This window comes from Bos indicus x Bos taurus, chromosome 22, assembly GCF_003369695.1.
Source record: "Bos indicus x Bos taurus breed Angus x Brahman F1 hybrid chromosome 22, Bos_hybrid_MaternalHap_v2.0, whole genome shotgun sequence".
NCBI lineage: Eukaryota > Metazoa > Chordata > Mammalia > Artiodactyla > Bovidae > Bos > Bos indicus x Bos taurus.
In genome coordinates this window covers 37,640,406-37,712,226 of record NC_040097.1, presented here as the reverse complement: position 1 = coordinate 37,712,226, position 71,821 = coordinate 37,640,406, and the positions used below count along the sequence as shown (strand labels likewise).

The 71,821-nt window shown below is 43.3% G+C and overlaps 2 protein-coding genes across 5 annotated transcripts; one reads left to right on the top strand and one right to left on the bottom strand.

The window, feature by feature from the left end:
- The first annotated feature begins 12,448 nt into the window (after positions 1-12,448).
- Positions 12,449-36,813, top strand: CRBN (cereblon). The gene is made up of 11 exons (XM_027523438.1): positions 12,449-12,609; positions 16,017-16,129; positions 16,736-16,938; positions 17,773-17,922; positions 22,487-22,646; positions 28,902-28,964; positions 29,876-29,960; positions 30,551-30,666; positions 30,994-31,058; positions 31,935-32,066; positions 33,531-36,813. Exons 1-11 carry the CDS (start codon positions 12,543-12,545, stop codon positions 33,709-33,711), a joined length of 1,335 nt encoding a protein of 444 aa, XP_027379239.1. The 5' UTR covers positions 12,449-12,542; the 3' UTR covers positions 33,712-36,813.
- Positions 35,990-59,654, bottom strand: TRNT1 (tRNA nucleotidyl transferase 1). 4 transcript variants are annotated; one of them, XM_027523437.1, is made up of 8 exons: positions 59,583-59,600; positions 58,327-58,474; positions 52,620-52,813; positions 45,904-46,042; positions 41,149-41,275; positions 37,763-37,956; positions 36,895-37,148; positions 35,990-36,706 (listed from the first exon to the last, which is right to left on the bottom strand). In XM_027523437.1, the coding sequence occupies exons 2-8, from the start codon at positions 58,472-58,474 to the stop codon at positions 36,458-36,460; spliced, it is 1,305 nt and encodes a 434-aa protein (XP_027379238.1). In that variant the 5' UTR covers positions 59,583-59,600; the 3' UTR covers positions 35,990-36,457. The 4 variants fall into 4 exon arrangements, with proteins under 4 accessions (XP_027379238.1, XP_027379235.1, XP_027379237.1 ...); XM_027523434.1 differs by lacking the exon at positions 59,583-59,600 and adding an exon at positions 58,920-59,580; XM_027523436.1 differs by lacking the exon at positions 59,583-59,600 and adding an exon at positions 58,920-59,575 and having other exon boundaries at positions 58,327-58,500.
- Positions 59,655-71,821: the final 12,167 nt, after the last annotated feature.

The window sequence follows — 71,821 nt, the reverse complement described above, 5'->3', positions numbered from 1 at the left end:
CCGGGAGCAAGGGCAGACCTGCTGCCAGGGCACCTGGCTCTGGGGAAGGAGGGCCGCTCAGCCGGCTCCTCAAGGTGCTCTCCGTGCAGCCTCCCCTCAGTCTCTGACTTGCCAGCAGCCCGCCCTGCATTGCTCTCCTCTCCCCACTGCAGTGAACCGCCACAAACTCGGCGCCTTCAAGGATACAGATTTATCGCCTTACTCTTCTGAAGGTCAGACATTCAAAATCAGTCCCAGTGAGCTAAAAGCAAGGTGGTGGAAGGGCTGTGTTCCTTCTGGAGGCCCTGGGGAGACTCTGCTTCCTCTCCTTTTGCAGCTTCTAGAAGCCCATGAGTTCACTGGCTGGTGCATCACATCTTCTCCTCTGACTCCGACCCTCCTGCATCCCTCTTATGAGGACCCTTAGATCATATTGAGTCCCCCAAAGAGGCTCAGGTGATTCTCCATCTCACGATTCTTAGTTTAACACATCTGCAAAGTCTCTGTTGCCACATAATGTAACATACTCATAAGTTCCACAGACTGGGCGTGGACATCTTTGGAGGACCACTGTGGTACCAGCCTGTGCCCCAGTCCCCACCCCAGTCTCTCTGCTTTCCTCCTATTTCTCAGGACTAAATGCCTGTTGTGTTTGCCAAGGCTTTCACCACACTGGCCTCCCTTCTGCTCTGCCTGCTCTCCCACACGGCATGCCTCAGCTTTGGGCAGATCATGCCTTGCCCTGCCTTCAGCTTTAGTGACTGAGTTCTTTTGGGAAACAAACTGGCCTGGGTTTGAAATTCCAGCTCTGCTACTTCCATACTGTGTAGGCTTTGTAACCACACTTGAGTTTACCCCTTTCCTTTGTCCTTATTGGGGTCTGGAGGCCTATACTACTTTTTAAAATATTGAAATATAGTTTTTGTATTAATTTCAGGTGTATAGCAGAGTAATTCAGATATATATAGTGGTGATTTAGTTGCTGAGTCGTATCTGACTCTCTGAAGCCCCATGTACTATAGCTTGCCAGGCTCCTCTGTCCATGGAATTTTCCAGGCAAGAATACTGGAGTGGGTTGCCATTTCCTCCTCTAGGGAATACACACACACACACACACACACACACACACACACACACACACACGCATACATACACGCATATATCTTCCCTGCTGGCTCAGACAGTAAAGAATCTGCCTACACTGCAGGAGACCCAGGTTTGATCCCTGGGTCAGGAAGATCCCCTGGAGAAGGGAATGGCTACCCACTCTAGTATTCTTGCCTGGAAAATTCGATGGACAGAGGAGCCTGGCGGGCTACAGTCTGTGGGGTTGCAGAGAGTTGGATACAACTAAACGAGGAACACTTTCATATATATGTGTGTATGTGTGTGTATCTATATCTGTATCTATACATCTCCAGTTTTTTCAGATTCTTTGCTCTTATAGGTCATTCAGAGTATTGAGTGGAGTCCCTTGTGCTGTACAATAGGTTCTTGTTGGTTGTCTGTTTTTATATACTAGTGTATATATGTTAACCCTGAACTCCTGTAATTCATCCCTCTCCCCCTTCCTCTTTGACGTAACTACAAGTTTGTTTTCTGTGTCTGTGAGTCTTTCTGTTTTGTAAATAAACTCATTTGATTCTTATCTTTTTAGATTCTACCTATAAGCGATAATCACATGGTATTTCTCTGTCTGGCTTACTGGACTTAGTATAATAACCTCTGGGTCCATCCATGTTCCTGCAAATGGCATTGTGTTCTCTCTGTAAGCCATGCCTCTCACAGGATAGACTATGACTAGCTAGGCAGGGGCTGGACTTTTCTATCTGTCATGTTCTTTTTCAAGTTGAATCCAGTCCAGCCGTTGTTGATCAGCCCCATCCCAGCACAGGGCACACAGAGGCGAGTGAGGCATGGTCCCTGTCCTCAGCAGACACGCCACAGACCAAGGGACACACAAACACATTTCAAAATAAAGTGGCAAATGCCATAGTTGCTTGGTGAGATCAGGAAAGATTTTTGGATTTAGGGACACTTGAGCTGAGTGAGGTAGGAAATACTGTTTCAGGAAAAGGGTTTTGGCTTTTTCTATTCATCGATTACATCACCACCCAAGGCATTGGGCCAAACCATCATCAGCAGAATTTATGCTTGAGTGTTTCAGAATAATAAGAGCTTCAGCACTCCGTTCTTCTAAGCCCAAGCCTGGCACAGCGAGAGCTTTTTCTGGGGGCCTGGCTAATCCCAACATGCTCTGCTCTTCCAGAGACAGACCTGACATAAATTTAAAGGAGCTCCATGACTTTGCAGCCCAAGCGTCTTGGCCAACACAAGGGGACTCCCGCCAACAGGACAACAGCCGTGTGATGAAGCACAAAAGATGTCAGGCTGGACTGTAGATCAGCGGCTTTCTGGCTTTTTAGATCTTGACCCCTTACAGCAGTGTTAGAGTCCTACCTCTGTCAATCCTGTGTGTTCAGGCCTTCTAGAACAAAAGAGCCCCGGGATGGCGAAACCTTGGGGTGAACACAGTAACAGTAAAATCTCTGAAGGTGCTTCAGTCAGCCGACGTAATGGCCAGTAAAGGCAAATCCCAACACAGTTCCTCCGCTACACTAATTCATGCATCAGTAGGAGCGACAATCTGGGACCAAGACTGACGAAGACAGCACGGATGCAGTCATGTAATGTGGACTCATCCCGGGAAAGCTCTGGGGACCCTGCATCTCCTGCGCGCACATTCTCAGTAGAGGCTTTGCGATGCTGCCAAGGCACTGGGTGGTTGCCAGACTTCTTGATGGAATATAAAGTTAAAGCCCTGAGCAAAGTCTAATAATGGCCTGATATTTTAGCTTATGTAAATCAAGTTTTAGTTACCCTTATTTTTAAACTGTGTTTATAAATAGTCCTGGTTGTGTAGCAAAATGAAAATCTATGGGCTTGTGTCTGCTGTCTCCAAAGACAAGACTTTGACCCTGGGATTCATGTATAATCCATCCAGGAAAGCCCCTGCCACGCGCGTATAGTGGACTCAAGGCCACACCCTAAGAAACACTGCTCCCGAGAAACCAGTACCCATGCCTCGCCTCCCCGCCCCATAGATGTGCTTCTCCAGGCCCTCTGTCCTGGGCTTCCCTGGGGGCTCAGACAGTACAGAATCTGCCTGCACAGAAGCTGGGCAGTGTCTAAAGAAGAAAAGAATAGTGCTCCAAACTGTATGAAAAGGAGGAACCTGGAGGCATATCCAGGCAGTGGAGGGACAGGGTCCCGGAGAATAGGACGAAGGTTAAGGTACATCCTGTGAACTAAGATCTGAGTTCACAGAGTGGCAGAAAATGAAAGCTCATTAAGGCCCAGGAAATCACTCAGCCTTGACCCTCCCCCTTCACAGAGAGAAAGTGACTTGTCATAAAAAATAGAGACGATAGCACCTGCCTCTCAAGATTGCTGTAAATTCAGTGAGAGGATATGCGCAAAGCATGTGTATCAACCGGGCTCAGAGAAAGCATTAATATGTGCTTTCTGGTCAGTGACAGAACGAGAACTAGGTCCTCTGACTTAAAGGAAGTGCTCTGTCTGGCTGCCAGGAAGCCCAGGCACACAGGAAACTCGTAACAAAGCATCAGCCAAGTCAAGAGTGCAGTCTTAGACCCAAGCTCTGGTCCACTCAGAGCGACTGTGTGTGTCTCTGTTTGGATAGCAGTGATTCTCAAGCCCAGTGTATGACTCCATCCTGTTCTTGGGTCCTTAGTTTTGATTAAGCTTTCGGATGGCTAATGTTAAGTCCATAAGTAATTTTCAAAAATGTATTTATTTATTAGTTTTGGCTGTGCTGGATCTTCATTGCTGTTCGCGGGCTTCCTCTAGCTGCAGTGAGTTGGGGCTACTCTGGCAGCGTGCGCACTTCTCACTGTAGTGGCTTCTCCTGTTCAGAGAGCAGGCTCTGGGGCACGTAGGCTTCAGTCATTGTAGACCAAGGGCTCAGTAGTTGCAGATTCTGGGTTTAGTTGCTCCGAGGCATGTGGGATCTTCCCCCAACAGGAGTTTAACCCATGTCTCCCATGTCTCCCTCATTGGCAGGCGGATTCTTATTCACTGTTACCCCCAGGGATGCCTCTGTAAGTGATTTTTGTGAAGGGCGGTGAGTGAGTAATACATCCCTGCAGTGCTTGCTGAAACGTGTCCCCTCCTTCCGGCAACTGTCATTGTTTACATCAAAAATGGGCACTTTGTCAGGTTGCCTATGTCCTTGGTTCTCCCACCTCTGCCTTCAAACTGGAGCACAGCCATGAGCAGATGTTACGTTGCAGTCCTCGTTCTGCCTCTCAGTGGCTCATTATCCTGCTGCTCTTAGTAGGATTAAGCTCCCCGAGGACAGGTTCTCCTGTGTGTTTTCTTGTACCAGCAGTTTCCCCGGTTCCTGTAACATCACCTTGCACACGGCACACAAGCAGTGGACATGCTTGTTAAACTGAGTTTGAAGAAAGACAAGTGATTCACAGTCTGGAGTCTGAGAATGCTTTTAGTCTCTGAACACAGTCAAGTTCTCTTCTCAGCTCTGGCCCGGGCTTGCAAATCATCTTAGCCTTTTTCTATCTGCTTGGCTTTCCAGTTATTAATAGTTTCTCTACGGAACACATTATTAGATTCTTTTATCCACCATTCTATTTTTCTTTCATTGAAGTTCACATTTCTTGTGCACCCATTGATAACTTTATATGACATATCTTTCCCAATTAACACCCAATTTTTTCGCTGCTTTTTGATGTGAGTGATAAACTGAATTCAGTGGCAGCTAAGAGTTTATTTACTAGAATTTGGGGACCTGGATCATCTTCACACTATTGAAATCATATTTATTCAGACCCTCATTTGATCGGTTTTTCCTCTCTTTTCATATCCCTCATGAATTGCTTGACTTTCTTACATAGTACAGATGCTATGAGATACTTTATTGTCATTATATCTCCTTTGGTCATTGTTCTGATATCTTATTTTTGAGCTGGTAGCTTATGGAGTTACTTGATTCCTGGCCTTGGGTCACATCACGGTGTTTTAGAACTGTCCAGGGATTGTCAAACCACAGTCCCCTTAAGTGTAGAAGAACAATGAGAGCTAAAAGCATAAGCCTCAGCTGCCCCACTTTCGTTTGTTGTATTTATTTATTTACGCATCTGGGCAAAGTATTCTGAAACATATATATGTGTATATTTCTGAATATGTGTATGTATGTTTGTATACATACGTGCATTCATGTACACATACACGGGCTTCCCGGGTGACAACAATGGTAAAGAATCCACCTGCCGGTGAAGGAGACAAGAGACGCAGGTTCGATCCCTGGGTTGGGAAGATCCCCTGGAAAAGGAAATGGCAATCCGCTCCAGTATTCTTTTCTAGAAAATCCTTTGAACAGAAGAGCCTGGTGGGCTATAGTTCACGGGTCTGGAGAGAGTAGGACAAGACTCAGTGATGAAGCACATAAAAACGTGCATACACACATCCTCAGGCGTCCACGAAAAACTCTGATTTGGTTCCATCGTGTGGCTGATGTTTCTCACACAGCCAAAGGCAGAGTGTTTTGAAGGCGCACTTGGATTCACTTTGCCAGTGAAATGTGTGTGGTGGGGGCAGGTGTCACGGGCAGGCAGGAGCATTTGAGAGGCAGCGCTCAATTTGTCAGGCTTTTTTCTCTGCCACAGCAGCCAGTGATTATCGCCTGCATAAGATAAAGGGATGCCACAAGATTGAAGCAGACTGGACTGGGGACCCATCTCGGAGAAGCACCAAACCCAGAAGAGACCTGATGTGGGCCAGAAGCACACTCGTGTGAAACCACTGAGATTTTGTTTGAACGGCCAAACTTCACACATCCTGGCCGTTACCCTTACAACAGGCAAGGCCAAGAATAGAAGGCCAAGGAGAAGATGTTGAAATGACCCAGTCTAGATGAGCTGGAAACAAGGCGATGACCAGAACCCAGGACTCCGTGCTCCTTGCTTTGCGTTCATCCTCCCCCATGCTCCAGGTGCCTTTACCTGCGGTAGAAACAGCACGCTGCAGTGGGGGAAGCTCCTGGATGAGTCATGAAAACAGTAAACAAGTTTAAAACCATAATTTGCCCCACATTTTACTGTCTTGCAAAATCTCCCCTCCTTTACCTGTCAAGTCAGAGATGGATGGGATGGAAGGAAGTCTTAGTGAATTGCAGCTCTGAGTATCATCACCCATAATCATTTTTGCAAATAATCCAACATGCTTGGGACTTGAATAGGCTCTGGTGTCTCTGGAAATACTACCATCGCAGTGAAAGATGTATATAAAGGTATTTCTTCGAATCCCAAATTATTCACCATATTACTGAAATATGAAAGTGAGTAGTTAATAAAATTGTCAACATTTTGAAGGAGCCATGAAATATTCTTACTCCATCTGGTTTTATGCCTGCTCTCTCCCCTCGAGGTCTGCATAAAGCAGACAGGATCCATCTTTCATTGCCTGGTAACTCTGGGATTTACAGGATAATAGATGCCCAACTGCACATCCCTTGACAATGGTTGCTAGACCCAGCACTCAGAAGGAAGGGCTGCAGAGCAGGACTCAGTATTTCTTTCCCTGATACTCAAGAGTCCTCTTCAAGTGGAAAGAAGATCTCTCTGCTTGGACAAGTTTTGCAAACTCTTTGTGGTTAATGGAAATTAGGAACATGAGAATTAATGTTCTTAATTAATGTTTTAATTTCAAAGATTTTTTTTTCTTAAGTTACAGCACAAATAGAATAGTTAAAACAAAAAAACTCATGAAAACTATGCCCTTTATGACTGAATCACAGAGCTACAAAAGATTCAAGATCCCTAATTTGAACCCTTTCTTGTCAAATGCACAGCTAAACATGAATATGACTCCTCCACACGGGTTGTTGAAGACTGTGTAGACCCAGCACGATGCGCCACGCTCCTCTGGGCCATATGATTCATCGCACAGATGGGCACACTTTGGGGAGTGGAGCAGGGCGGTGGGTGCCCTGGTTGACTGGACACACACCACGGCTGTCCTGGGCCGGTCAGGGCGTGGTGTCGCTCTTCCGGTACACACCATACGTCAGGTTGCAAACAGTGCTGGTGGATTCTGGCTGGCACTGCTCTGGCTGGCTGGGGTCTCCGGTGGGTCTGTGGGATTTCTTAGTTGCCCTGTAGCATGTGGTATCTCCCTGGACCAGGGATCGAACCCATGTTCCCTGCATTTAGATGGGCCACCCCATGTACAAGGGCAGCTGCTAGTTTTGGTTTAAGACAGTGGTTCACATGCATGAATCGAACCCTCAGTTGCCAGATCTTCCCATTTTTAAAAGGAAATGGATAACTACATGTGCCAATTCCTTCAAAAGCTCAAAATACCATAAAGACCAAACACATCCGTAGAATTCTCACTTGGGGTTCACCAGTTTTTGACCTCTGTCTTAACGGCAGAGGGAACTGTCATACCGGAACACGCGAAAGGCCTCTGGGGGTGAAGCAAACCTGTTGCTTTACACGCGCTTTTGCATAAAAGGTAAAGAACTGGAAGATTTACACAGTTCCAAAAGTAATGGATTCCTCACTACATTTTTAAAAATTTATTGATGCATTTAATTTTTTAAATGATTTGTTTTTTGAAATGTTTGGTTGCACCAGGTCTCTGTTGCTGACCACAGGGTTTCTCTAGCTGAGGTGAGCGGGGCCCACTCCTCATTGTGCTGAATAGGCTTAGTTGCCTCGTGGCACTTGGGATCTTCCTGCACCAGGAATCGAACTGTGCTCCCTGCATTGGCAGGCAGATGCCTATCCACTGAGCCACGAGGGAAGTCCTCATCCCTTCAATTAAAAATGACAACAGAATATGCCTAATAGTAAATCTAGCTGTGCTTTTTCTGAAGTTCATGATTCTTTGTAAAATCTCTTAGGTGTTTGTACTTGCTTGGCTCATTTTATTGGGCAAACCAGCATGGACCTTAATCTTCATTCCTGCAGGAGTGTATAGGAATGAAATAGTTGTCTTTAATCATATAGAAACACCTTTCCCTTCTCACCGTTCTCCCTGGCTGCCAGGACGACTTTCTCTGCATTACATCAGCCAGAGTTGTGTCTCCTGGCTCCCATGAGCTGCAGATCATGGGGGAGGGGACTGGGGCATGATGACTGAGAGCGGACGTGACCCCACGGGGCTGGGTACACCATTGCCCCAAACCAAAGGAGGGGTCTTAGTCAGGGAGGAGAGAGGAATTGGTGCTGAATCAATCAGCAGTGTCTCCCATTAAGGGTGCCATTCATTCATTCACTCTGTAAACATGTTTTGCGCACTTACTAGCTCTTGGGACACAGGATTAAACACAAGAGGCACAGATCTCTGACCTCTCCCACTGAGCTGACACTCTTGCAGTGAGGAGGATTTTTAAAAAAATAATTTTATGTATTCATTTATTTTTGGCTATGCTGGGTCTTCGTTGCTGTGTGAGCTTTCTCTAGTTGTGGCGCGTGGGGGCTACTCTCTAGTTTGAGGGCACCGGCTTCTCACTGAGGTGACTTTTGTTGCAGAGCACGGGCTCTGGGGCACGTGGGCTTCAGTAGTCACAGCTCCTGGGCTCTAGGGCGCAGGTTTAGTAGCCGTGGTGCGCAGCCCTGGTTGCTCCAAGGCGCGTGGGATCCTATCGGTTAGGGATGTGGCCCACATGGCCTGAGTTGGCAGGCGGAGTCTTTACCACTGAGCCACCAGGGAAGCCCAGCAAGGAGGATATTTTTAAAAAGTAAGCCAGAAGGAAAAACACCAATACAGTTTAATAACGCATATATATGGAATTTAGAAAGATGGTAACAATAACCCTGTATACGAGACAGCAAAAGAGACACTGATGTATAGAACAGTCTTATGGACCCTATGGGAGAGGGAGAGGGTGGGAAGATTTGGGAGAATGGCATTGAAACATGTAAAATATCATGTATGAAACGAGTTGCCAGTCCAGGTTCGATGCACGATACTGGATGTTTGGGGCTAGTGCACTGGGACGACCCAGAGGGATGGTATGGGGAGGGAGGTGGGAGGAGGGTTCAGGATGGGGAACACATGTATACCTGTGGTGGATTCATTTTGATATTTGGCAAAACTAATACAATTATGTAAAGTTTAAAAATAAAATTAAAAAAAAAAACACCCCCCCCCCAAAAAAAAAGTAAGCTTCACAGTATTTTAGAAGTTGATCAATCCTCTGGGGAAAAAAAAAATAGATAAAACAGAGGAGGATAGAGGGTGATGAGACTAGGGGTGGGGTTGCAGTTAGATGTTGGATAATCTGGGAAAGACTCCCTAAAGAGGGACATTACATCAAAGACCTGGAAGATGTAAGGGAGCGAGTCGTGGATCTGCACGAGCAAAGGGCATTCCAGGAAAAGGGAAGGGCTGGGGCAAAGGCCCTGTGATGGGAGTGGCCCCCTGCTTGGTTGTAACACAGAGGCCAGAGCAGAGGGAGAGCCTGGAGGGTCACAGGAGGTCAGGACTCGGGGGCCACTGGGCGGAAGTGGCTTACAGTGAGATGGGGAATGGAGGCGTGGTTCTGAGCAGGGGGTCACGTGGTCTGACCTGTGCTTTAAGGGGCTCACTCCAGCTGCTTTGCTGAGGATGAACTGTGGAGACCAGTAGTGGAAGTTGAAAAACCATTATTCAAGCTACTGTAGTAATCCAAGTGACAGATAATTGACTGCTTAGACCAAGGTAGTAGCTTTCTTTAACACATTAAAAATATACAGTATATGCAAATGATAAAAAACAAAAAAAAAGCAGAAAGGAGCCAAGAAAATTGTCTTCCAAGTCTGTACATCCCTTTCTACTAACATAGTGTAGAGACACCAGAAATTAAAAGTACAGTGGGGACTTTTTTGATTTGTATTTTCTCTCATCTAATATTAGCCTCAATTTTATCCTATTAAAGGTAATTCTTGAACTATAAGACAAAGATCTTGTAAGTTTATCTTATAAGACAAAGCTATAAGTTTCCTTTCCCACTGGTTTGCCGAGCTTCTTATCAATGAACACATTTCACAGAAGCAAGAAGAAATGTGAGCTACTCTGTGTGATGGCTCACTTCAGGATAAAGTTACCCAATTAAAAATAAATGGTGAATGATCATGTTTTCCTTTTTGGTTTTAATAACCAGGGCTTAATCCAAGAAACCTGCTTGCTGAGATGTTTTTGTTCAGTAGTCATTTGTTGTTGCCCCTGTTGAAAGACATAGCTATGGATGACTGGGTAGATGGGGCGGTGGGCGTAGGGAGGGATGAAATGAATGTGGGAGCAGATGGTGAATGTGAATGAAGGCGAGGAAAAGGAGGCAAACGGGGAGCGAAAGGTGCACAGATGGCAGCGGCGGTGACCCGGGGGCCGAGCACAAAAGAAGAAAGAGGCGTGAGTGCCTCTCCAGCCACATCTGCCGACCCCGCCAGGCTCACAGCTGTCCTCTCTTCCCCACAGGATGCTTGGCTAGCCCAGGGGCACGGCGCTGGTGCCACCTCTGGGCAGGGCCCGGGGAGGTCAGAGCTTCCTTGTTTAGGGGCCAGGTGCTTCCTGGGTAAAGAAACTTCTGTTGGAGGTAAGCACAGTTCTTTGCAATTCTGTAGATCATAGAACTATATAATTCTATAAACCGAGACTGATAATGTATATACGTGTGTACTTGTAATCACCCTTTTCCCTCCCTTCTTCCCTCTCTCTCTCACACACACGCACGCATGCACACACACACACACACACACACACACACACACACACCTTTCTCTCATAGGTCTATCATTCTCTCTTGTATTTTCCTTCACCTGTCTAGAGTGACCATCTTACTTTCAATAACCCATCATGACAGTATATCCTATGTAGCTGTTATTAATCTATAACCTGTAGTGGTTCTATATAGTCATAAAAGGCAATGCTGTCGTGAATACTACAGCCATTATTAGCTAGAACAAACCTGAGACACTGCTTGGCCTACTTTCATTTGGCAAATGGATAAACTGATCATGTTTTATGGCTAGAAGCCGTAAAAGAATTGATCAAGGTCACAGAGCGGTGTTCGGGGACAGAAGGCGGAATGACACTGAAAGGATCCGTCAGCCTCTCTTCCAAGCTTTTTGGCTTTTAACTTCTCAGCGAGCAAACTTTGGGAACAAACGTATTTTAAACTGTTCGATTCATTGTTTTCTTCAGAGCAGTGCTGTTTCTTCCTCTCACCCTTCTCACCATGTTTAGGTATTCTATTTCATCACTGAAAAGAGTGAAAAGACACTAATAAAGCTTTTGTCCATCATCCAAATAGCCCTCTGTGCACCAATGCGGACAGAGTTTTGGAGGAACAAGGAAAAGTAGCTTTATTTCGTTGCCAGGCATAGATGGAACACCACAGGCTAGTTCCTCTGAGACTGTGCCCGCCTCCTGGGGAGTAGGGAGACGTCTTATAGGCAGGCTCATGGTCTGGGGTCGGTGAGCAGGATCAAAGCAGTGAAGGTGTTGCGTTCTTCTTTCTTCTGCAAAATTTCGAATGGCCACAAGTGGCATCAGGCAGCTAGGTAACTGGGTCTGGTGGGCTCCTGGTTTATTGCCTATGACCTTTCTGAAATGAAGAATGCTCCAGGGGAGTGTGGGCAAATATGGCTAATTTACTTCCTTGTACAGCAGAAACTAACACAACCTTGTAAAGCAGCTACAATCCAATTAAAAAAAAAAACATGAACGCCAGGTGACTCGGTGGAGTATATGATTCACACAGACTCAGACAGTGATTGTGGAATTCTTTTGTGAAGGACAAGTCTAGGTACATGCACTTTGAATAGTAAAAGTTAAAGTAAAACTAGGGTTGCTTAACTTATAGGCCTGTTTTGCCATTCACTCTTCCCTTTGTTATTAGGAAAACTCCATTTTTTATTTCTCTTGTAACACAATGACTCATTTTAGTTGAAGTAATAACGAGTAAGCTATTTATATTGACAATCTCACTTGCCAATCATAGGCCTTTCTCTGTTCTCTTACCATTTCTAGTATTTGTTTCAGACCAATGCTTATTAATTTTGGAAAATATATATGAAAACTACTTTTGATTGTTGTAAAGAAACTCGGGTATAACCCAGCCGGCTTTGGAATAACATGCATTTTCCCAGTCTTCATGTATACAGTTTTTATTTTAAGAATTGGAGCTAAGGCTGTATAAATGGGTTCCTATTTGCTTCCCGTCTCCCTTGTCAAGAGCAAGGTTGAGACTGAAGAATCTGAGCCTGTTTCCGTATGTGTGTGAAATGTCCTACCAGGGACGGGAACAGGCGAGGGCTCTGTACCAAGCGCAGCGAGCACGAAGGGCAGCTGACACAGCGCTGAGTCCCCGCGGTGCCGGCCCTCCTGCCTTTCCCGGCAGGCCAGTGCGCTGTCCTCCCCGCGGGCGCCGCAAGGGGGAGCTGTGGCCTGGGGCGCAGCAACAGAGGCGCTGCACCGGCCCTCCCCCGGCGGCCCGGGCGCCGCCCTGTCCCAGGCTCCTTTGCGGGTAAACAGACATGGCCGGCGAGGGAGACCCGGAGGACGCTGCGCACAACATGGGCAATCACCTGCCGCTCCTTCCCGGTAACTGCCTGGGGCCTGTTCCTGGCAGCGGGAGAAGGCGAGGCCGGAGGCGCAAGGGGCTCGGCGGGGCCGGGGAGGCTGGCGGGTGGTGCAGAACCTGCTCGGGGCCGCGGGCCCGGGACCGTAGTGTTTCTTGCTGCAGCTCGGCTCTCCCTACTATGGGGACGAGGGTTTGGGGAGGGAGGAGGCTGTCCCCAAAGGCAGGGACTCCGTGCTCTCCATCCTCTGTGTGCCCAGAACTTGGCTCCAAGGAAATGGCTTGAAACTGGGTGGGGAAAGAGGGAGACTGGGGCCGCCCAGCATCCCAGACTTTTCTGGGACTTCATCCCCCGCCCCCCATAAGAGTGACAGCTAATTTATTAATTGCTACCGTGTCACTGGTCCTGCCCCAGGCATTTTGCGTGCATTTCCCCATTTTATCCTCCCCACGCCACTGTTGTAGTCCTGACTTGGTGGGTGAGAAATGAATTGGCAGGTTAGTGTGTGACTTGTCCAAGGTCATACAGTTACAGGGCCAGGAGTCCTAGTCAAATCTGTCTGTCTGCATAGCTGGTGTCTCTTAACCACCCAGTGCCGTGCCGGTGTTTGGTCTGTTCTTAGGCCTGTAGTTCAAGTACATGGTAGAATGCGCCTAATTTTAGATACTTAGAACTGGGATATTAAATTTGGGATTCTCTTTCCTTTATGTTTTGTGAAAATTTAGACCATGGCCTTATGTTGGAATAGTGGGCAGAAAAAAAGTCTGGAATAATTGTACAGTTTTGCCATGGAATGCTGTAGACAAGAGTTGCCTTGCAAGAGGCGTATCAGCCAAACTGAGACTTAGCGGAGTCACTTCACTGTGTGCCAGAAAGTGTGTTATATATCCTGAGGGTAAAAAGAGGTATAATGCAGTCTGATACTTGAAGAAGTTTATCGTGTAGCTATGGTTCCTGAAAATATAACTAGCAGAAGGTCAGTGATGTAGGCCAGATAAGTAAATCGTCAGAGGGAGGGATTGACTGTGGCTGAGAAGGACTGGGGAAAGGCCCTGTGAAGTGAACTGCAGACATCCAGAAGCATTATGACCTAGGATAGATTCGCAGAAGATAAGGCCTGGAAGGTAGGTTGGGGCGGAGTGTTGGAAAGCTTGCATCTCTTGCCAGTGGGGTCGTGAGTTTGTTCCATGGATTGAGAGAAGCAGTTGTGGATTTCAGACCTAAGGGAAGCTGTGCTTGGAGGATGACTTTGCCCACTGGGAGGGGCGTGGGCCAGAGGAGGAAGAGACTGAAGGCATGCCCCTGCTGTATGGAAAGGACCTTTTCCATGAAAATAGATTAGAATCAGAGTCAGTGGTCCATCTGGAAGCAACCTAGCTGAATTGAATTTGATCAAAGAGCTGAGCTGTTTTTTCAGAGACATCAGCCCAACTCTATCCGTGCCAAATCCAGTGTGTTAGGGAAGATGCTGATGTTCTGTTGGTATCCACATGGTGCTCCTGCATGAGATGAGTCATCACACTTCACCCTGGTAGCTCTGAACGGTGTGTTTTGTCAAAAAAAATTGAGAGTGCGAGGGGCTCAGAGAGACTGTCAGTACAGTAGTCATGCTCCTGCAAATCATGTATGCCTTATTTTTAGAAACAGTCATTTGTCCATACTTCCGTGGGGTATGAGTTGTTTGGAAGAGTAATTCCCTTTAAGTGCTTAAGTAGTTGCTTAATATTTAAGATTTGAAGAATCTGTCCCAGCCAAAAAAAAGCATAAAATAATACATAAACAGCCAAGTAGAAGGAAGTGGGTTTCAGCCATATATAGGAGAAAGGCTAGTTTATATAAAGGAAATAATTTTGAAATGAAGTCAGAATAGTTAAAATGTAAATTTAAAAATTAAGAGTTCTAGCCTTTGAGCTAAAAGTTGACCTTTAAAACTTTGCATAATAGAGCAGTAAAGTGTCAAAAGAGCACGATGAAAGCCATGCCGTCAGAATTGTGAATGCAAGGAAGTAGATGCAGTATATTTTTGTCATTGGTTTAGATTTTTCTTTGTTATCTCTTGGTCTCGTTGAATTTTTTTGTTCTTAGGAAAATTTTGTATGCAGTGTTAAATCACTGAACATTTGAATTTAAGTTGAAATAATTAGGTTGTTCTCTTTGACAAACCCTTATATCTAAGGACTTTGTAAGAATTAATAGAAAGTCCAAAGCAGTTGCCATATTGAAAAACATTTATATTTTCTTGTCAGGAACCTAGCTGGAGGTGGTTAGATTTAAATAATGATATGCACAGCAGAAAGTAACTATTTTGCAAAGCCATTTTATCTATTTAGAAGTTTATTTAGGAGCTTGTTTGCTTTTTAGTCCCTTCCTCTTTCCTTCCTTCCTGTCTTCTCTAGAAATGCTTTAAATGCTTGAAGAAACTTTATAGAGATTGTCTTGCTTGAGTCTGTCATTTTTCAAATGAGGAAACTAAGGTTTCATCTCGTGGGATGAATTGTCTGCTGTGTCAGAATCGGCTCCTAGTGAGGGAGAAGAGCTCCATCTCCTGTGCAGAAGAATTTCAAATAATTTATGCAGGTGGTCACCCTTCAAGGAAGTGGGACACAATCCCTACCCCTTAGATGTGGGTTGTGCCTCATGGTTTGCTTCCCAAGAGTACAGTGTGGAAAAGAGGGGGAAAGGAGCTTTCCAGTGGAGAAGCCTGACCCATACCACCCCACCAGGTGATCCAGGTCAGCCTCAGCAGTTCTAAGACACGTCAGTGGTGTGCACCCTTGATAAGACATGACGAAAATGGCTCTTCACCTCTCTGGGCTTCCTCCCCAAGAAAATTCTGACTTGAGGGACATTCTACAAAGCACCTGACTAATAGTCCTCAAAACTGTCAAGGCCATCAAAAACTTCCTTGGAAAGTCTGAGAGACCCTCCCAGCCCAGAGGAGGCTAAGGAGACCTGACGACTAAATGTAACGTGGTGTCGTGGGCAGGGTCCCGGAACAGAAGTAGCATAGTTGATAACAACTCAGGAAATCCGAATAAAATGTGTTTAGTTAATGGTGCTGTGCCCACACTGATTCCCTGGTTATGGCAGGTGTGCCACACTAATTAAGATGTTACCTCTTGAGAAACAGATGTGAGGTATAAGGAACTCTCTACCATCTTTGCAACTTCTCTGTAAATCTTAAACTATTCTAAACTTAAACATTGGTTTAAGAGAAGTAGTTAGAGTCAGACCCAGCCTAGACGCCCCCTCTGGCCTCCTCTTCACAGTACTGTCGAGATTCCCAAGTGTGGATGGTGTCCATAAGAACTCCTCTTCCCACGGGCCTGGAATCCCTAAGAAGGAATTACGTATTTGAACGGGAACGTAGCTTTTATATCCCCATTCCTCTGTTTTTTGGTTTTTGCTTATAATACTGTACTTTTACAGCAGAGGAAGAGGAAGAAGATGAAATTGAAATGGAAGTTGAAGACCAGGATAACAAAGAACCCAAGAAACCAAACATCATAAATTTTGACACTAGTTTGCCGACATCACATACAGTATGTAACTTTGTATTAGATCTAGTATGAGAGATGTGTACATTTAACTGTAGATAAAAGTTCTTGAAAATGAATGACTGCTTTTAGCATTACCTGATATTACTTCATGCTTGAAATCGTGGATGAGGATGTGGGCTTCTTGCCAACTGATAAATAGTGTTAAGCTTTAATTTTTAAGCAGTTTGGTACTTTGTCTATTACAAGTGATTCTTTGCACACTTGGCACCCTCCTTATATCTTGGCTAGTTATAGAACGGTTAAAGTACTGCTTATTCTCTGTACCGCAGGATTCCAGGGTGTTATTTAACATACTAGCATTTTATACTCATCATTTATACTTTTCAGACATAGAGATGCCGAGCTTAGTCAAAATCAAATGTTTTGAGCTTAAAAAATGCTCTGTAATTTGCATATGAGGTTCTTCACAAGGAGTTGAGACTTCCGCCTCCAGGAGTCACAGACTCCCTGTGGGACACCTATCCGGCGGATTTACTATTTACACGGGGGTACCTTCCACGTGCGCGTCTTTATGTCCGCTTGCGCGTGGCCTCTTGAGCTTGTGTTCTGTTGCTGTCCGTGACGACTGAGCCTGTGCGCCCCCCGCAGTACCTGGGCTCCGACATGGAGGAGTTCCACGGCAGGACTCTGCACGACGACGACAGCTGCCCGGTGATCCCCGTGCTGCCACAGGTGGTGATGACGCTGATCCCCGGGCAGACCTTACCTCTCCAGCTTTTCAGCCCTCAGGAAGTCAGTATGGTGCGGAACTTAATTCAGAAGGACAGAACCTTCGCAGTGCTTGCGTACAGGTAAAATCTCAGGGTCAGCTGACTTTAACACTCTGTTGTGCACTCACAGGAGAGGTGGTTTTAAGGCAAAACTGACTACTGTTTTGCCTGCACAGAAGTTGGGACAAGGCTGTGAAGTAAAACACTCTCATAAAAAGCTTGGAAGTGGAAGTTGGAATATTTTGCTGTGATCATTACCATCTAAGTCAAGCTTTAACTTTCACACACAGTTAACTTTCTAGTATGTGAAAGTTTTAAAATCATTAATAGATAATGAAGAACAGTTCTAGAACCTTATTTTCAAGCGCTGTCTTCAAGAAAAAGAGGGCTTTTACACTGTTTGTAAAGGATGGTTTTTGCAAAGGAGTGACTGGTTATTTTCTGTCTCTCCAAATTCCCAAGTTGTCCTCTCGTAGACAAGTGGTAAGTTGAAGCTAAGTGTCAAGTGTCCCATAAGAACTAGAGGAAATCAGTGGCGGGGGCAGGAAGTTGATACAGGAAGTCCCCACTCCCCTCCCCCCTCAGCCCAGTGCAGAGCTGCTGATAAGCGGCAGAAAGGATGATCTGCTGAATAAAAGAATGTTTAGCTTGGGAAATGACAGTTTAACCCCTGTCAGCTGTGGGTTATTTTCAATGACTAGAAATCTGTTCTTCTGCTACTGGGCTCTAATCGTACTTCCTGAGGCCCTCTCTATATATATCAGTTCCCCATGTGATTCTAAAATAAATAAAATTAAATAGCTGTGCAGCGAGAATGATATAAATTGTTTTCCCATGTGTATTGCTTTTGTCAACTTTGCATATTTGAAGATTAAATGTTTAAAACTGTTTCCTTTTAAAAATTTACCTTGGAAGTAACGTACAGGAAAGGGAAGCACAATTTGGAACAACAGCAGAGATATATGCCTACCGAGAAGAACAGGATTTTGGAATCGAGGTTGTGAAAGTGAAAGCAATCGGAAGACAGAGATTCAAAGTCCTTGAGATCAGGACACAGTCAGACGGGTAAGAAACACTGTCTGTCTATCTTAAAACTCCTCAAACATCATAAAATGAAGTAGTTTTCTTATATTCTGTCTGTTTTGCTGACATTCACATTTTATAGCTTTTAACTAGTTCTTTTCCCTTTGAAAGTGCAGTCTAGGGTTTCTAACTTTGCTGTGCATCATGGTGACCTGGGCAGTAACACTACAGACATGTGCGTTCCTGCTCTTCCTCCCATCCCTAGAGAGCGACCAGTCGGGGAGGAGGCCGCGGCATCTTTTCTGTTGATGTCCAGGTGACTGATGCCCCTCTAGGTTTCGGAGCACTGATGTATCCCCAGCAGGCAGTGTCATTTGGGACAGGGCATCTTTGGGATCGAAGACCTCTCTTCAAATTGGGAAGGGTGGGAAGTCAGGGCTCTGCGAGCTGTGTGCAGCATCAGGGGCTGCAAGGGCTGCGGTGGTCACGCTTGCCACCCGCTCTGTCTGGGTGTTGGAGACCATGTACCCTGCGTGCCCATCTCCACCGCAAATGTTCTCGCACTGCAAATGTTCTCTCACCGCAGTGGATCATATATTTACTAAGTGGTCAGGAGGTGCTTGTCACCCCTGTGCTTTATACAGTTGAGAAATTCTCTGAGTGTTCTGTTTAGCACTTCCATTTTGGTGTGACTCTCATGTTAGGGTTTTTTTTTTTTTCCACAGATTTAAGGAATACCTCATTCCTTAACGAGGAATGAATACCTCATTCCTTAACGAGGAATGAATACCTCATTCCTTAACGAGGAATGAATACCTCATTCCTTAACGAGGAATGAATACCTCATTCCTTAACGAGGAATGAATACCTCATTCCTTAACGAGGAATGAATACCTCATTCCTTAAGGTATTCCTTAAGGAATACCTCATTTTAAAAAATGCAGTTCACTTTGCAGACCTCCAAAAAAACCACAGAGCATTTGTCCTCATCACTGTGTGTTTCCTTTATAGGAATGGTTCTTAACTCTGGAGCATATAAATCACCAGTGAATCACTAGTGAAGTCTTAGAAAGATCCAAATTCCTGGGTCCTCCCAGCTTTAGGGAATTGGTCTCTTTATCTGTAGTCACAGTTGAAAGTCTTGTCAGACCTCTGTGTTGGACAGGTAATGTCTTCTGAAATCAAGAACGTTCAGAGGGTGATGGTGGTTTTTTTTTTTAAGATTTAAGAATATGAACTGCGGAGGGCAGTAACTTTTACGTGTTTCCACATAGTGGGCATTCATAAATGTGAGTGTACTCAGCCCCCCTTCGGGGCTTGAGCGAGCATAGGAGCAGGAGGGGTGGAGTGCCAGAGCCCGTGGGGTCCGTGCTCCCGCCTGGTGCTCCCTAGAGCACTCGCTCCGGGAACTCTCACCGTGCTGAACACAGGTCGTCAGTGGCGTGTGTGTCTGTCCCTCAGGATGCAGGCTGCTCAGGCCAGTTGATGCGACTCCTGTGTGTTCTGTGCTTGGGACCATCAGTGTCCACGGATGAGGGAGCATCCCCCCGAGGGCCCTGTGCTGAGACAGCAAGCTGTTTGTGCTGTGCATTTTACTGACAGTTCCATTTTAAAAGTACTTCCTACCTTTGTGCTTATAAAATTTTGAATATTTGTGAGTACTATATTCCAGAAACCATAATAGCAAATTGACTTGGGGAAAAGTATATTTCTGAGGCTGTCGACATCAGTGACTTGTGATTGTGGAAAATTAGTTTGAACACAAGATGGCAACAGAGCCTTGACTCTGAAAGCAAGTAAACGGATGTGCGTGGACTCAAGTAGAGATTAGCATCAAACTCATGAGGCGGGACAGGACTGGGAAGGGCCTGGTATTCCTCAGACCCACCACCACGGCTTTCACAAAAATGTCTGTCTTAAAAGACCTCCATGGAGTGAGAATTCTCTGGGCCCACTGCCCTTCTGGCCCTATGACTACCTTCAGTGGGAATGGTGAGGTGGCAGAGACTAGAGAGGATGTGGTGCAAGCCCCTCTTTTTTCAGAAAGGGAACCTGAGTGCGATGGAGATAAGAAGTTTGCCCAAAGCTGTGCAGCTCGTGGGCACCACTGGTGAGTTCTAGGCCCCGGACTTCCAAACCAGTGCTCTTCCCACCAAACCAGAATCCCTCCCTTGCACATCTGCAGCTCAGGCCGGTTTCCTTGTGTCTGTAATGCAGGACCAGACGGTAGTGATCTGTCTTATCAAGACTCGTCACGTATACAGGCGTGCTGCTGCCTGCGGACCCTTCCACGTCGTGTCTGTATTTCTTTGACATCTTCTGAACAGATCGAATTTTTTTTTTGAAAAGTGAATAAAAAAGTAGAAATGTATCATTGCATCTCTGTAGGACTGTTTTAGAAATTCCTGAATATTTCTTACATGTAGAGAGGAAGGGGAGATTAATACTCTATTTGTAATTTCAAAAGAAGCCCTTGTACTTACCATAATTGAGGTGAGTAATTTTTAGTCAAAAAGGTGATTAAAACTAGAACTCATAAAAATACATATATATATATCCTAAACATTTTAACTTAAAATATGTAAAAGCCCCTTCATTTGTTTTACACTGATGGTAAGACAGGTACTGTCTTTATGTTGGGTCTGCAGATAGAGCTGACAGTCTGTCTTGCATCAGTTGCTTTCACCGCGTCATCTATCTGCAGTGCATACCTGTAGTTTTTCTTTAGAGATTCCGAAGATACTCACAAGGGCTTTGATGAGCACAGAAACCTTCCAGATTCATACACTTTTCTCCCTATTAGAATTGTCCGAACCTGATTTGAAAGCCTTTTTTGGTCTCAAGCTAGTGTTTCATTAAAGCAGTTTTAATTTTGTAATTATTTTCCCGGTTGCCAAAGTATTTACATAAGTTACAGAACAACAGGGCTCTACTATATAGCCCAGGGAACTATATTCAATAACCTGTCATAAACCATAATGGAAAAGAACATGAAAAAGAACGTACATACATATACAACTGAATCACTTTGCTGTAGACCAGAGATGCACACAACACTGTAAATCAGCTATACTTGAGCAACATTTTGTATAGAGCTCCTTCTACTTCAAAAATATTTATATAGATTAGGTAGCTATAATAACTGCCACAACAGCTGCCACAAACAGGTTGGGAAGAAACAAAACTAGTTTATGTTAAAACCAAAACCCAGCTGCTGGGAGAAGCAGCAGCCGTGTGTGCAGCAGACCCTGGGGGTGCCTCACAGAGGAAGACAGGGCAGTGTTCACCCTTTGAGGCGATTTACACAGCCTGTGTACACTAATTATTAAAACGATCTCTAAGCTGATGTTTCTGTAGCATTAATGTTTGTATCATAATAAAATCTTAAGAATTAGGTGAGGAAAACATGATTATTTAGTTGTTTTTGTTTTTAATGAACTCTGATAACGTAAGAACATTTGAACATAGTCAGATTTATGTTACCATTTTCCAAAGTCATGTAGACTTAAATTTGAGCTTGCAAGAAAGAAATGAAGTGAGTGGAGTGTGTCTAATATTATCATGACAGTAAACCTACATATTTTCAGACACGTTTAGCTATTTTCATTTAATAAATCAGAAGAAGTATTAAAGTGTCGTAAGTTTTTGTGGATTGAGACAGTGGTCACAATGAAAGACCACTTTAGACCTCCTGAACACGGATAATAGTGAAGCAGAGACTTGTAATATATTTGACTTCTTCCGACTGATAGTGTTTTTTGTTCCAGCATTTGGATTGTTGATACTTTCTGCATTTGAAAAGTTACAATAGGAGATAATTCTTTCAGTGCCTCATAAGACAGTGGCTTGGACGTACAGCCTTTTTGGTGTTAATTCATGAGAAGAAACTTGCAATTATGATATTCTCAAGTAGCATTGTTGAATGTTGACTTTACTATATGAGCAGAAATAATTTTTAAAGATAATATGGATTTTGATTCTTTGCATATTCAGGGTAAATGTTTAGGAATGAGAAAAGGAACGCACAGAGAAATAAGGCTACATATAGTTCTCCATGTAAAAGGGTTATCCCTTTTACAAGTCTTATCCATGTAAAAGGGTTCTTGATTTTCTCTTCCTTTACCTACCTACTTCTTAGGATAGGTGATTCGTGAGAAGGGATAGATGTAAGAGTCAGGCAACATAAAGAAGTGAGGGGAGGGGAGGGGATGGATGGGGTGTCCAAGAATGAGAAATTTTTATAGAAGTATCAGCATATCAGGGGTTGGTGGTATACTGATTTTTTAACTTGATTTCATTTACAGGCTTTGTCTGAAATGTAGAAATAGCATTTTCCATTCCACAGTGAGATAGAAAAATCTTTGGTTACCTTTGGTTTTAACTTTGGTGTGATTTATGAAATACAATATTTTTTGAAAATTTCTTGTATCTTAATTTCAGGATTTGATGAATATGTTTAAAAAAGAAAACCTTGAAAATCTTAGTACTTGAAGCTGTCCATAATGGTTAGAAACGTAGTGATTAGAGTTGGTTTATCCTAAACATGAACACCGCGCCTGGTTCTCTTTATTTTAATGAACACCGCGCCTGGTTCTCTGTATTGTAGAATCCAGCAGGCGAAGGTGCAGATTCTTCCCGAGTGTGTGCTGCCTTCGACCATGTCTGCAGTTCAATTAGAATCCCTCAATAAGTGCCGGATATTTCCTTCAAAACCTGTCTCATGGGAAGACCAGTGTTCATATAAATGGTGGCAGAAATACCAGAAGGTGAGACACTGATTTTTTTTATGCATGTTCAAAAAGCAAAGACAGGTTGCTTTTTTCTTGTTTAAAGAAAGAAACACCAACAGCTCTCATGATTCCTTCCCCAGACATCATCTGAGCAATACTATAGTTGGCATTTGTTCATAGCCGGAGTTTCTAAAATTTCATAGGCAGCTGTTATGTAAGAGCAGTTTGCAAAATCAAGTAAAATGTTACAATACTGTGAGGTATTCCAGCTATTATGCCTGTAAGTTATGAATTACTTCGCTATGGCTCTAAATGCTGCAGGAAACGCTTACTAGACTGGTCACAGGAGGCGCATGGCTCTTGAGTCATAAGCACCTAGACTTGGGGAGAGAGTGTGGGAGAGGACACAGTGGCAGTTGCTTCCTCCTTGTGGGCTTCTGAAAGGAAGCTGTTTTTGTGCAACAGTATGGACATCACCAAAACTGGCTTGGGACTAGGCGCTCTTTAAAAGTATTGCCTCTAGGGCCTTAATTCCTGAGTATATCCTTTTGACTAGATCATTCTCGTAGGACAAATACCAGTGAAACTTGTTTGTACTTATCTGTGAGATGTATCAGTTGTGAGTATAAAATACCTAATATTTATGGTTTCTCCCTAAAGGAAAAAAATTTCTATTGTCTAAATTTAAAATTACTTTCTGAGATATGTCTTTTAAAAATACAGAAAGACAGTTTCTATAGTAACCTGAAGAATCCTGTACTAATCATCCTTTACTCTTCGTCGAGTATCGACGGTTTTAATTTTGATGTAGATTATCCTAGGGTCCTAATTTGAAGTAATAGCTCAGCGGTAAAGAATCTGCCTTCCAGTGCAGGAGTTCAGTTAACCGCTCAGTCGTGTCCGACTCTTTGCGACCACATGGACTGCAGCACATCAGGCTTCCCTGTCCATCACCAGTTTAAGGAGCTTGCTCAAACTCATGTCCATTGAGTCGGTGATGCTATCCAACCATCTCATCCTCTGTCGTCCCCTTCCCCTCCTGCCTTCAATCTTTTCCAGCATCAGGGTCTTTTCAAATGAGTCAGATTTTCGTATTAGGTTGCCAAAGTATTGGAGTTTCAGCTTCAGCATCAGTCCTTCCAATGAATATTTAGGACCGATTTCTTTTAGGATTGACTGGTTGGATCTCCTTGGAGTCCAAGGGACTCTCAAGAATCTTCTCCAACACCACAGTTCAAAAGCATCAGTTCTTTCGTGCTTAGCTTTCTTTATAGTCCAACTCTCACATCCATTCATGACTACTGGAAAAACTATAGCTTTGACTAGATGGACCTTTGTTGGCAAAGTAATGTCTCTGCTTTTTAATATGCTGTCTAGGTTGGTCATAGCTTTTCTTCTAAGGAGTAAGCATCTTTTAACTTCATGACTGCAGTCACCATCTGCAGTGATTTTGGAGTTCAATGAAATAAAGTCTGTCACTGTTTCCATTGTTTCCCCATCTATTTGCCATGAAGTGATGGGACTAGATGCCATGATCTTTGTTTTTTGAATGTTGAGTTTCAAGCCAGCTTTTCTACTCTCCTCTTTCACTTTCATCGAGATCTTCAGTTCCTCTTCGCTTTCTGCTGTAAGGGTGGTGTCATCTGCATATCTGAGGTTATTGATATTTCTGCCGGCAGTCTTGATTCCAGCTTGTGCTTCTTCCAGCCCAGCGTTTCTCATGATGTACTCTGCATGTAAGTTAAATAAGCAGGGTGACAATAAACAGCCTTGATGTACTCCTTTCCCAATTTGGAACCAGTCTGTTGTTCCATGTCCAGTTCTAACTGTTGCTTCTTGACCTGCCTATAGATTTCTTAGGAGGCAAGTAAGGTATCCCATCTCTGAAGAATTTTCCACAGTTTGTTGTGATCCACACTGTCAAAGACTTTGGCGTAGTCAGTAAAGCAGAAGTAGATGCAGGGGATGAGGGTTCAAACCCGGGGTTGGAGAGACTCCTCTAGAGGGGAAATGGCAACCCACTCCAGTATTCTTGCCTGGAAAATCCCATGGACAGAGGAGCCTGGCGGGCTACAGTCCGTGAGGGTCACAGAGTCTGACGTGACTTAGCGACTAAAGAGCAAACAGCTTAAGTTCACAGTAACTTTGTATAGCTGTGCAATACTTTTGTTTTCAGACTTGATACGGATGCTTTTTTTTTTAATCTAATTTTCTATTTTGTTAGCTGTACTGGGTCTTAATCGTGGCGTGCAGGATCTTTCATTGCCATGCGCAGGATCTTTAGTTGCAGCGTGAGGGATCTAAGTTCCCGACAATGGCTCGAACCTGGGCCCCCTGCATTGGGAGTACAGTTGTACTCTGGACCACCAGGGATGTCCCCAATACAGATGCTTTACATACACTTTAAATCATGTTTATTTGACCAGTAGCGCAGTGGGAGGTTTTTCTCTTACTCATTTAGTCCCAGCAGTGTGTCGGCGCTGGGTGGTGCTGAGATGCTCTATGGCGAGGTCACCGTGTCAGGATTACATCGTCTCTCAGGATTTAGATAGCTGTGGGTTTCAATCATTGGATGTTTTCCAGGAGGTATTAGGTATTTTATTTATATAATAGTTCTTCCACAACAAGATTTTTTTGTTAAAAATTCCTAACCATTTAAAAATCCTAAGTTACTTCTTGGCACAGTTCTGAGGATAGAGTGAGAGTCTGTGGAGTTAATTCCTGACTTAAGTGCTCTGGACAACTAGTTCTGTGTTTTCTCTGTAGGATCTTGACATTTTAAACCTGAACTTGGGTTAGACAAACAGAACTTGTGAAAAATCTTTTGTGTGAATTACTGATTAACTCCTTCCTGTTCTGTGGCCAAAGCACCTCAGCTTGTTTGTGTTGAATTCAGACATAGGCCTCTGCAGCCGGGCCGTCAGGCATTAGGAGCCAGATCCTCTGACCTGCCTGTTGTCTTATTTCTCCAGTAATTGTGGATTCTCAAACACTGGCCCTCAGTTTTCTTCATGTTCAGAACTGCCGAGGATTAAACAGAAGGTGCTGAGGAATGAGCGAGATATAAAAGGTGTTCAGAGCTACAGATGCCTTCACCTGTGTGTTTTTTCTGATCGTTCTGTTGCTTACACTTTGGGTAGTTTCTTAGGTTCTGAAATTTGGATCTAGATCACTAGGCCAAGAAAAAACAGCAGCCGCTCTATTTTGGACTCCAGGCGTCCTGCAGACTCTGCCTCACTTTAGAGAGCCCACTGGGAGCCATCCTGCCAGCATGCCAGCCTGGTGGGGAGTGCAGGGAAGGGCTGGCGGAGGCACTGGGGGCGACTCCAGGGGCCCTGGACCCGCCTCAGGGGTTGTTCTGCTGTACCTGTAGCGGACGCTGACTTGTCACAGCGCTTGTCTTCAGGCCGACCTGGGGCTCGGGTCAGCCCTCCGTGTGGAGTTCACTCACATCTGACCGCTGCGCCTGCCACGGCCCTGGCAGGGCCTCTTGCGTCTTTGCGTCTGAGAAGCGGTTCACGAGGCCAGAACTGGGAGAAGCTTAGTTGATTCTTAAATAACTTACTCTAATCGGGTTGCCACCCACTTTTCCACCAGAAAATGATACTTAAAGGATCTAGGAGTGGAGTGGAGTCTTCCTGAAGTGTATTCAGTTGACCTTGAAACTGTGTACGTAACCTCTCAACATTTGCCATTGAAAACAAAACAGTTGAAATGAGAAAAGTATTTACGCTTCGGTTCTCTTCCATTCTGACAAGGGAACACTGTCCCTAAGGATTGAGAAGTTAGGCTAGTATAATCAGGCAGTGCTCTTCCAAACCCACTTATATCTGGAAACCTTTCTCATTCAGTGATTTGATCTTTAAACTCTGTTTCTTTATTCCCTCTTCTCACAGTGTCTTTTTCTCTTCACTGTTTACTATAGTGAAATTCTCTCAAAACGAGGAAAGTGTTGTTTCAGCCTACTTAGAATACAGTGTATATGTTTCTAAGGACACTGCCTTCTTGCCCACACTGTTTGCTCATTTATAAAGCCCTCGCACGTTCCTGAGAAAAGAGTACGAAGTACAAAAAAGTAAATGTGGAGACGAGATAAGAAAGTGACTGAAGCTCAGCTTTCTGGTCTCCGCTAAATTCATAAGCTCCTGCTTCTCATACGGAGCAGGGAAGAACTGAGCGTAACTCAAGGGCGGGACCCACAAACAGCAGCTCACAGGTTAGCTTCTCAGTCTTCTTCCAGAGTTTGTGTAAAACACAGATAAATCTTCTTTCCTGTTTCTTATGTAGGAGGATCCATGCTGTCCTGCATCTTGTTTTAAGAGTGCAGGAGATTCTTCTGTCTCTAGTTTTCAGAGCAGTTCTTATTTTGAAATCTGCACAGTATTCTCTGTATTAATGACGTTACTGGACTCAGTTATGTATGACCTTTCATATAGGCCAGTATTTGAGAAGTGAGATTACTGGATGTCAGGGCAACTGCATTTGTAATGTTGACAAGTATTTTCAAAGTTTCTTACTTGAGATTGTTCCAGTCTGTACTCAAGTGTTTCACTAAGGCTGTGTAGTATCCAGCTTAATTTTTGCTAATCTGGTTAAGTGAAATACAGGAGCTTGTTGAAGGTTTAACTTGAATTTCTCTGAATGTGAATGACGTGTGACGTGTTGTGTTTAAGAGCATGTCTTATTTCCTTTAATTCGAATTGTCTCCACCCGCACTCTGTTTATTGCTAATTCTTTACACACTTATCTGTGTGTAAAGGAAGCTTATCCCTTTATCTGCAGTTAGTTTCAAACATAACATAGTTTTGTCATATTTGTCTTTTAACTCTATTTTAGTGGTTATATAGTTGAATTTTTTTTTAATACTTCTGTATTCTGAATCATAGCTAGCGATACCTCCCTGTGTGAAGGAATCTTCATCAAAGAAACGTGTCGTCTTTTCCTTTTGACTTCATTTTTTCTTACTGACGTCAGAGTGTAAGCTTCAATCCGTGTGTTTCTCTCAGTATGACTCCAGCACCCGTCCAGGTAGCTGCACAGTGTCCTTCTGCCGTTTTCTGAAAGGCCCCCATGTTCACTCAGCACACCTGTGCTGCCTTATAGCCCGGATTCATGTGTTTTACTTTTTCTTCTGCTCTGTGATCAGTCTGTTTATGCCCCAGCAGGATGCTGTTATGTAACTGTTGACAGTTTGTATTTTCTAAGTAAAAATATGACCACTAACGCCATCACAGCTTTTCTCTTTTCAAGATTTGTGTGGCTACTATTGCTTATTACCTTATCCATGGGAACATTAGAGTCTGTTTTTGTCTTGTTCCAGAGTAATAATAAGAGTAGCAGTGAGAGCAGTAGTATTTATGTACGAAAGAGACGTCTTGAAATGGTAGGCTGTGTGTAGCGTAGGCAGAGACTTCCTCGAGCAGAGGATTGGTTTCCCGGCATACACTGTGAACTTGTGGTTGTGTATCTTCCATTAGGAGCTCGCAAGCCTCAGAATCTAGAAAAAGCTCACCATTCCATTCCAGTTCTTACAAGCAAGTAGGATTTGATAAATGAGGAAACAAAAACTTGTAGTGTTTCGATTACTCAGGTAAGTTATTTTCATCGTTTACATTGCTGACTGTGCTAGGCCCTAACGCAGCAAGCGACTCCCGTGGTCACTAAGCCGCCATCTGGTCTTGCAGGCACAGCGCCCCTTCCCCACCGTCGTGTGCTGCCCTCCGTCAGTGAATGGCTTCTGTACACAGTCAACATGTCTGTAGATGTGCAGGCTTTGTTCTGTGTATAGAGAAGTGTGATCATTCTTTATATTCTGTGCTTTTTTGGGTCAGGTGTAGCACCTCTCTAGTGTAAGCATATCACACTGAACTGCCGTTGATAGCTGGCTGGGCTGTTTCCAGCCTGTTGCTCTTCCCAGCACTGCTGCAGTGCGTCTTTGTTCTGTGTAACACTTCTCTTTCCAGATTTTCTTGGTTGCTTTTACACATCTGTTCTTTCAGATGAACTTTAAACTGCTTCTGAATTCCAATTCATTGGTATCACATTGAATATATACTCTGAGGACTAATATCTTACTTATTGAGTCTTGCCATCAGTTACTGAAGTTTTACAGGAATTAAGTAAAAACATCTTTGTCAAATATAGTCATCTCTTATGGGATTCTCTGCAAACTTTTTCATCTTTTTTGAAATTAGAATGTCTTTGTGGGCCAAGATCAGTTTTTAAATGTGGTTCCTTCTACCCTAAGATCTTGATTCTATGGTGTTTAAGTGACTTTTGTTTTCTTTTCAGAGAAAGTTTCATTGTGCAAATTTGACTTCCTGGCCTCGCTGGCTGTATTCCTTATATGATGCTGTAAGTAACTTACACTGAAAGTTTTGCTTCCAGGAGAAGCCATGTCGTGAGGGTCATTAGACGGAATAAGTGCCATTCATTCAAGGGGAAAGGCAGCAGTCATACTGCCGGACAGACCTGACTTCTAACAAATAGACCTTCAGTTTTCTGTCCGTGGATAGTGGCTTATGACTTCAGGACAAGATGCTGTGGCAGCTTTGGGTGTATTAAGCAGTTAAAATTTTGTTGTCAAGTTACAGTTACATTTAGAAAAACAGAACCCTTAACAGTGTTTTAGTTCTCTTATAAACAGGTATGTCCACTTCTGTTTCCTGCTTTTAGGGTACTAATTGATGTATACAACAGTGCTTTTGCAGTTCAAATTTTTTATATTAGGCATCATGACAGCTTGAAAAATTCAGTAAGATACTGTCGGGATAGTTCATAGAATGTAGGAGCTGGAGCTCTGGGCTTACTGAACTGGTAGGTTGTGAGCACTTAGCACATGGGCAACACCGAAGGGAATGGTTCACTCTGCTCTTCAGCAGCTTAAGAGGCATTAGAAGTATGTAATAGACCAGAGTATTTTTTACATCCACTTGCGAAAAGACAGTGAGCACTCTGATGTGGTAAACACGCACCAGGTGAGGTGTGTAGGTAGCAGCTGCTAGTGCAGCTTTTTCCTGGAGAGGGCAAGGAGAGAGGCCCTTGAGAAGCCAGACCCAGGGGACAGAGGCTGGAAAGCCAGCCTTGTGCTGGGCTAAGCACGGGGTGCAATCATTTCTGTGTAAGAAAACAGACATGTATATACTGGAACTTCACTAGATAGTAACTACTTACATTGCTATTAATATGTCAGATTTATTGAGTTGAAAAGCTGACAGTGAAGTGTAGAAAGTGTGTGACCCTTACTATGGCTTGTTTCAAACAAGGAAACCTTAATGGATAGAATCAAGAAACAGCTACGCGAATGGGATGAAAATCTCAAAGAAGATTCTCTTCCTTCAAATCCAATAGGTATGAAAAATCAGCTTTCTTCCCATGATGTTTTACTAAAAGTGTTTTGTAAGTTTTCTGTTAAGTGAAACAAAAACTTTATTATCCTGAAAAAGCATTTGTTTTCATAAATTACAGAGAAAACAAATGAGTATTTTTTAGTTAAATTCTGAGCATTCCTATTTTAGACATAAAAGGCTCAGGTTGCAGTAAATAGCTTGCATCCAGAAATGCTATCTGGGTATAAAGACTCCTTTCCTTGGTCTTCAGGGTGCCTTTAAAGGTGACCTTAGTTCCAAGACTTACTGTTGTGTTTACATAGCTGTCAATTAGGTACAATTAACTATTTTTCTCGTCTCTTAGTAAGTGACTTTTAATAACATGGGTTTGATTTCACGTATAAGACATTTACAAAAACAAGTATGGGAAAAGAAGTTACGTCCTTAAGAAGATATATACACACACGAGAGCTGATACATGTTGGTATTGTTTATAACTGTGTGAAGTGTGTTCTCTGGGAAGGGTTTATTTGAAAAGGATGTTATGGCATTCATAAGTTATCTGATATGTATCTGCTTCGTAAGTTTGAGAAAACCTATCCTGTCTCTAAGATTTTTCTTACAGAGTAGCTGCTTGTCTTCCTATTGATGATGTATTACGAATTCAGCTCCTTAAAATCGGTAGTGCAATCCAACGACTTCGCTGTGAACTAGACATTATGAATAAAGTGAGTAGTGAACGCCTGGACGCTCACATTCTGTTGCTCTGGGGTTGGGGGAGTTGCATTGTCGGGACCTACAAGGCTGTCTGTAAGGTGTTGAGTCATGTAGTCAAATTGTGGTTTGCATTAACAGTATTTTAAAGGATTATTTAAACATTTCATTTGCGATCATAAGAGAGAAAAATTGTTTTGCATTCCTCTGTGTATCCTAGAGGGTCATTAGTTCAGTGAATATGTCAGCTTGTGTCTTCCTCGTTCCATCTTTAAGATGACAGTTAAAGTAATCAACACTTTGGAGCATTTCCCCCACTAATTTTCTCTTAAATATTTTAGTGTACGTCACTTTGCTGTAAACAATGTCAAGAAACAGAAATAACAACCAAAAATGAAATATTCAGGTGAGCTCTTTATTACATTTTTAGTACACATCTGAGTACATTTTCCTAACTGCACTAACAGAACAACAGCCTAGACTGTATTTCTGTTCTCCATAGTTTTCCCTCCATTAAATTACAAACACTCAGCAAATGAAATGCGGGCTCCTGCCTGGGTACCAGAACAGCAGTGGTTGTGGGCGGGATTATTCACAGCAGTGAGCCAGCCTGGGGAAGGAAAACCTCCCCATCACCCCAACCTTGTTAAAAATCTATCAACTGTATCTTTCTCGGTACCTACGGGGTTCTATGCACTGCTCCACTCAGATACCAGTTTCACCACGTAGGGTCAGAGTTTCACAGGACATGCTTCTGGACAGGTACTGATGCTGTGTGATACACAGTACTGTTTGCACAGTACTCAGATGCCCAAGAACGACCCCATGGAACCTTTTATTGGACTTCCCCTCTCACCCTTTTTGGGCAGCTTGAGCTCCCTGTATATTACATTGTGTATCTTGAAGAAGATTAAAAAAACCAGTACTACTTTCCTTTTTGTCATCATGAAAACCAGTGAAAGTCACTCAGTTGTGTCCGACTCTTGGCGACCCCGTGGACTATACATATACAGTCCATGGGATTCTCCAGGCCAGAATAGTGGAGTGGGTAGCCTTTCCCTTCTCCAGGGGATCTTCCCAACCCAGGGATAGAACACAGGTCTCCCGCATTGCAGGCGGGTTCTTTACCAGCTGAGCCACAAGGGAAGACATACACCAAATAAAACTGGGCTGCCAGCCTCTGGTTGGTTTTAACTGCACTATACAGCTCTTTCATCCTCGTTTCTTGGTGAACTTTGTAGGATTTTCCCCCCATCTTGACTCTGCTGATTCTCTGTTTTAGTTTATCTTTATGTGGGCCAATGGCAGCTTATGTGAACCCTCACGGATACGTGCATGAGACGCTTACCGTGTATAAGGCTTCCAACTTGAACCTGATTGGCCGGCCTTCTACAGACCACAGCTGGTTTCCTGGGTAATGCAGTGGCGTCCCCTGTTGGGTTTGTGTGTGTGCCTTAATTGAGCAGTAAAGCTCAAAAGAGTATTAAGGAGAGTTGCTAGAATTTATCATCAGAAATAGGCAATGAAATAAATAGCTATTTAAATGTTCATTTCACGAGTGGCTAGAAAAAGTTACTCTTGCACAGTCTCATTGAATGTAGTCAGGTGGCTGCTGCAGTTCTTAAATCAACTATACCGCTGATCCACACGCCTTCAGAATGAGCTGACAGGAAAGTGAAATATCAACTGTTTCATGAGCCAGTAAAACTAGACCCCTTGAACAGCATGGTTTTGAACCGCTCACTTCCGCTTTCCTCTTAGATGCAGGGATGTTTCAGTAGTAAAATACTACAATACTGGCTGCTTCTGTGTTGGCTGAATTGTTAGATGCAGAGATGAATTGCAGATACAAGGACCAACTATAAAAAATAGGTGGATTACCCCTTGTGTTGGTCAAGGGTCCACTGTATATCTGTATTTTATAATTTGTAAAATTAGCGACTGTTACCCAAGCAGTGATAGACACAAAACCTGCAGAATCCAGCTTTTCTTCTAGTTTGTAGGCTTTGGTTTTTTTGGCTTAGCCTATTGACCTTCAAAGTATGACTGTGGGACCTACGACACTACCTGAGAACTTGTGGGATCCCTTCAGCCAATAACGCTGGCTCAGCCTTTTTATTTTGAAAGAGGCAAGCTGAGCAGGGCTTAGTGGCTGTATTTGTTATTCTGGACCTAGAACCATGCCATTTGGACTGGCCAATCTTATGTGATAGCATTCTTAAGGACTAAAAGTAGAATTAACTGGTTAACAGAACTACTAAATATGGATCCCTGAAAAAAAAAAGTTTCATTACATGGTTTGGGTGACTTCTGGTTTGTTTGGGATTTTTTTCCTCTAATGCCAGGGCTTATATTTTTGTTAAATTATGTGGCAAAACCATTCTTCTTTTAGAAAAGCAGTTCTTAAATCTTATGTGAGAGAAACACTTAACTTCTTCCATCCCCAGTTTTAACTCAGAGAAGAAGTGTGTATTTCTACAGTTGATTGTTATTTCCTAACTTGACTTCAATGCAAAACAACTAGGAAAATGCTGCTACAATTTACAGTGTGTTCCTGGCAACCAGCAATTTGTATAAAGAAACCTGTATTAATAAGATAGTTTTTTTCTTCTTTGGCATTGGAGAAAAAAATTTAAGCATGGCTTAAGAGCACAATGAAGCAACTTTATAATGCATTACCATGATGATACAAATTAGAAAATCTTTTTTGTGAGATCTGTTTCAGGGAACTTGTATAAATCAAAGCTCTGAGTTTTCTCTTCCCCATCCTTAGAACTTGGCTACGAAAAGATGTGTCTTTCTAACAGGTTTCTGAGGTGATAGGCTGGGATACAGAGATGCAGTTCCTGAGCTGATTTACCTTTCCTTAATCTCGTAGGTATGCCTGGACAATTGCCCAGTGTAGGATCTGTGCCAGCCATATTGGATGGAAATTTACAGCCACCAAAAAAGACATGTCACCTCAAAAATTCTGGGGTTTGACTCGATCCGCTCTGTTGCCCACCATCCCAGATACGGAAGATGACATAAGCCCTGACAAAGTAATACTCTGCTTATAAACGAATACAGTAGGGATAAGGTTACTTAACACATTGGCATTCTAACACCAGATCTGCTTTGGAAATTACTGCTTTTGATGCATACCTAAGTAAAAGCAACATTACATGGAAGGTTGCAGTTTCTTAGTCGAACAACAGGATTTCAAGATTTAAACTAAGATGTTCTATTGAAGAGGATGAGAAGCAGTCTAGAATACTTGGTTTTCAGGAATACCTACTTTAGGAGCTTGGTGCTGTTATCCTGTGGACTCTTGATATGCCTGGTAGTGTTATCACTGAGCGGACATGAAGACATCTGTGAAACTGGTGAGCATGCTTTCTGCACAAAACAAATCTGAAATTCCTATCAATTGCTGTAATTAACGCAGTTCATCATTTATTTGATCCTGACACACGGAACAGAATGGCGTGTTTGCATCAGTGCTCCAAAGGGCAGACGTTCCAGAAGGGAGGGTGCCAAGCTCTAGTACTGTTCCTTTTTGAAAGAGGCGAGGAAATGTGTAAATGTTAAAAGGGCTGTGTTCCTTTTCTTTAGTTTCTGAGATACTGATTTGTAAATTTTGAAAATAAAGAGTTATAATATGCAGTTTGAGCCCCCAAATAAAAGTTTTCCTAACATGTTTGTTAGTGAATAGTAGTATCTGGTGTATTTGCTCAGTGTTTGGTTATTCTGTTTCAAAGTTGAATCTGAACTTAGACTCTGTGGAGCACGGATGCTAAAACACGTTCTCCTTCCTACAGGCTGGAGGCGATGATGTATTTCATAGGCTATTTTGTTCAATGTAAAGTGAGAAACTCTGTAAGGAAACTATAAAAGCAAAGCTAAACATGTTTGTTTAAATAATGTAAAATATCTACTCGGATGCAGATACTTTAGTGTAAGAAATAATTTTTAAGATAAACTTCTAGACAGATTTGCCACCTACCTCTTTGCTTACACATTCAAGGGGTTTATTGGATCCTTTCACATTGGTGTCATTTTGATATTTCTCCACTGCTTTACATATTTCACTGGGAAAAGTTCAGCTAATTAGGTACAATGTATGTGGCCAAAAATGGACTGTTGAAGTTTCTTACATTTTAATTTACCAATATTTTATTCTTCCAAAAATGCAATGGTTTTGACTGCCTAGACTAGAAACCTAAATTGAGTATCTTGTTGAATATTTATGTAAAGAGAGTAAACGAAAACCCACTTTAAGAATGCTGTTGATTCTTTAAAATATGCCTTTCTTTGCCTTTTTACAACCAACAACCTTGGGTTTTTATGACGTTACTATTACTACCTTACGGTTTGTTCATGTAGTCTTACACTGAACCAAAACTTCCTCTAAAGGGATCCCACAGTGTTTTTTTCGGTAGCACAGCACCTCTCTATGTCCACCCCAGCTGTAGTAAGGAAACACTGCTTTTACATTTACCCTGGAAGAGTGTAAGCTCAGAATGTTCTGTAGTGTTTACTGACTCTTGCAGATAAAAGATTCTGGTATATAAAATAGGCATATAATACTAATCTGAGGTCTTTTAACCTGACAAAACCAGACCTCTAATAGCTCAATCTGCATACGTCCTATGTAGAACAGTAGGAATTGTAAAATGTTGCACCAATACATATCTTACTAGTACTTACATATCTTAAGCGTTACTTCATAAGCATTCAGTTACTGACCTGTGTGCAGGTGTTTCTGAGGCTCCCTTTCTCGCAGCATAAGCCCCCATTACACTGAGTGAGTGTCACACTTCCTCTTATCTGGGTTTTAACAGAAATGTGCTTTTTTGTGTTATCAAGTCCAAAAGTGCTATTTGCCCAAAGCACACCAAGATGCTCTGACTGGCTACACAGAAAGGAAAGTGAGTTATAAAATGTCAGTACAGCAGCCGAAATACACAATACTTCGTGCTGTTTACCTCTTAACCTACTGAAAGCACATAGGCTCAAATCTTTACAGAGCAAATATGTAGGCCATGACCTTTTTTTACTTTAAAGCGACAGGAGTGCCGGCACTAAGTATATACGGCACCTGATATATAATGTCAGAGACCACATTCATGTTCCAGTATCAAAGGAAATGTTTATTAAAATAATGGGCACAAGAATCTTAAGCTAAGCTTTCTCAGCTTACCAGGAAGTTAGGGAAATTTCATTTTGACAGAGAAAACTATCAACTATGCCCTAAACTAGCTCCCTACAAACACGTCCTGGGTATTGGAACGCCAGCCACTTGGGACACATCTAGTCTTCAACTGTATATGTTATATTTTATGCAAAATTTTCAGCTGTATTCAAACACAAGTTTATTCTGGAATTCAGAAAAAAACTGACACCATAGACAATCCTTGTACAAAATTAACCCAGTTATTTCAATTGCAAATACAAAGAAACGTGTTTTTCAAGACACTTGGCACTTCTTAGGAACAATCTCAGCACTGCCACATGCAACAAAACCAACCAAAAATCCTCCTTAAAAACCCTAGACAGATTGAGAGGCGCCAACTCTACTTTTCTCAGTAGGACTATTCCAAGAGAATTACAAGCTTCAGAGACAAATCAGATTAAGAGGAAGTAGACTTGACTTTAGTGCCTGAAATACAGTTTTCATAAAATAGGACCTTTATTCTTCTGAAGAGAAAGCTGGCTTTCATTCTGCTATATATTCGAGTCTCTTAAATCTCACTAAGAGGGACGGGAAAGAAAACTAGTCTTACCAAAAATTTCCTGCTTTTTAGTAGTCAGCTCTTGTCAACTTTAGGTCTTCTTTATGTAACTCAGTAGTTCATCTTTTTCCAGTTGGTAACCACTTTTCTTCCACTGTTCTCGCAACTGCTGTAAGAGCACCCCAATTTCTTTTCCGGAAGAAATGCCCACTTTCCTGATGTCATGGCCACTTACAGGAAACGGGGGAATGGACCACTGCTGCATCTGCTTCAGAAGACCATGCTCGCCTTGGTACTTGAGAAGCTCACACACACGAGCCGTCGCATCAGCTTCTCTAGACTGAGGGCCAAAACCAAACATCACCACACTTGCAATGATCTTATGCTGACATTTAAATAAATGCAATGTGCAAATTTTCATTTAAAATAAAGGAAATTCACATAATACACAGTGGGTCCTAGTATTAATGAATTGGTTGCAATTAGTGGAGATGATCTATACTCTAACCAAGCTGTGAAAATACTTACGTCTATGATGAAGTCTTGATAGGGTTTCAGTGGTTCTGAACTATCTACTGCCTTAATTAAATCTTTCCTATTTTTAACAATAAATAAACCCAGATTCTTCTCTTCTTTTGAAATCTTCAACCTCAGATCCAATTTCGTGACATCATCCTGTACTTTGAACAGTGAGGTCAAGAGAGTCATTGGCTTTGGTGAAAAACCTTCCACATTTTTACTGACTTTGTTAAATTCTTCTAAACTTGCATTAGCAGGTAAGCCTGTAGGGACAAAAGCATTTTCCACCCATTTTTAGATACATTTTAAAAGCTCCCATCTTAAGCACACTGTGTCCTCATATTCAGAAATGTCCTGGTACCAGGATCCACTGCTGGTGCAGTCTTACAGGTGAACCGCTGCCCACTACTGCTCTCCCCTCCCACATCTCAAACCAGCACTGTGGCTCTGAGTAGTATTCTGACACCTACTGAACTGTCTGTGTAAGGCCCGCCTTCTCCGTGCTCTGCATGTGTTAACTCCCTGAAGCTCTCAGCTCTTCCATTAGACAGCTGCTATTATTTTCATATCCCTTTTTTAGATTTGCAAACAGGAAATAACCCAAGTTACAAAGCTGATAACGTGGTGAAGCTGCACTCAAAGCCCTGGTGGACCGACTCCAGAGGCCCCTTTGTCCACCCTCACATGCTGCCCTTGTGCTGTCCCCTGCCTGGAAAAACTCCTCCTCCTGGCCACTCCTGGCTCAGAGTCTACCATATTTTAAAGTAGTCCATTTTTCCTTTTGGAATTAACTACATTCACTTTTTTTCCTTATGAAATTTTAAACGAGATATGTTTCATTGCCAAAAATGCAAACGTTTTACAAGTTGGGACTCACCTATGTAAGGAGCCACATCGAGTTCATAGATGAGATGAATCAGATGGTTCACGTGGTTACCAGTAAGTATTTTTTTCAGTTCCACCCAGATCCGCTCTCCTGATACTCCTGCCAAGCCTTTTGCATTTTCTGCAATTGCTTCCAAAGTCTCAGGATCATGGTCACCAGGTGTGTCAACAATTTTCCCGTAAAACCTACAAAGTAAACATGTCCAGAAGCACTGCCTTCATGCTGGCATTTCACCAGAAAACTGCGCTCTTCATTTTCCTGATGCTACTAGTGAGGTCTAGGAGGGACCTTAGAAATCATCTGCTCATCTACCTTCTCTTTTTTTCTCAGCTCAGAAAACCTGAGCTCCAAAAAGTGTAAGTTTGGCCTTCAATGAAGGTCTATTGATTGGTACTGACAGTGGACGCATAAACCAGAGCAGTCTTGGGCAGGCTCTAAAACAGGTCCAAGATATCGTCATGGAGTAGTCTTGCTTCCTCAAAGGTTGCCTGTCTGTACACATCAATGCTTTCAATTAAGAGTTTCACATGAAACACATCTCATTGCAGACATGGGAGTGTATTTCATGGACTCTTGGAAGCATTAAAGTATACCTGCTTTTACCACTCATTTCTTCACAATGCATTGCTCAGTTCGGTTCAGTCGCTCAGTCGTGTCCGACTCTTTGCGACCCCATGAATCCCAGCACACCAGGCCTCCCTGTCCATCACCAACCCCCAGAGTTCACTCAGACTCACGTCCATCGAGTCAGTGATGCCATCCAGCCATCTCATCCTCTGTCGTCCCCTTCTCCTCCTGCCCCCAATCCCTTCCAGCATCAAAGTCTTTTCCAATGAGTCAACTCTTCGCATGAGGTGACCAAAGTACTGGAGTTTCAGCTTCAGCATCATTCCCTCCAAAGAAACCCAGGGCTGATTTCCTTCAGAATGGACTGGTTGGATCTCCTTGCAGTCCAAGGGACTCTCAAGAGTCTTCTCCAACACCACAGTTCAAAAGCATCAATTCTTCGGCGCTCAGCCTTCTTCACAGTCCAACTCTCACATCCATACATGACCATAGGAAAAAACTATAGTCTTGACTAGATGGACCTTTGTTGGCAAAGTAATGTCTCTGCTTTTGAATACGCTATCTAGGTTGGTCATAACTTTCCTTCCAAGGAGTAAGCGTCTTTTAATTTCATGGTTGCAGTCACCATCTGCAGTGATTTTGGAGCCCAAAAACATAAAGTCTGACACTGTTTCCCCATCCATTTCCCATGAAGTGATGGGACTGGATGCCGTGATCATCGTTTTCTGAATGCTGAGCTTTAAGCCAACTTTTTCACTCTCCTCTTTCACTTTCATCAAGAGGCTTTTGAGTTCCTCTTCACTTTCTGCCATAAGGGTGGTGTCATCTGCATATCTGACGTTATTGATATTTCTCCTGGCAATCTTGATTCCAGCTTGTGTTTCTTCCAGTGCAGCGTTTCTCATGATGTACTCTGCACAGAAGTTAAATAAGCAGAGTGACAATATACAGCCTTGACATACTCCTTTTCCTATCTGGAACCAGTCTGTTGTTCCATGTCCAGTTCTAACTGTTGCTTCCTGACCTGCATATAGGTTTCTCAAGAGGCAGGTCAGGTGGTCTGGTATTCCCATCTCTTTCAGAATTTTCCACAGTTGATTGTGATCCACACAGTCAAAGGCTTTGGCATAGTCAATAAAGCAGAAATAGATGTTTTTCTGGAACTCTCTTGCTTTTTCCATGATCCAGCGGATGTTGGCAATTTGATCTCTGGTTCCTCTGCCTTTTCTAAAACTAGCTTGAACATCAGGAAATTCACAGTTCACGTATTGCTGAAGCCTGGCTTGGAGAATTTTGAGCATTACTTTACTAGCATGTGAGATGAGTGCAACTGTGCAGTAGTCTGAGCATTCTTTAGCATTGCCTTTCTTTGGGATTGGAATGAAAACTGACCTTTTCCAGTCCTGTGGCCATTCCAAATTTGCTGGCATATTGAGTGCAGCACTTTCACAGCATCTTTCAGGATTTGAAATAACTCAACTGGCATTCCATCACCTCCACTAGCTTTGTTCGTAGTGATGCTTCCTAAGGCCCACTTGACTTCACATTCCAGGATGTCTGGCTCTAGGTGAGTGATCACACCATCGTGATTATCTAGGTCATGAAGATCTTTTTTGTACAGTTCTTCTGTGTATTCTTGCCACCTCTTCTTAATATCTTCTGCTTCTCTTAGGTCCATACCATTTCTATCCTTTATCGAGCCCATCTTTGCATGAAATGTTCCCTTGGTATCTCTAATTTTCTTGGAGATCTCTAGTCTTTCCCATTCTGTTGTTTTCCTCTATTTCTTTGCATTGATCGCTAAGGAAGGCTTTCTTATCTCTTCTTGCTAGTCTATGGAACTCTGCATTCAGATGCTTACATCTTTCCTTTGCTCCTTTGCTTTTCGCTTCTCTTCTTTTCACAGCTATTTGTAAGTCCTTCCCAGACAGCCATTTTGCTTTTTTGCATTTCTTTTCCATGGGAATGGTCTTGATCCCTGTCTCCTGTACAATGTCACGAACCTCCATCCATAGTTCATCAGGCACTCTATCTATCAGATCTAGGCCCTTAAATCTATTTCTCACTTACACTGTATAATCATAAGGGATTTGATTTAGGTCATACCTGAATGGTCTAGTGGTTTTCCCTACCTTCTTCAATTTCAGTCTGAATTTGGTAATAATGTATTGCTATAGTGATCTAATTAAATGACTGTACCTTAGTCCATGTCCTATGATTTGTAAAGAGAGACTGTTTGCAAACACTTAAGTCTAAAGGAATAGCAGTTATTGACAAAACGTAAAGTCTGTCAAAGAATATTCTGAGCATTATCCCAAGCTGTAAAAAATTAACTATTAATAGATACAAATTAGCCAGTTACAATGGTTTGCCTGTTATAGTTCAACATTGAAGACTGCTACCCACAAAACCATCCAGGTGCATTACACACCTTCCAGATTCATCTAACACATTTCCCATGACCACCTAGAACTGTAAGCCACATGAAGGCACACTGCCACTCGTTACTCCAGGTTCAAAGCACCTAGGACAGTAATAAGCACTCAAATACCCGTGTGATGAATGACTGGTGCAGAAAATAAGACTTAAAACTGCATTAAAGATCACCACAGAAAGGAGTGAATAAATGATCTGGAGAACGCAAAGATGAGGCGTCTCAAAGTCACAGTACCCTGTCTCTTGGAGACAGAGACGTGAGGTGGCGCCACGGTGCACGGGGCTGCTGCGCATTTCCCATGATGAGAGAGAACCGCACTTTGGTAAAAATAATATTCAAAACTGTATTATTATAATTTATAGAAAGGCCTTACCTGAAATACCTTAAAATTCGAAGATAATCTTCTTGTATCCTCTGTTTAGCTTGTCCAACAAATCTAACTTTCTTATTTTTTAAATCTTCATAACCATTAAAGTAGTCAAATAAAGTACCATCAAAACCTAGTCATTAAAAGAGGGAAGAAAAATCACTATTAGCAAATAAGAATTGGAAAACACTGGCCCATACATAATAATCATTCAGCCATTTAAAAAAAGAATGAAATCTTGCCATTCGCAACAACATGGATGGATCTTGACGACATTGTGCAAGTAAAAGAAGCCAGACAGAGGAAGATAAATTATATGATTCCATTCTTATATAGAATCTTAAAAACAACAAGCTGATAGAGAACCGACTGGTGGTTGTCAGAGGCTAGGGTGGGTACAATGAGTGACCAGAGTCAAAAGGTACAAACTCCCAGCTATAGAACAGGTCCTGAGGAGGCTGAGTACACCATGGCAACTAGTTAACAACGTGTGTGTGTGTGTGCGTGTGTGTGCACTCAGTTGTGTCTGACTCTGCAACCCCAAGACTGTGGCCACTACAGTTAACAATACTGTATTACACATTCGGAAGTTGGTAAGACAGATTTTAAAAGTTCTCATCACCAGGGGAATAAAATTCTGTAAGTACATATGCTGTCAGATATTACTAGACTTACTGCAGTGATCATTTCTTGATATATACAAATATCAAACATATTTGTATACTGAATCTAATGTAAGGCTGTATTTCATTACCTCAATTTAAAAAATTAAACAGAAAAAACTGGAAAACTTAAAATCTGCAAAAAAAGTATCACAAACAGGAAAAAATTCGGGAAAGAGATAGACAGTGAAGTACTGATACGAGTAACATTCATCTGTATCCAGTACCAAATGGAACATACAATGGAATAAAAGGCTGCATTTACAATAGCAATAAAAAGACAACACACTAAATAAACAAGATGTATGCCAGTATGAAATGGGCAAAAACAATAAAACAAGCGATTTTCAAGTTAATAATGGAAAATAAACAAGAACACCCAAAATAACCTGGAAAGAAGAAATGATAGTTAAAACTATCTAGAAAAATGTAAAAACTGTAATAAACCATAGGGAAAAAATTTATAATCCTAACGCAGGGAAGACCTTTCAAAATATGATTACCAAAAGAAATGAAAACACAACACCAAAGCCTTCAAAGAAATTATTAGTAAATCCAACTACATGAAACATTAGATATTCATTCCTGGATAGCATGAAAATGACACAATATGAAATTGCATAAGGTAACATACTGGGGAAAACATTTACAGTTAGTATCACAGAGACAAATGGCTTTCTATTATCTACAAAAACCTCCTAAATAAGAAAGACCATATGTAGAAAAGTTAAGGGAAATGTTAAATTGGTACAGCCACTGTGGAGAACAGTATGGAGCTTCCTTAACAACTAAATACAGAACTCCCACGTATGCCCAGCACTCCCACTCCTGGCACACACCCGGGAAAAGCCATAGTGCAAAAGGACACACACAGCTGTGTTCTGGCGCCGCTCCTAACAGTCGGGACACGGAAGCAACCTAAATGCCCGTCGACAGAGGAGCAGACACAGGTGATGTGGTAGATGCGTGCAATGGGTGTTACTCGGCCGTAACAACAAAACTGGGCCATTGACCGAGACGGACCTGGAGACTATCATACAGAGCGAAGCAAGAAAAACACCCTGTATATTAACATGTATGTGGAATCTAAAAATGATATAGATGATCTTATCTGCAAGGCAGAGAGAGACCCAGAGGTAGAGAACAAAACACGGACAACGGGGGAGGGAAGGGGTGGGATGCACTAGGCAACTGAGATTCAAATATATACACTACTGGACACTGTGCAAAACAGAAAACTAACGACAGACTGTATACAGCTTGGGGCACGGCACTCAGTGCTCTGTGGTGACCTAAATGGGAATGAAATTCACAAAAGGTACAGCTGATTCACTCTGCTGTACAGCAGAAACTTGCAACACTGTAGGTCAGCTAACTATACTCTAATAAAAATTTTTTAAAGAGGAAAAAAAATGAACTAAAATATATATGACATATAAAAAGCTTTAAAATGAAGATTTTCAACTTCAGTTGTAAGAAGTGGACATTTATGAGATAATCATTTTTCAGACCTCCATCAGCTCAGCAAGGACCTAAGTCCAATTACATGTTAGCCAGGGGACAGTGAAATCTGAAATCTGACAAGGACACTTCTCCGTGCAGCCTTCTGAACTTGGTGAATTTTGAACCATGTGAACCTAACATCTGTTCAATACGTTATACATATATTTCTAGCGCAATATCCTCTCATGTTGAACAAAACAAAACAAAAAACTTAACGATTTTAATATAAGGCACATAAAACCTCAGGTATGTGTGAAGTGACCAAGTCCTCCCAGCTATCCCAGGACTTCCCTGATTTAAAAACTGAAAATCTCCTGTCTCGAGGATACCTTAGTCCAGGCAAAATGAGACAGGTGGCTGCTCTGGGAACTAAGATGGAAAAACAGAAACACCTGGAGCAAAGACACAGATGCCAACAACCACCCAAATGGGGAGCTCCGTGGGCCTGAGACAGACCTCAGCACGTGGCATCACAGGAAGGCGGGAAAGGAAGAAAGTAACCACTCGTCATGATTATGGCAAATGCAGCCACACTCTAAGCTCAGGCTTAACTCCTGCCAAACTCTTCTTGGCATTTTGACACTTACAGCCAATTTATAAGGCTCCAGATTCAGAAAGATACAACAGGAAATGACAACAAACAAAAAAACTTAGACAATATGATTACAACGTACATGCGGTACACCTATCTCCTGTTACTTCTCTTACTGAACAGACACAACTCCATGAGGACTGTGGAAACCAGATCTTTTTCAGTAAAGGGAAGATCAAAATTTGCAGGAAAAAACAGTGTTACAAAAGGGAAAATAAGAGTTTGAGAAACAAAGTGACCATTATCACCCCCAGAACTAGGAATGCTTTGTCTGATAAGGTTTGAAAAAAGTATGGATGGGAAAACGGGCTGAAGGTAAAGATTACTGAGTAGTATCTGTGTATATTTTGTTTTGCTCTGAATATCCTTTGAAAAAATGATGAGTAGAAGTTAGAAATAAAGTTGAGGTGCTGAGCATAATGCAGTGGTTAAGGACCTAACCTCTGAAACCAGGCTGCTTAACACATTATTGACCAGGAAACTTTTGCAGACGCTAGCTATACATATTGAAACACTCTAGTCAATAACATTCAGGTAACGAAAGATGTATTAATATGTCTCTGGTCAATAAACTGTTGAGTTGGAATCCTAATTCAGCAGTTTACTGGCTGCAGGACTTTGAGCAAATTTTCCTTAGTTACACACCAAGATCTGCCTCACAGGGTTGGTGGGAAGATTAAATTTCTGTGATGGGCTGAGAACAACGACGGTCACATTTTATAAGGGCTCAGCAAATGTCAGCAAACAGTAGCACCGATAAGAGCTTTTATTTTTATAAAACAGTATCTTGAAAAAGAATATTAGTTTCTCTTTTAGTTATATCTGATTATGAGACATTAGTTATAAAGTTTTCATACACTGAACTAGTTGGAGCAGTTTAACGCTAAGTAAAAATGATATAAGAAGAAACTAACACCTGGAGTTCGACCCCATAATGGAGAGAAAACATGCCTCCAACTAGGCTCCCTCTGGTCATAAATCACCCAGGCTCTGGAAACCCGGGCTCCAATCAAAGCTCTCCGTGACTTGGGCTCAATTACTTAACGTCTCTGAGTCTGTTTCCACATCTGTTGAATGAGTTTAATACCTACTTTATGGAGTCTTCCTGAGCATTAAATGAGCTGAAGTACATCAAGTGAGCACTGATGCACCTCAAGCCAGGGAGGCACGCTAGAAATGTTACTGGGCATTAATGTAATTAGCAAAGTGTGCCCACTTGGGTCTACAGCCCCCTCTCCATCCCACAAAGTGGGTACCACTGCTTCCTCCTTTCACTATTACTGTGCCACAGGTAAGAGTGGATGCCCATCTTTTCTAATCCAAAGACTTAACCCTGAAGAACTTGCCTAAAATTTAAAGGACAAAAAACGATGCTTCAACTGCACACCAAAACGCTAACCTAATTCACACTGACTCCCATTACGATCCTCACTGCTTTCTTTCCTGAGCAAAATGTTATGCTCAGATGATCAACAGGCTTCCTCTCACATGCCAGGGCTGAGTAGAGACGGTCTGTAAGCCGTGGTGCCACGGAGGACTGTGAGGCAGTGCTGGGCACATGGAGCAACAGAGGAAGTGACATCACTGACCATGTCCACCACAGGAACCAGAAGAGAGGGAAGGTGGGGCGTGTGTGTGTCCAAGACAGGAAGAAGGGGCAACGCGCGCATGTGCACGGTCCTCGCCTGAAACCTAACATCTTTTGATGCGATTCATAAGGAGCCCCTGGCTGAACGTGCACCAGGGACTCGCCACGACCAACTCCTCTAACCCTCAGGACAGCCCTGCAGAGGAAGCGGCTATCCACGGCCTCGCGTTACAGCGAGAGCGACCGAGGCAGCGGAACCCAGGAACCTCGGCTCCACAGTCAGTTTTAACCACAGCCTGTCTCTTCACAGAAACTGACACAAGCCCTCCAGTGGGAGAACACTGCCAGAAGACACGTTTCACGTGAAAAGGAAGCATTCGGACTGAAGGAGTTAGAACGCGACCCCCAGGCGTTACCTAAAAACATGGAATTTATGGTGAGATCTCTGCGCTCAGCATCCTTCTGCCAGTCAGTCGTGAATTCAACCTCGGCGTGTCTTCCGTCAGTGGCTACGTCAATCCTCAGTGTAGTAATTTCAAAATTTTCTTCATGAAGCTGGAAGTAAATATGTTTTTCAGAAATTAGTTTTCAGTATCACTGGATGGATTGAAAAAAAAAAGTAAGTCCTGACAAGTATATATCTTCTTTTCTTTTTAAGTCAACTAGTACACATATCGGAGAAGGCAATGGCACCCCACTCCAGTACTCTTGCCTGGAAAATCCCATGGATGGAGGAGCCTGGTAGGCTGCAGTCCATGGGGTCGCTAAGAGTCAGATACAACTGAGCGACTTCACTTTCCCTTTTCACTTTCCTGCATTGGAGAAGGAAATGGCAACCCACTCCAGTGTCCTTGCCTGGAGAATCCCAGGGACGGGGGAGCCTGGTGGGCTGCCGTCTGTGGGGTCGCACAGAGTCGGACACGACTGAAGCGACTTAGCAGCAGCAGCACACATATACCTCGAAATACAATGACACCCACAGTATTCAAAGATACATCCAAAAAACATTTTTAAGAAATAATAAACCCCTCTTAATTTAAAAAGATAAGTTTGCATAGAAAAAATGGCAAGCCTGACAAATTATGTGGCAGAAAGTAAGATCCCTTAAAATATTCTGGTTCTTCAATACAAAACCAGGCTACTCTTTTAAATATCTTTTTAATAGCTCCAATTTTCAAAGAGCTGAATATCAATTTATAGAATATAATCCACTGAGCAAAGGCCCGACAGAGGAAGAAATACAGGCAACACATCCTGCAGCTCCTTTGCTGGTTACCTTCAATTACGTTACAATAAAGTGCCCTGTGCATCCTGGGAAAAGAGGTACCCCCTGCTGGGAGAAGCGGAGTAGCTCCGTTACAGTCATGTGTGAACTTAGCCTGAAAAAGTAAGTGAGCTCTGGACATGCAGATGCGGAAGAAGAATAGTTCAAGATGAGCAAAGGCACAGTGGAGAGAAGACGGGTACATGCAAGAGCAAGTTCATAGCATACACGGGGCATCCACATCGAGGGGCAGACAGCAAAAGGTTTCACATGCCAAGCAGGGGTTCGGGATCTTTTCATTAGGAACTGAAAGCCATTAATGATCGGTAAAGTCAGTTCTGGCTTCCCTGATGGCTCAGTGGGTGAAGAAACTGCCTGCAACGCAGGAGACACAGGAAACGTGGGTTCAGTCTCTAGATTGGGAAGATCCCCTGGAGAAGGAACTGGCAACCCACTCCAGTAATCTTGCCTGGAAAATCCCACGAACAGAGGAGCCTGGAAAGCTACAGTCCATGGGTTGCAAAGGGTCGGACATGACTGAGCGACTAATACACAGAGTCTGTTCTGGAATTCCTCTCAATCTCATGTACTGTTTTCTACAAACTGGTTCTCACTGGGGAGTTCCAGAATTAGGAATTTGAGGCACAAGTTAACTCAAGAAAAACAGTGTAAATATTAAGACAGTTGAAATCTACAGAAAACAAAGAGACCCCCAGAGTGCCTCCCTCGCCCAAGCAGAGAACCAGAGATTGACTAGAAAGGATGACCCCAAATAATAACAACTTGAGGCACCATATACAAAATCATGGGAAATGAAAATGAAAACAAGGTTGTGAAGAAAACCCAACATGACCTCTATCCCTTTCTACAGTCAGTTTTCAAAATGTTAATCAGCAGCCTTGTTCCAACCTGGGTAATGCTAGAGGATTTCTCTGGTGTCCCCGGATGAAAAGCCCTCCCGATACTGATAGCAGGGTCCCGTCACTAACAAGGCTGCTGCTTCCACACAAAACTACCTAAACTGCCCAGGGCTTTCTGCATGCACTCCATTACTGCAACAAAGAGACACTGAAAAGCTTCCACACTGAAGGAACGCCAACAGCAAAGACAGAACAAGCTCAAAGGAAATAAAGACATCATCCAAGTACCTAGCCCCTTCACGGATCACAGCCTTGTTGTGGCGAAGGGGCCTGGAGAACTCAATGACGCTATGAGCCATACTGTGCAGAGCTACCCAAGGCAGATGGGTCACAGTGGAGAGTTCTGACAAAACGTGATCCACCCGAGGAGGGGATGGCAAACCGCTCCAGTATACCTGCCGTGAGGACCCCATGAGCTGGATGAAAAGGCAACGAGAGATGAATCGCCCAGGTCAGAAGATTTCCAACATGCCACTGGGGAAGAGCAGAGGACAACTATTAACAGCTCCAGAAAGAATGAGGCGGCTGGGCCAAAGCGGGAAGAAGCTCAGCTGTGGATGTGTCTGGTGATGAAAGTAAAATTCCACGCTATAAAGAACAGTACTGCATAGGAACCTGGAATGTCAGGTCCACGAATTAAGGTAAATTGGATGTGGTCAAGCAGGAGATGGCAAGAATAAACATCGACATTTTAGAAATCAGTGAACTAAAATAGACTGGACTGCAATGGGTGAATTTAATTCAGATGACCATTATATCTACTACTGTGGGCAAGAATCCAACAGAAAAAATGGAGTAGCCCTCATAGTCAACAAGAGTCTGAAATGCAGTACTTGAGTGCAACCTCAAAAACGACAGAATGATCTCGGTTGGTTTCCAAGGCAAACCATTCAACATCACAGTAATCCAAGTCTATGCCCCAACCAGTAATGCTGGAAAAGTTCTGAAGCTGATCAATTCTATGAAGACCTACAAGACCTCCTAGAACTAACACCAAAAAAAGATGTCCTATTCATCACTGGGGACTAGAATGCAAAAGTAGGAAGTGAAGAGAAACCTGGAGTAACAGGCAAGTCTGGCCTTGGAGTACAAAATGAAGCAGGGCAAAAGCTAACTGAATTCTGCCAAGAGAATGCACTGGTCATAGTAAACACCCTTTATCAACAACACAAGAGACAACTTTACACATGGACATTACCATATGCTCAATACCAAAATCAGATTGATTACATTCTTTGTAGTTGAAGATGGAGACACTACATACAGTCAGCAAAAACAAGACCCGGAGCTGACTCTGGCTCAGATCATCAGCTTCTCATAGCAAAATTCAGGCTTAAAGTAAAGAAAGCAGGGAAAACCACTAGGCCAGCCAGGTACAACTTAAATCCCCTATGAATATACAGTTGAGGTGACAAATAGTTTGAAGGGATCAGATCTAGTAAACAGAACGCTTAAAGAACTATGGACAGAGGTCCATAATGCTGTACAGGAGGTGGCAAACAAAACCTTCCCAAAGAAAAGGAAAGGCAAGAAGGCAAAGTGGTTGTCCGAGGAGGCTCTACAAATAGCTGGAGAGAGAAGAGAAGTGGAAAGCAAGGGAGAGGGAGAGGTACAGCCAAGGAAACGCAGAGCGCCAGAGAACAGCACGGAGAGATGAGGGCTTCTTCCGTGGACAATGAGCAGAAGCACAGGAAAGCCACTGAACGGGCAAGACTGGAGACCTCGTCAAGGAAACTGGGAATGTCAAAGGCACACTTCATCCAAAGATGGCTCCTAAAAAGGACAGAAGCTAACAGAAGAAGAGGTCAAGAAGAGATGGAAAGAATACACAGAACTGTACAAAAAAGATCTTAATGAACCGGATTACTATGATGGTGTGTGTGGTCAGTCACCCAGACCCCCACATTCTGGAGTGTGAAGTCAAGTGGGCCTTAGGAAGCACTGCTGTCAATAAAGCTAGTGGAGGCGATGGAATTCCAACAGAGCTATTTAAAATCCTAAAAGATGATGCTGTCAAAGTGCTTCACTCTATATGCCAGCAAATTTGGAAAACCCAGCAGTGGTCACAGAACTGGAAAAGGTCAATTCTCATCCCAATTCCCCGGAGAAGGCAATGGCACCTCACTCCAGTACTCTTGCCTGGAAACGCCCACGGACGGAGGAGCCTGGTAGGCTGCAGTCCATGGGTCTCAAAGAGTCAACAGAACTGACTTCACTTTCATGCATTGGAGAAGGCAATGGCACCCCACTCCAGTGTTCTTGCCTGGAGAATCCCAGGGATGGGGGAGCCTGGTGGGCTGCAGTCCATGGGGTCACACAGAGTCAGACACGACTGAAGCGACTTAGCAGCAGCAGCATCCCAACTCCCAAGGACAGTACTAAAGAATGTTCAAACCACTGGACAACTGTACTCATCTCCCATGCTAGTGATGTTACGCTCAAAATCCTCCAAGTTAGGCTACAAAGTACATGAACCGAGAACTTCCAGATGTTCAAGCTGGGTTTAGAAAAGGCAGAGGAACCAGAGTTCAAATTGTCAACATTTGTTGGATCATAAAGAAAGCAAGGGAATTTCAGAAAAACATCTACTTCTGTTTCACTGACTATGCTAAAGCCTTTGACTGTGTGGATTGTAACAAACTGCGGAAAACTCTTAGAGAGATGGGATTACCAGGCCACCTTACCTGCCCCCTCAGAAATCTGTATGCAGGTCAAGAAGTAACAGTTAGAACCTTGTATGCAACAACAAACTGGTTCAGGATTGAGAAAGGAATATGACAAGGCTGCTTATTGTCCCCTTGTTGCTTTAACTTATACACAGAGCACATCATGAGAAATGCTGGGCTGGATGAAGTACAAGCTGGAATCAAGACTGCCAGGAGAAATATCAACAACCTCAGACATGTGAATTACACCACTCTAACGGCAAAAGCAAAGATGAACTACGCAACCTCTTCTTGAGAGTGAAGGAGGAGAGTGAAAAAGCCTGTTAAAACCAAATATTTAAAAGACTAAAATCACAGCATCTGGCCCCATTACTTTATGGCAAACAGAGGGGGAAAGGTGCAGGTAGTGACAGCCTTCTTCTTCTTGGGTTCTAAAATCACTGCAGATGGTGACTGCAGCCATGAAATTAGAAGATGGTTGCTTCTTGGCAAGAAAGCTGTGACAAACCTAGACAGTGTGTTAAAAAGCACACACGTTGCTTTGGTGACAAAGGTCCGTACAGTCAAGGCCATGGTCTTTCCAGTAGTCACGTGCGGTTGTGAAAGCTAGACCATACAGAAGGCAAAGTGCTGAAGAATTGATGCTTTTGAAGTGTGGTGCTGGAGAAGACTGTTGAGAGTTCCTTGGACAGCAAGGAGATCAAACCAGTCAACCCTAAAGGAAATCAACCGTGAATACTCATCAGAAGGACTGATGCTGAAGCTCTAATACTTTGGCCACCTGATGTGAACAGCTGACTCACTAGAAAAGACGCTGATGCTGGGAAAGGTAGAAGGCAGAAGGAAAAGAGGGCAGCAGAAAATGAGACGGCTGGATGGCATCACTGATGCAATGGACCTGAACCTGGGTGAACTCCACGAGACGGGGAAGGACAGGGAAGTCTGGCATGCTGCAGTTCATGGCGTGGCAGAACCGGACACAGCACAGCAACTGAACAACAGAGTAGCTAGAATGGATACTCTCAGGGAGTATCAGATGATACTGCATCTGAAACAAGAACAGGACGCTTTCAAAAATATTCAGAAAAGACCTCTTGGAAATATAAAAAAGACAGCAAAAGTTGCCAACAGAAAAACTGGATGATCAAGTTAAGGCAGTTTCACAGAAATTAAATGAAAATATAAGAGACAAAAGACAAAACTAGAGGATCAGTCCCTGTGGCCCAACATCCAGCATTCACGGAGGTTTCCACAGAAGACACCTGCCAAAGGGGATGGAGTCGGGAGAGGAGTGAACACGAGAAGGCCCACTCAGCGCCTGACGCCGAGGCAGTGCCCGATCCAAGCCAAGGCACGTCCTCTTCAAATTAAAAACACCAGGGATAAAGTGATCAGAAAGGCTTCCAAAACGGGGAGGGGGGAATCCGTTCTCGAACACGGGAGAAATCTGAACAAGCTCAGGCTTCTCAGTGGCAACTCTGGGAGACAGAGAACAAAGCCTTTACATTTCTGCCTGAGAGTGATTCCCAGCCTTGAATTCCACAGCCAACCAAACTATCCGATCAGCGTGAATGGAGGCAAAATAACAGCGTTTTCACTCATGCCAAGCTCTCTCAGGCCACTAACATGAGGGCATAAACCAAGACAGAAAGCACATGGGATCAGGAACCAGGAGGTCTAATAAGGAAAGGGGCAAGTTCACTCCTGGATCTGACACACGGACCTCCCAGGGTGGGCGGAGGCAGACAGCAGCAGGTGACCCGGCTCCAGAAGGCCCCAGAGGACGCGCACAGCGGGGCCCAGTGGGAGCGAGCGGCGGCCCAGAGCCGCGTCAGAGACACACTACCAACTGCAGGGCCCCCCAAGCATGAAGCGCAAGGAATGGAGTCACAGCGCACCACGCCATCTAGCTGCAAACAACGGGGTTGGGGGGGGAGCATTTGGCCAGAAATTACAGCAGAAATGCCCTGAGGCAGCCAAGTCGCCTGCCTTGCAGGAAGTCAATAAACAACATCTGAAGACTGGAAATTTAAAACGAAAACCAAACGCTGAAGCATCAGAAAGGTCTGTTTTAGAAACGCAGAGGGAAAAGGTACCGACCATGAATATTAGCTGAAAGGGGGGGCAACAAAGGAGGGTGCAGCGTTTCACAGGAGGCAGAGGAGACTTCTTTTTTTAATGAGGCTTCTTTGCTATTAGGTTTTTAAACACTAGAAATCATCTATAAATTTTTTTAAGTTTTCAAAACAGGCAACGCCGCTCCTGCCAGACTCTTCACTCACCCTGGCAGTGATGGTCCCGTGCTTCTCTCCTTTGTTGTTGATCATGCGGATGCCGACCGACTGGAACAGCTCCTTCATCTGGGCTGGGGTGGCCGTGGTGGCAAAGTCCACATCTTGCGGCTTCACCCCACTCAGCAGATCCCTCACGGCTCCTCCCGCGATTCGCAACTCATGATTTTCCCTGACAAATAATTCTGAGACAAAAAGGAACGTTTTTTATTTCAGTGGGTTTCTGTCAAGAATCACAGAAGCACAAGTTCTTCCATCTATTTGGCACAGCAGAGATAACTGAACTCAGTCTTTTTATATAAAACTGGGAGAGCAGGGGTGGGTTGGGGTGGGAGGTGGGAGCCGTGGTATACTCTTGGCTGATTTACACTGTGGTATGGGAGAAACCAATACAACATTGTAAAGCAACTATCCTCCAATTAAAAATAAGTAAATTAAAAAAAAAATACAAACTGTGAAAACAAAGCCCACAGCAATGAAGGGACCTGCCTGCAGCAGAACGCCTTCAACAATCATGAGAAGCAGGGAACTTGCAGGATTCTCCTTAGGTTAATTCAGAATATCTAAATGCCTCAAGGTTATCAATGTAAATCTGAATTACTACCAAAAAGTACAGGGAATACTCTAGAAAGGTGAAGTGTTCCTGCACATCCTCGGTGTGTTTTCTCTTGAAGCAACAGCATGCTGACGCAGGAAGCTATCAAATGTTATCTATCACACCACATATGGTGAACACTGCAGCTGAGCATCCTTTCAGAAATAAGCCACATATAAAACCAGCTCATAGCTCTGCTCCAGAGAAGCCACACATGCCAACTACCATGAGGGCTGAGACCAGGAGGCCCAGAGCTGACTCCTCTGCAGGCGGAGGACAAGTCTGAGTCCACCGTAACCACCCACGTGACTGAGGGACCCACATGGAATCCCGTGAGGATGAACCAGGGCCCGGCCTGACTGCCCACCCAAGCCGAGCTGCTGCTACGTGCTGGACTCACACGAGAGGCCTGGGTATCCTCCTGTGAACATTATCACGTCAGAGAACATCCACACGAGACAAGGCCTCTCTGTGACCAGCGTGCATCAAGACACCTAGTAATCATGTGTGAAGGAAGACGAGACACGCACACTGCCGGACAGCACCCTCTCACAGTTAATACACGCGACTGTGCCTTAGGTACCAGTTTAATCATCAAGCTGTGTTCCCACCTTCCAGGTAAGGATTATTAAGACCATCAGACTAACCCCTGCTTCTTGACACCCGAATCCACAGCAAAGCCCCCAAATCATGTGATACAAGCCCAAATCCTACAAAAAGTCCTTTCTACAATGGTTTTTCTCAGAGGCCTCGAGGTTCTCCTCGGTCAGCAAGCCCCACTCTGCCTGGACTTGCTGAGGGGTGTTCTTACTGGTCCTTGGCAGGAGGGTGCATCAGAGCTCCAGCACCACAACACAACTCAAGATGTCACCCTCCAGCCCATGCCAAGCTCTGCGCTCTGCCATCCTCCTCCTCTACCTGTCCTTCCCAAACCTCCCAGCTCCACACCTCTGCAGACTCCCCAGAATCATCTGCTGCAAAACAACCAAGGCTGCTCCCTCTACCTCCCCGCTTGACTAAAAGCTCTTGCACACGGAAACCACTTCCGGAAGCCCCTCCCAGAGGGACTGCTTATACTCCTCCAGCCCCACGTTTCCAGTCAAGTCCCAGTGATTCCTTAATATGGGGTCCATGGTTCCTTAAAATAAAACACTAAAATCATCTGTTAGTGCACAGTTTTCATGAGACTCAGACAGGAAGGGTAAACAAGAGTTTCATGAAATAGCACTCACCCTTACTATAAGTACCATGCAATCCAACCTGTTCTATTCTTTATCTTCTCTCTTTTTCCTCTATTTTTTAACACTGGTCATGACCACTAAATTGATTTTATGACCCATGAACAAGTCACACGAACTCTGGTGCTAGACAAAACTCCTGAGAGCCCTTGGCTAGCAAGGAGACATTCATTGGAAGGACTGATGCTGAAGCTGAAGCTCCAATACTTTGGCCACCTGATGCAAAGATCCAACTCACTGAAGACCCTGAACCTGGGCAAGATTGAGGGTAGGAGGAGGAGGAGGCAACAGAGGATGAAATGGTTGGATGGCATCACCGACTTGATGAACATCAACTAGAGCAAACTCCGGGAGATGGTGAAGGACAGGGAAGCCTGGCGTGCTGCAGTCCATTGGGCTGCAAAGAGTCAGACAGGACTGAGCGACTGTACAACAACAATAACCATTTAACTTACACAATAATTATTACATTTGGAACTTTAGCCTCATGTATAGAATGAAGGAGGGGCTTCCCAGGGGGCGCAGTGGTAAAGAATTGGCCTGCCAAAGCAGGAGATGTGGGTTCGATCCCTGGCTCAGGAAGATCCCTTGGAGGAGGAAATGGCAACCCACTTTAGCATTTTTGGCTGGAAAATCCCATGGACAGAGAAGCCTGATGGGCTATATATAGTCCATGGGGTCACAAAGAGTCAGACATGACCTAGCAACTAAACAACAGGATTATATGGCTATCCTTAAGCAAAAGGAAAACAAATTACATGAAATAAATTGACATAAAATTCTATATGAGCATCGTACACTATCCTAAACCTTCCAAATTCTTGCACACTGAAAACTAATTTTACATTTGGCAAAACAGCTATCACGATTCAACAACTGGTATAGTATTAAGCTGCACAGCAGCACCATACAACGGCCATCTTTTTTTCCCTTGTTGCTTTTGTGCATGGTTTTCACACAGTGCACTGTATTTTAGCAAGACATTCAAGTCTTTAGAAACTAGCAGAGATCATATAGAAGTAACTATTTGATTTTCTAACTGCTGGGTACTGCACGAAAAGATTACACCCTTGCCACTTCCACTATAACCGAGAAAACCTGGGTTGGTCTTTCAGGGCCAAGGCCACGGGCCAAATCCCACCTCTCTCTACCGCACTCTTCACTTTCTCACTTGCTAGGACTTCACCTCTCAAGGTAAAGCACATTTGGCCCTTGAAGTCAGGGTTAGGAAGCCAAACGCAACTGGTAAAAACTGTTCAAGGACCTACAGTAATCAATATCCACGGTCTTGTTTCCAAAAGAGAAACACAGAAGGGGCTTCCTTGACGGCTCAGTAGTAAAGATTCCACCTGCCAGTGCAGGAGACGTGGCTGCAATCCCTGGTCCGGGAAGACCCCACATGCTGTGGAGTGACTAAGCCCGTGTGCCACAACTACAGAGCCTGTGCTCTGGAGCCCAGGAACCGCAACTACTGAGCTCACACACCACAAGTGCCGAAGGCTTCATGCCACGTAGCCCATGCCCTGCAATAGAAGAAGCAACTGCAATGAGAAGCCCCCACTCGCCGCAACTCGAGGGGAAAAAAAAGGCACAGCAATGAAGACCCAGCACAGCCAAAATAAATGCATTTTCTACATCCAGTCATTTGGCGGCTATCTTCCAAGAAACCTCTTACAATGAAGACAGTAAAAGTGGGAGCTGGGAGAGACATATGAAGAAAGAACAAACTCAAATTCAACTGTAAGTCAGAACCTACAGATATGAGCTGTACACACAGTAGCCACATGTGGTTCCTGAGCACTTGAAATGTGGCGAGTCTGAATTCAGATAGTCTATACTAAACGCCAGATTTCAAAGATTTATAAGCAAGAGTGGGAAACATGTCACTCGTAATTTGTACACAAATATGACTTTAAAATGACGGTATCTTAGATGTACTGAATTAAATGAGATGTACTAAAAAGTTATTAAAATTAATTTCACCCATTTCTCTTTTTCACTCTAATTAAAATTCAGAGTGAAGTATCTACTTTAGGCCCCCTACTTCAAGACCATATGAAACTATGGTCTATAAAACTATAAAACTTAAGTAGTTCTGGACCATTTACTTCTAACATATACCTAAAAGTCACCTTATTTCAAGAACAGGAAAGTAGTTTTGTCAATAAGCTAATACAGGGACATCCCCCGTGGTCAAGTGATTAAGAATCCACTTTGCAATACAGCATACAAGGGTACAATCCCTGGTTGAAAAACTAAGATCCCACACGTCACAGAGCAACTAAGCCCGTACCCCAGAATTCCTGAGCCCATGAGCCAAAACCAGGGAGCCTGTGTGCTGCAGTGAAGATCCCACATGCCCCAACTGAGGCTGGCGCAGCCAATGAGGATTAAAACAAAAAATCAGCTACTAAAAGGCCAGTCACTTTAAATCAACGTTCCTTCACCTTCTGGGCATCAGAATTAATGGAACAGTTTTTATAGAAATTTACAAATGCCCATACTCCTCAGAGATTCCAGTCAGTAGGGCAGGAGTGGGACCCTAGCATCCGTAAGCTATAAAAGCTCCTCAGGTGAATCTAAAGGACAAACCAACATGTAAGGTCATGTTTCTACATATATACACCTTAATATACTTCCCAAATCACTGACGGTGACTTTAGCCATGAAATTAAGACACCTGCTCCCTGGAAGAAAAGCTACAACAAACCTAAACAGTGTATTAAAAAGCAGAGACATCACTTTGATGACAAAGGTCCATCTAGTTAAAGCTATGGTTTTTCCAGTAGTCATGTACGGATGTGAGAGTTCGACTATGAAGAAGGCAGAGTCCCTAAGAATTGATGCTTTTGAACTGTGCTGCTGGAGAAGACTCTTGAGTCCCTGGGACAACAACAAGATGAAACCAGCCAACGCTGAAGGAGATCAACCCTGAATATTCACTGGAAGCACTGATGCTGAAACTGAAGCTCCAATAGTTTGGCCACCTGATGTGAAGAGTTGACTCACTGGAAAAGACCCTGATGCTCAGAAAGATTGTGGGCCGAAGAAGGAGACAACAGAGGAGGAGATGGTTGGATGGCATCACTGACTCAATGGACACGAGTCTGGCCAGACTCCAGGAGATAGTGAAGGACAGGGAAGTCTGGCGTACTGCAGTTCATAGGGTCCCAGAGAGTTGGGCATGACTGAGCCACTGAACAACCCATTGTATTTATAAAGACATGACTAGGAGACCATAAATTCTGCAGTGCAACTGTGTGCACTGTAACAGCGATAGTTGATACTGAGTTGAGAACTGCGGCAAGCAACACGAAGCGCCTGTGACCAGGCACGTAGCTAAAGCCATTTCCTGTGTCCCTTCCAGATAAGGGTTGTATATGCACAAATGGAGATGACTCCCACTTACTTCTGCCTCTGGTTCTCTCGGAAAGCACTGATACCTGAGCCAGAAATATAGCTTAGTGGTGATAAGCTGGGTTCTCAAATCAGACTGCAAAAGTTCAAATCCAAGCTCTTCAGTTATTAGTTATAAAAATGGTGCCAAGGAATTTCACATTCCTAAGCCTATGCTTCCTCAACAATATAACAAGAGAAAAAGTATCTAATCCTTAAGTCAGTAGGCCTAATTCTGTGATGCATATAAAGTACGTGGGGGTAACACAAAAAAGCCATGCTTTTTACTGCAATCATTATTTGCCTCTTCTCATGACTTGGCTATAGTTTTGGATTATTCATAGTAAACCCTGCTTTCACTAGCTCAACATTCACAAAAAAAACTACGAATGTTGGCTTAAAAACATTACTTCTCTGCCTCTCCATTTATACAAACTTCCAAAGCAAGAGGAGGCATCCGACTTCTCACCTGTCAGACTCTTCAATCCTTCTGTGAAAAGTGACTGGAATTCTGGAGACTGCAACTTCATTGTAAACATAGAGTGCTTCAGAAGGCACAGTCTACTCCAGCTGCAGCTCAGTAACTGCCTGCGCCAGGGATCCAGGCACCTCAGCATCTGGGGAGAAAGTCACCACCTCGCATCTACAAGACAAGCATGCACACACCACGATGAAATTTACAAGCGCAGGACAATGAGGGGATGCGCAGTGATTTTATCAACAGAGACACAGTCGTCTCCTGATCATGTGAAAAACGGAAAAAACTGACAACGTGAGGGAGAATTACAACTGGGTCTACCCCTGCAGTTACCCGGTTTTGCCCTCCTGAAGCACTTGCTACTATGTTAATACCGCATTCTACTGTCGGGATGCTCTCCTGGGAGACCGGTCTCAGTTAAAGCCTGAGGTACAAGGCTGCCACGAACAGTGGTTCCAGAAAATGTAACTCAAACACTTGCAGGGACACTTGCTCTTCTCCAGAATAATTCACAGTCGTGTGTACATCAGCATACTTGCTCACACACACCTGAGACTCATGACCCCGGGATATGTCCTACTCACTGGAAAACAAGATGTTTTCCTATCATCTGTCCTTGCTGCCCGCTTCTTCTTCATTCATCATCCGCCTATCCCATCAAGTCTCCTGAATCCCACCCATTCACACTCTGCCATCTGTCGTCCATCATCATCACACTCCGTTTTTCATGTAGGGTGGGCCTCTGGGAGGCAGCAACAGATCGCAAACAAACCGAAAGAAACCCCAGAGAAGAACCATTCCTTTTCTTGGAAAAGCAGGTTTCAAAGAGCGGCGTTTCCCGCCAGGGGGCGAGTTCTCCTTATCCAAAGAACTGGGGAGGAAAAACACTGCACTTCCTTCCACGCTTCAACACAGAAAACCCAGTGGGAACCCAGGCCCTGAAACTGTGTGGCCTGTCCCCCACAGCAGGTGCTGGACCTAAAAGGGAGGCCAAAGGCCCGGCCGCAAGGAAGGGAAAGCGCCCAGGGGAAGCCCGATGAATCAGCCCGCAGTCAGTGAGATGTAGCAGAAACGCGGTCCCACGACCTCGACAGTGGGCTCTATTCCCGAGGGCGGAAGAGGCCTCTCACCGCCCCGGCACCCGCCTTCCCCAAGACCAAGCCCGTGGGACAGTCCCAGGGTCCTGCCATCGCTGCCGCTCGCCCCCCAGCAGCGCGCAACCGCACGTCCCCCGCACGCCTTCTCACCGTCCCCACGGCTCCGTCGCCGTCGCGTGCACTTCCGGGCAGCAGGCGCCGTGACGTCACCAATGCGCGCCGGCTGACAGCAAATGGGAAGTCACGGAAGGGAGTGGGCGGTACTTTACCAAGCTCTCCCGGTCTCTCCCACTTCGCAGCCGGCAGCGTACCCTACCTTCAGCAAGGTTCCTGAGTTCTTCCCAGTCCTGCACAGCCAGGCTTTGCTCCTGGGGGGACCCTAGGGACCAGTGGCTGTACTTTTATTTTAATTATACCTCACCGCACCTTTCTCTTGGAGAGGAAGTGGCAACCCACTCCAATGTTCTTGCCTGGAGAATCCCACGGACGGAGAAGCCTGGTAGGCTGCAGTCCATGGGATCGCACAGGGTCGGACACGACTGAAGCGACTTAGCAGCAGCAGCAGCAGCACCTTTCTCTGGCCCTGGGGTTGTTAGACACCCATCTGTACTGCATACCCGTGTGACCCGGGACAAGTGACACCAACTTCCTTTGTAAAATGAGACTATCAATAGAACCTATCCCAGGGAACTGCCAGGCTTAAATGTCATGTTATCCCCTAGTAAAGGGGAAGGGCTCAGTAACTGTTTACTTGTTATTCTTGCCTGCTCCCTGGTTGGCACCTGACTCACGTTACTATTCTATACACTAATTGGTGTGGCAAACAATTTGATATTGTAGATGAAATAGACAAATCCTTTGAAAAATACAACTTACCAAAATTGACCTTGGATGACATTTTAACATCTGAATAGCCCTTTGCTATTAAAGAAATGGAGTTTAGTTCAACAAACTTCTTACAAAGATAATTCCAGACACAGATGGTTTCAGTGGTCAAATTTATCAACCACTTGAGAAAGAAATGACACGAAATTTGCACAGTTTTTGCTCAGCAAATAGAGGGAAAGGTCTTCCTTTCATCTGAGGCCAGAATACACTGATAACAAACTTCAAATAGATACTACCAAAAAAGAATTTACATATTAATATCCATACGAACACAAAAACAAGTATCTCTAGTATTAGCAAATTGAATCCAGGTTGGATAATGTTGGGTTTATTCAGTAATGCAAGGTGGATTCAACATTTAAAAAACAATCAGTGTTACTTATCATATTACAGGCTGATAAAAAAAAAAAACAAAACTATGATCTATCTAGTTGCACAATAAGTGAAACAGAGCTGGACCCTGTGGGGCTCCTGGACACAGAAACCTTTCAAACAGTTGTCAGTCAGGTAAGGGAGGGGATGCAGAGGCAAGTGAGGAGCAGGCAAGACACAGAAGTGTAGCCTCGGACAGGGTCCTGGTTCCAAGTCAAGGGATACAAATAACAGTATCTTTGCACTCTTTTACAGAAATAAAACCCCCAACAAATTAAAGATATTAACATTCTTTATTGTAGACTAAAGGACCAGAGAAGCTCTTGAGGAGAACATGTGAATCCTAAACAGCCAGTGCAATCTTGAGAAAGAAAAACAGAGCTGGAGGAATCAGGCTCCCAACTTCAAAATATATAACAAAGCCACAGTAATCAAGAAAGTATGGTACTACCATAAAACCAGAAATATAGACCAATGGTACAGGATAGAAAGCCTACAGATAAACCCACCCATCTATGGGCAATTCACATATGACAAAGGAGGAAAGGATATGCAATAGAGACAAGAAAGACTTCAATAAGAGGTGCTGGAAAAGCTGGACAGTGACATATAAAAGAATGAAATAAGAACAATATCTAACACTATGCTGTTGTTCAGTCTCTTAGTTGTATCCAATTCTTCATGACCCCATAAACTGCAGCAAACCAGGTTTCCGGGTCCTTCACTATCTCCCAGAGTTTGCTCAAGCTCATGTCCATTGAGTTGGTGATGCAATCCAACCATCTAATCCTGTTGCTCCCTTCTTCTCCTGCCTTCAGTCTTTCCCAGTATTAGGGCCTTTTCCAGTGAGTCAGCTCTTCACAACAGGTGGCCAAAATATTGGAGTTTCAGCTTCAGTACCAGTCCTTCCAATGAATATTTAGGGCTGATTTCCTTTAGGATTGACTGGTTTGATATCCCTGATATTCAAGGGATTCTCAAGAGTCTTCCCCAGAACACAATTCAAAATCATCAATTCTTTGACCCTCAGCCTTCTGTATGGTCCAACTCTCACATCTGTACATGACTACTGGAAAAACCATAGCTTTGACTATAAGGACCTTTGTTGGCAAAGTGATGTCTCTGCTTTTTAATATGATGTCTAGGTTTGTCATAGCTTTCCTTCCAAGGAGTAAGCATCTTTAAATTTCATGGCTGCAGTCACTGTCTGCAGAGATTTTGGAGCCCAAGAAAATAAAATGTCTCTGTTTCCACTTTCCCCCCATTTATTTCCCATGAAGGGATGGGACTGGATGCTGTAATCTTTGTTTTTTGAAGGCTGAGTTTTAAGCCAGCTTTTCACTCCCCTCATTCACTCTCACCAAGAGACTCTTTAGTTCCTCTTTGCTTTCTGCCAATAGTGTGTTATCATTTGCATATTTGAGCTTGATATTTCTCCCAGCAATCTTGATCTCTAGTCTTTCTCATTCTCTTGTTTTCCTCTATTTCTTTGCATTGATCACTTAGAAAGGCTTTATCTCTCCTTGCTATTCTTTGGAACTCTGCATTCAGATGGATGGATCTTTCCTTTTCTCCTTTGCTTTTTGCTTCTCTTCTTTTCTCAGCTATCTGTAAGGCCTCCTCAACTACTTTGCCTTTTTGAATTTCTTTTTTCTTGGGAATGGTTTTATCACCACATCCTGTACAATGTCAGGAACCTCTGTCGATAGTTCTTCAGGCACTCTGTATATCAGATCTAATCCCCTGAATCTATTTGTCACTTCCATTGTATAATCATAAGGGATTTGATTTAGGTCATACCTGAATGGCCTAGTGGTTTTCCCTACCTTCTTGAATTTAAGTCTGAATTTTGCAATAAGGAGTTCATGATCTGAGCCACAGTCAGCTCCCAGTCTTGTTTTTGCTGACTGTATAGAGCTTCTCTATCTTTGGCTTCAAAGAATATAATCTTGTATTGACCAACTGGTGATGTCCATGTGTAGAGTCATCTCTTATGTTGTTCGAAGAGGGTGTTTCCTATGACCAGGGCACTCTCTTGGCAAAACTCTGTTAGCCTTTGCCCTGCTTCATCTTGTACTCCAAGCCCAAACTTGCCAGTTACTCCAAGTATCTCTTGACTTCCTACTTTTGCATTCTAGTCCCCTATGATGAAAAGGCCATCTTTTTTGGTGTTAGTTCTAGAAGGTCTTGTAGGTCTTCATAGAACCGTTCAACTTCAGCTTCTTCAGCATTAGTGGTTGGGTCATAGACTTGGATTACTGTGATACTGGATGGTTTGCCTTGGAAACGAACAGAGATCAGTCTGTCGTTTTTGAGATTGTATCTAAGTACTGCATTTTGAACTCTTCTGTTGACTATGAAGGCTACTCCATTTCTTCTAAGAGATTCTTGCCCACAGTAGTAGATATAGTGGTCATCTGAATTAAATTTGCCCATTCCGGTCCATGATAGTTCACTGATTCCTAGAATGTTGACGTTCACTCTTGCCATCTCCTGTTTGACAACGTCCAACTTACCTTGATTCATGGACCTAACATTTCAGGTTCCTGTGCAATACTGTTCTTTACAGCATTGGACTTTCCTTCTGATGTATAATCATAAGGGATTTGATGTAGATCATACCTGAATGCTCTAGTGGTTTTCCCTACTTTCTTCAATTTAAGCCTGAATCTTTTAGTAAGGAGATCATGATCTAAGCCACAGTTGGCTCCAGGTCTTGTTTTTGCTGACTGTATAGAGCTTCTCCAACTTTGGCTGCAAAGAATATAATCAATCTGACTTTGGTATTGACTATCTGGTGATGTCCATCAGATAGTACAGAGTTGTCTCTTGTGTTGTTGGAAGAGGGTGTTTGCTATGACCAGTGTGTTCTGGTGGCAAAACTCACAAAAATAAATTCAAAATGGATTAAAGACATAAATGTAAAGCACTATAAAACTTAGAGAAAAATATAGAGAAAACACACTCTGATCTAAATCACAACATCTTTTTTGATCCACCAACTAGAGCACTGAAAATAAAAATGGGACCTAATTAAACCTAAAAGTTGAAGTAAAGGAAATCGTAAATAAGAAGACAACCCTCAGAATGGGAAAAAGTATTTGCAAACAAAGCACTAGGCAAAGGAATAATCTCTAAAGTATATAAACAGCTCATGCAGCTCAGTATTATAAAAACAAACAACCCAATCAAAAAATGGTTGGGACACCTAAGTAGACACCTCTCCAATGAAGATGTACAGATGGTGAAAAGGCACATGAAAAGATGCTCAACGTCATTACAGAAATGAAAATAAAAAGTACAATGAGGTATCACCTCGCACCAATCAGAATGGCCATCAGTAAAAAATCTATAAACAGGACCTCCTTGGTAGTACAGTGGTTAAGACTCCAACTCACAATGCACGGGACATGGGTTCAATCTTTGTTCCGGGAAGATTCCATGTGCCTTGGAGCAACTAAGCCTATTCACACGACTACTGAGCCTGAGCTCTAGTGCCTGTGAGTCACAACTACTGAAGCCCAAGTGCCTTGACCCCATGCTCTGCACCAAGAGAAGCCACCACAGTAAGAAGCGTGCACACTGCAACCAAGAGTGGCCCACACTGCCACAGCTAGAGAAAACCTGCTGAAAGCAAAGAGGATGCAGCACAGTCAAAATACAAATAAATATTTTTAAAAGATAGTAATTTCAAAAAATCTGTAAATAATACATGCTGCAGAGGGTATGGAGGAACCTTCTTGCACTGTTGGTGGAACTGTAAATTGATACAGCTACTGTGGTGAACAGTATGATCAGATCAGTCGCTCAGTCGTGTCCAACTTTTTGTGACACCATGAATCGCAGCACGCCAGGCCTCCCTGTCCATCACCAACTTCCGGAGTTCACTCAGACTCACGTCCATCAAGTCAGTGATGCCATCCAGCAATCTCATCCTCTGTCATCCCCTTCTCCTCTTGCCCCAATCCCTCCCAGCATCAGGGTCTTTTCCCATGAGTCAACTCTTCGCATGAGATGGCCAAAGTATTGGAGTTTCAGCTTTAGCATCATTCCTTCCAAAGAAATCCCAGGGCTGATCTCCTTCAGAATGGACTGGTTGGATCTCCTTGCAGTCCAAGGGACTCTCAAGAGTCTTCTCCAGCACCACAGTTCAAAAGCATCAATTCTTCGGCGCTCAGCCTTCTTCACAGTCCAACTCTCACATCCATACATGACCACAGGAAAAACCATAGCCTTGACTAGATGGACCTTTGTTGGCAAAGTAATGTCTCTGCTTTTGAATATGCTATCTAGGTTGGTCATAACTTTCCTTCCAAGGAATAAGCATCTTTTAATTTCATGGCTGCAGTCACCATCTGCAGTGATTTTGGAGCCCAGAAAAATAAAGTCTGACACTGTTTCCACTGTTTCCCCATCCATTTCCCATGAAGTGGTGGGACCGGATGCCATGATTTTCGTTTTCTGAATGTTGAGCTTTAAGCCAACTTTTTCACTCTCCACTTTCACTTTCATCAAGAGGCTTTTGAGTTCCTCTTCACTTTCTGCCATAAGGGTAGTGTCATCTGCGTATCTGAGGTTATTGATATTTCTCCTGGCAATCTTGATTCCAGCTTGTGTTTCTTCCAGCCCAGCGTTTCTCATGATGTACTCTGCATAGAAGTTAAATAAACAGGGTGACAATGTACAACCTTGACGAACTCCTTTTCCTATTTGGAACCAGTCTGTTGTTCCATGTCCAGTTCTAACTGTTGCTTCCTGACCTGCATACAAATTTCTCAAGAGGCAGATCAAGGCTCCTTAAAAAACTAAACTGTATGACCCACCAATCCCCTACTGGACATATATCCAGGACACATGCACCCCAATGCTCCCTGGTGCACTGTGCACAAAAGCCAGGATGTGGAAACAATCTAAATGTCTAACAGCAGACGAGTGGGCAAGGAAGATACATACACACAATGGAATACTACTCAGCCACGAGAAGGAACGGAACAGGGTCATTCGTAGAAACATGGGTGGACCTGGATGGAGTCTGTCACACAGAGTGAAGTAAAGTCAGAAGGAGAAAAACAAATACTGCATATTAATGCATGCATGTGGAATCAGAGAAATTGTATAGATGAACCTATTTCTAAGGCAGGAATAGAGACACAGACTTAAAGAATGGACCTACAGACATGGGGTGAGGGTGACAAATTAGGGGGAGATTGGGATTGACCAATATACACTACATGTATAAAATAGGTAGCTAGTGGGAAGCTGTAGTATAGCAGAGAGACCTCAGTTTCACGCTCTGTGAAGACCTAGGGGTGGGATGGTAGTGGGTGGGAGCTCCAGGAAAGAGGGGATGCTGTGCTATGTTTTGTCACTCAGTCATGTTCGACTCTTTGCAACCCCATGTACTAAAGCCCGCCAGGCCCCTCTGTCCATGGGGATTCTCTAGGAAAGAATACTGGACTGGTTTCCATGCCCTCCTCTAGGGTATCTTCCCAACCCAGTGATAGAACCCAGGTCTCCCACATTGCAGGTGGATTCTTTACCATCTGAGCCACCAGGGAAGTCCAAGAATTCTGGAGTAGGTAGCCTATCCCTTCTCCAGGGGAGCTTCCCAACCCAAGACTAGAACTGGAGTCTCCTGCATTGCAGGTGGATCCTTTACCAGCTGAGCTACCAAGGAAGCCTGACAAAGGGGATATACATGCATATGATTGATTCACTTCACTGAAGGGCAGAAACTAACACAATACTGTAAAGCGATTATATTTATTAAAAAAAAAAAAAAAAAAAAGATCAGCTGAGGCCCAGATTGAAGGAGTGCTGGCCCTGCACACACCCAGATCCTTACCAGCATCTTCACCTTTGCTACATAAAACTCCTCACAAAATCCTTCTGGGTTGAGACATTTGGTTTTGAAGTTATGACACTGCTGTGTCCCCCTTTGCCTGGCAAAGCAATGAAGCTATTCTTTTCTCCTGCACCCAAAACTCTTGTCTTCAACATCCCATTCAGCACTGGGGCACAGAGGCTGGATTTTCAGCATCAAAAGCACTAGAAATTCAACATATAGTCATGATTAAAAACTCTGAAAATTAGTAGGACAACTTCTACAATCTGGCAAAGAGCATCTATGAAAAATATACAGGTAATACCATACTTAATGATAAAATATTGGCCACTTTGCTGCTAACATCAGCAAAAGGAATGCCCATTCTCAGTATTTCTTTTCAAAATTTTACCACAGTTCAAACTCTTAACATAAGGCAAGGAAAAGAAGTAAAAGATATGATAGAAAGCCCAGAGATACACCCATACACATATGGTCACCTAATCTATGACAAAGGAGGCAAGAATATACAATTGGGAAAAGACCATCTCTTCAATAAGCGGTACTGAGAAAAATAGACAGCTACATGGTAAACAAAAGAAATTAGAATACTCCCTCACACTGTACACAAAAGTAAACTCAAAGTGGATTAAAGACTTGAACACAAGGCCAGATACTATGAAACTCTTAAGAGGAAATCATAAACTCTTAAGAGGAAATCATAGACACAACATTCTATGATATAAGTCACAGCAAGATTCTTTTTTGAGCCACCTTCTAGAGTAATGAAAATAAAAACAAAAATAAACAGATAGGACCTAATGAAACTTAAAAGCTTTTGCACAGCAAAGGAAACCATAAAAAAGATGAAACAGCAACCCTCAGAATGAGAGAAATATGTGCAAATGAAGCAACTGACAAAGGATTAATCTCCAAAATATACTAACAGTGAATGCAGCTCTATGTAGACAACTCAATCAAAAAAATAGGTGGAAGACATAAGTAGACGTTTCTCAAATGAAGACATGCAAATGGCCAAAAAACATAAGAAAAGATGTTCTACATCACTAATTACTAGAGAAATGCAAATCAAAACTACAGTGAGGTACCACCTTACACAAATCAGAATTGTTATTATTTAGAAATCTACAAACAATAAATACTGGAGAGGGTGTGGAGAAAAGGGAACCCTCTTGTACTGACAGTGGAAATGCAAACTGATATAACGACTATGGCGAACAGAGAAGATTCTTGAGAGTCCCTTGGATTGCAAGGAGATCCAACCAGTCCATCCTAAAGGAAATCCGTCCTGAATATTCATTGGAAGGACTGATGCTGAAGCTGAAACTCCAGTGTTTTGGCCACCTGATGCGAAGAACTGACTCATTTGAAAAGACCCTGATGCTGGGAAAGACTGAAGGCAGGAGGAGAAGGGGACGACAGAGGATGAGATGGTTGGATGGCATCACCAACTCAATGGACGAGAGTTTGAGTAAACTCTGGGATTTGGTGATGGACAGGGAGGCCTGGCGTGATGCAGTCCATGGGGTCACAGAGTCAGACATGACTGAGCGCCTGAACTGAACTGATGGAGAACAGTATAGAAGTCTCTTGAAACACTAAAAATAGAACTATGATATGACCTAGCAATTTCACTACTGGACATACTCTGAGAGAAAACCATAATTCCAAAAGACACATGAAGCCCAATGTTCATGGAGCACTATTACCAACAGCCAGGGCATGGACGCAACCTTAGTGTCCCACGAATAGCCAGAGGAATAAATAAAGATGTGGTGGTTGCTGGTGTTCAGTCACTATGTTGTGTCTGACTCTTGCTGTTGACAGTCCACGCAGCCCCATGAACTGCAGCACACCAGGCTTCCCAATCCTTCATATCTCCTAGAGTTTGCTCAAAAAGATGTGGTACATATGTCCAATGGAATATTATTGTTGTTAAGTCACTAAGTTGTGTCTGATTCTTTTCAGATCCCATGGACTGTAGCCCACCAGGCTCCTCTGTCCATGGGATTTCCCAGGCAAGAATACTGGAGTGGGTTGCCATTCCTTCTTCAGAGGATCTTCCTGAGCCAGGGATCAAACCTATGCCTCCTGCACTGGCAGGCAGATTCTTTACCACTGAACCACCAGGAAAGACCACTATGGAATATTCCTCAGCCATAAAAAGGAATAAAACTGGGTCGTTTGCAGAGATCTGAATGAACCTGGAGACTGTCATACACAGTGAAATAAGTCAGAAAGAAGAAAACAAATATCATATAGTAATGCAAATGTGTGGAATCTGGGGTAACAGTATAGATAATCTTATTTGCAAAGCAGAGGGAGAGAGACAAGGACTTAGAGAACAAATGTATGGACACCAAGCCGGGAGGGTTTGGGATGAAGGGGAAGACTGGGATTGACAAATATACAGTACTGATACTATGTATAAAATAGGTAACGAATGAGAACCTTTTGTTTAGCTCAGGGAACTCTACTCAATGCTCTGTAGTGACTTAAACTGAAAGGAAATTTAAAAAAAGAGGGGATACATGTATACATACAACTGATTCACTTCGCTATACATCAGAAACTAACACAACATTATAAAGCAACTATACTCCAATACAAATTAATTTAAAACATTAAACAGTTGTAGTATTTGAGAAGGAAGCAAAACTGTTCCGATCACATAGTAGTTCACACAGATACCTTAGGAACTGACGAAACTATTAGAACCAGTAAGTGAATCTGACAAGGTCTTAGGATTCTAGGTTAATATATAACAATTATTTGCATTTTTATACAGAAGCACATAGTTATAGATTTTAATTTATATAATAAACTCAAATATAATAGTAGCTAAAGTATATGCAAACACACACAGTATAATGCAGAAATAAATGGAATGATAGAAGCTATATGGCTGGCAACCAAGCATATGTAAACGAATTGAACATGAACAGACATTAGGAAAATGCAAAGCAAAACCACAATGAGATGTCATTACATTCCTAGGGAACATTTTAATTAAAAAAACAAAAACAGTAATATCAAGTACAGGTGAGCATGCAGACCAGCTGGAACTCTCACACACTGCTGCTGAAAACACAAACTGGGGCGGCCACTCTGGAACACAACTTCCTGGGTTCTGATCAAGTTCTGTATATATCCACCATACAAACCAGAAATCCTAGTCCTAGATATTTACTCGAGAGAAGAAAAAACTTATGTTCATGCTTAAAAAAAAATGTATGTGGATTGTTACAGTAGCTTTACTGATAATCCTTCAAGTCTGGAAATAAGTCAACTTTACTTAAAAAATAAATGGATTCGTAAACTGTGGTCTGTCCATACAAAGAAATATTACTCAGCAATATAAAAGAATTAACTGCTGATCCAAACAATATGTCAAAACCTCCCGTCAAGAAAGCCAGACTCAGGAGGCTATATATAGAATGGTTCTACTTATGGGACTCCCTGGAGGAAGCAAAAGTATAGTTACAGACACAAAAGACTCCAAATAGCCAAGACCATCTTGAAAAATAAAAACAGAACTGGAGGAATCAGGCTCTATGACTTCAGCCTATACTACAAAACAGTATGGTACCAGCACAAAAGCAGGAATACAGATCAATGGAGAAAAGATATAAAGTCAAGAGATAAATCCACATATGTATAGTGACCTAATCTATGACAAAGAAGGCAATGATATACAATGGAGAAAAGATAAATCTATTTAATAACTGGTGCTGGGAACACTGAACAGCTACATGTAAATTAATGAGATTAGAACACTCCCTAACACCACTACTCAAAAATAAACTTTAAATGCACTAAAGACCTAAACATAAGACTAGATACTATAAAACTTAGAGGAAAACATAGGAAAAACACTCCTTGACATAAACAGCAGCAATATCTTTTTTGATCCATCTCCTAGAGTAATGAAAATAAAAACAAAAGTAAACAAATGAGACCTAATTAAACTCAAACGCTTTTGTACAGCAAAGGAAACCATCAAAAAAAACCCACAAACAACAACAACAACAAAAAAAACCCCACAGAATGAGAGAAAATATTTGCAAACGAAAGAGACAAGAGACTAGTCTACAAAATATACAAACAATTCACACAGCTCAAGATCAAAGAACAACAACAACAAAAAATCAAATCAAATGGGTGGAAGATCTTACTAGATCTTTCTCCAAAAAAGACCTACAGACAGACAGCCAAGAGGCGCAAGAAAGGGAGCTCAGTATCACTAATTACTGCTGCTGCTAAGTCTCTTCAGTCGTGTCCGACTCTGCGCGACCCCATAGACGGCAGCCCACCAAGCTTCCCGTCCCTGGGATTCTCCAGGCAAGAACACTGGAGTGGGCTGCCATTTCCTTCTCCAATGCATGAAAGTGAGAAGTCAAAGTAAAGTCGCTCAGTCATGTCTGACTCTATCGACCCCATGGACTGTAGCCCACCAGGCTCCTCCGTCCATGGGATTTTCTAGGCAAAAGTACTGGAGTGGGGTGCCATTGCCTTCTCCGATCACTAATTACTAGAGAAATGCAAATGAATAGTACAATGAGGTGCCACCTCACACTGGTCAGAATGGCCACCATCAAAAACATCTACAAACAATAAATGCTGGAGAGGATGTAGAGAAAAGGGAGCCCTCCTACACTGTTGGTGGGAATGTATTAGTAAGTTGGTTCGGCCACTATGGTGAATAGTATGCTGCTGCTGCTGCTGCTAAGTCGCTTCAGTTGTGTCTGACTCTGTGCGACCCCATAGACGGCAGCCCACCAGGCTTCCCCATCCCTGGGATTCTCCAGGCAAGAACACTGGAGTGGGTTGCCATTTCCTTCTCCAATGCATGAAAGTGAAAAGTAAAAGTGAAGTTGCTCAGTCATGTCCGACTCCAGCGACCCCATGGATTGCAGCCTACCAGGCTCCTCCGTCCATGGGATTTTCCAGGCAAAAGCACTGGAGTGGGGTGCCATTTGAGGTTCCTTAAAAAACAAAAAACAGAATTACCGTTTGATCCAGCAATCCCACTCCTGGGTATAAGTCCAGAGAAAACCACAGTTCAAAAGGATATATGCACCCCAATATTCACTGCGGCACTATTTACAATAGTGAAGACATGGAAGCAATCTAAATGTCCATTGATGGAGGAATGGATAATGAAGATGTGGTACGTGTATATACAATAGAATACTATTCATCCATAAAAAGGAATGAAATAATGCCATATGCAGCACATAGATGGACCTAGAGATTGTCATACTGAGTAAAGTAAGTCAGACAC

Bases quoted from the DNA above. Each gene is read 5' to 3' on its own strand.
- CRBN (XM_027523438.1), top strand. From the start codon at position 12,543: ATGGCCGGCGAGGGAGACCCGGAGGACGCTGCGCACAACATGGGCAAT. The intron at 12,610-16,016 runs GTAACTGCCTGG...GTACTTTTACAG, and splicing joins TCACCTGCCGCTCCTTCCCG to CAGAGGAAGAGGAAGAAGAT. The intron at 17,923-22,486 runs GTAAGAAACACT...TCTGTATTGTAG, and splicing joins ATCAGGACACAGTCAGACGG to AATCCAGCAGGCGAAGGTGC.
- TRNT1 (XM_027523434.1), bottom strand. From the start codon at position 58,973: ATGAAGAAGAAGCGGGCAGCAAGGACAGATGATAGGAAAACATCTTGT. The intron at 52,814-58,326 runs GTGAGAAGTCGG...TTTTTGTCTCAG, and splicing joins AGGATTGAAGAGTCTGACAG to AATTATTTGTCAGGGAAAAT. The intron at 41,276-45,903 runs GTAACGCCTGGG...TTTAATGACTAG, and splicing joins CATAAATTCCATGTTTTTAG to GTTTTGATGGTACTTTATTT.